The following is a 72089-nucleotide window of genomic DNA, read 5'->3' on the forward strand; positions in this document are numbered from 1 at the left end:
TCAATGCCAGGAGTTTAAATCTCAAAATGCACGTGCTCAAAGCACTCCTCAGTATGGAGAATGTCAACATCTGTGCAGTGACTGAAACCTGGTTCAAGGCTCCAGAGAGCAACCCAGCACTACTGGGCTCCAACTCGTACCACACGTTTCAGCCACAGAACACGGACCGAAACACAAAAGGAGGGGGTGTATCCATATTCATCGAGGATACCTACACCTCCAGGTTAGTGGCACAGCATGATACCTCTGAGATCATCCATGTGCAACTAACATTGGGCAAATCTGCAATGCAAATTGTGGCCTGCTACAGATCACCCTCCATGACCCAGGACTACCACTCCACCTTTCTGGAGACACTGGAAAACATGAAGGTCCTACCGAACACCCTGATATTGTGTGATTTCAATTACCCTACCATTCACTAGGAAAACTACTCAAGTACAAACTCCCAAGCCTAGCGCTTCCTGGAATTCATCAACTCAAACACCCTGGATCAGCTGGTAAACTCCCCTACCAGAGGTGAAAACATATTGGACCTGGTCATCACAAACATGGGTGACAGGTGTTCCACACCGGAGGTTAACCCGCCATTGGTTAGATCAGACCATAAACTAATCACTCTGGATGTCCACATCCCACCACCATTCCCAACTAAGGAAACCACAGTAAAAAACTTTTCTAAAGCAAACTTTACCTTACTTAAGACAGAGGCGGTACGTTTCACAGCCCCCATGCTAAAGGATAACGTTGCCCAAGATGCAGAAACCTTTACAAGTGCACTCTATGAGCACCTACAAGGATGCATGGATCATGCCATCCCAAGCAAAACCAAGACTCACTCCTCTAAGAGAAGGAAACCAGTCTGGTGGACCCCTGCCATAAACAGGCTATACAATAGAAGGAGGAAACTAGTTCAGAAAAAAAAGCAACTCCCAAGAAGGAAAGACATCTCTGATCAGTATCAGTAACAAACTAAGGTCCCTCATAAAATCATCCAAGGCTAACTTCGAAAGAAAAATAGCCAAGGATTCAAAAGATAACCACAAAGCCTTCTTTAGCTATGTTAAAAATCTAAGTGGCAACTTGCAGATATGCACTGAACTAGTGCAAAATAGCACAAAATATACCGAACCTACTGATATTGCCAACATCCTGGCAGATAGAGTCAGTGCAAACCTCACCCTCTCTCACCCCCAAAAGGGTCCACAACAATACCAGAAAAGTGTAGTGTCCCAGAAATCAGAGATGCACAGGTGAAAATAGCCCTTTCAAAAGCCAAAAACACAGCATCAATGGGACCAGATGGTGTCCCAGGCTGCGTCTTGCACAAACTACAGAACAAACTAATCCCCCACCTAAACATGCTTTTCAACCTCAGCCTCTCCGCAGGCTACATGCCCATAGAATGGTGCACAGCAACAGTTATTCCATTCCATAAAGGAGGGGCCACAACTGACCATGGTAACTATCACCCCATAAGCCTGACTAGCCTGGTCTGCAAGGCTATGGAGCGCATCATCATGGAACTCATTAACAAAGACATTGGGAACCTCCAAACACTTGACCTGACCCAGTTTGGCTTTATTAAGGGCAGATCATGCCTAATAAACCTGGTTGACTTCTTCGAGACAGTCGCAAAGGCCATAGACGAGGGAAAGGTTATTCACACAGCCTACCTTCACCTTTTCAAGGCTTTCAACACCATTACCCACTCGGGTATTACAGAAAAACTCACCAGCCTGAACATAAACCCCTACGTCACGAGATGGGTTGCCAACTGGCTTACACACAGAACTCACATGATAAGAATAGCGGGCTCCAGGTCCAACTCTAAACCAGTCACAAGTCGTGTTCCGCAAGGCTCGGTCCTGGGACCCCTACTGTTTGGCATATACTTCTCAGAAGTACAGGCAAACACAGGAGGACTATGGCTAACCAAGTTCACCAATAACTGCAAACTGGGAGCCATAATTGACTCTCCGGCTGACACAGACATCCTCCAAAAGGGCCTTACTGAGACAGACACCTGGTGTCAAAGTCATGGCCTCAAGCTAGATGCCAAAAAATGCATAGTCATCCCATTTGGGAAAAACAAAACGCCCACGAATTACCACAAAGGTGGCAGCCCCCTTAATACAGAAGAGGTAATAAGAGATCTGGGGACCCAGGTAGATAGTAATCTCTCCTTTGACAATCATATTGCCAAAGTAGTTAGGAAATCCTTCTATGTGGCCCATCTAATTACTAAAGGGTTCACATCTATAAATAAAAGAGGTTATAGTGCCCCACTACTCATCACTCATCAGACCCATCATAGAGTACAATGCCCTATTTGGGGTGTACCTCACAAGACACTTCCAACAGCTGGAGAGACCACAAAAGTACCTCACCAAGAGGATTACTGGCCTCAAACATATGTCCTATGCAGCCCAACTGAAAAAACTCTGGCTGTATACTCAGTAGCATATCGCTTACTCAGAGGTGATCTCTGCCTGCCTTACAAAGCCATGTCCAACTCAGAATTGATAGACATGCTCCACCTAAAGAAATCCAAGTCACTGTGAGCCACGCGCTCTAGTGAGCTAAACCTCACCACAACAATAAATAGAACATTCTGGAGGGATAGATTCCTGTCACAGAGACTCCCCATGCTTTGGAACAAAATTCCAAACTACATTAGGCAGAGCCACTCACTAACACTCTTCAAGAGACACCTTGTTGAGTGGATGGGTAACAGAAAATACACCCCTGGGATCACTTCATTGGCTCTGCTTCACAGAGGATCAGTTAATTAATCAATGGGACGGCGAAAGGCGACACACTCTGGCTAGTCTTATAAATGCCCTCGGGCAGATAGCCTAGTACCTACCTATGAACCTATGAACCTATGTAGAATGTAAACATGATATTGAATGCAGTATCTTGCCAGAAATTACTGTTAAAGCTTTGGTACTGGAAAATCCTCAAGAGTGAGCTGTGTTTACATTGTTAAGCTGTACTGACCACCAGGATCACTGTTTGGCCAGAAACTGCTAACATATCAGTACAAAAATAAAATGTTCAGCCTTCTTTTTCAAATCGTTGCACATAAGGACATGGTCTCCAAATATTTTGGTTGAGGGTTGTGATAAGCTAGGGATAGTATAATAATTCACACTATAAAAACATGACAATCACTAAACCCCAAAGACATTTGATTATCATCTTTATCATCATCAACCTCCTTTTTCCCATTTTCTACATGGGGTCTTGGAGTATGGTCAAATGTAACCATCTCTCTGTCTCTACTCAGTACCACTCTCCTGCCATCTTCGACACTCATGCCTGACTGTCACAAGTCTTCTCTCACACAGTCCATCCACCTCTTTGCTGGCTGCACTTGTTTCCTCTTGCCTTCTTCCTGTCTGTCCCAAATATTTTTCACTAGATTGTTTTCTGTTTTTCTGTACATGTGCCCAAACCACCATAATCTATTCCCTTTGACGTTTTCAGCAACTGGAGCTACTTTGGCTTCTGCTCTTATGTCCTTATTTTTTATCTGTCCCATGGAGTGCATCCTACAACCCATCTCAGGCACTTCATTTCCATTACCTCCAGCTTCCTCAGCTGCCCAGGCTTCTGAACTATACAGTACCACTGGTTACACCACTGTTTTGTACACCTTACTTTTCAGCTCCTTTGGCATTTTTCTGGCTAAAACTATACCTAACACTCTGTGCCAGTTGGCTGCAGGCCCTCTGATTCTGACTGTGACATCATCATTGAAACTTGCCTTCTCCTCAAGCACTTCTCCCAGATATGTGAAGCTGTTAACCTGTTCCACTATTTTCCTTTTTATTTCAATTCACATCTTCTTCTAATTTTCCCCATGTGCTGCTATTACAATTGCCTTACCTGTACTTAATTTTATCCCATGTGCCTTCAGTTTTGCATTCCATTCCCCTATCCTTTGCTGAAGTTCTTTCTTAGAGTCTGCCTGTAATGCTACATTATCTGCATACAACAGCTTTTTTGGTTTTTCCCCTCCAACCTGTTTGCTAATGTAGTCGGTCACCATTATGAACAGTAGTGGGCTCAGAGATGAACCCTGTTGCACCCCCACTCCCAATGGGAACCCCTCTGTGAGACCAAACACTGTTTGTACTTGGGTCATTGTGTCCTTGTACATAGCTTGTACTAATTCTACCAATGTTTCTGGGACTTTGAACCACTGTAGGACTGCCCCAATCAGCTTTCCTTGGACCTCGTCATATGCTTTCTCCAAATCTAAAAATGCCCAGTTGGACTCTTTTGTCATCTCTAGTTTCTTCTCAACTGTCTGTATCACTGCACACATCTGGTCAGTTGTGTTGCATCTTGATCTGAATCTGAAGTGCTCATCTCCCATCTTTCTGTCTACAGCTCTGCATATTCATTTATCCATCACCCTCTCCAGAACTTTCATGCAATGTGAAATGAGTTTGATACCTCTGTATTGCCCACTGTTGTAAATGTCCCTTTTGTTCTTGAACACTGGCATTAGTATCCTTATTATCCAGTCATCTGGGATACGCTTTTCACTCCATACTGCTATGAGTACCCTCAGGAGCCATTTCTGTCATATCTCAACCAGCACCTTTATCATATTTGCTGTGACATTATCTGATCCTGCTGCTTTCCATGACTTCATTTCCTTAGTGCTATTCTGACTTCTTCTATGGTGGGTGTGAAAAACTGAGGGGCTGTCAGCCCAGCCAGATAGAATTTTGTAAATAATTCTATGCCATTGTAAATATTAATATGATCCACAGGCTGGTTCTCAAATGTAAGAAAACTGTGTTATGAGCTAAGCTTCAAAAATGTAACCACAGTGCACCCTGCTGGAAGAAAGCTGATAGGTAAAGAATTTATGACTGTGTGTGATCTCAAGCTTGGAGACAGGATGTCTGCATCTAGAAATTCTTTCTATTGTCTTAAAACATAAATAATTACTAGGTTTCACGTGTAAACTGTATTTTATTGCTGTGGCTTCCTGGCAGGTGTAGATCAAAAAGAAATGTTAACATTTTGAGTTCTGTGAGCCTGGAAAACTTCTGCAGAGGTGACAAGAATTATATAATCTGAAATGACTCAGCAGTAATGTGCATTATCAATTTAAGCGCTATCTCAGAAAGTACGAATAGCATTTTGTATTTGTGTCTGAACCTGAACACATCGGCTCACCAGCACTTGCTTTGCTCTGTAAGTAGGATCTTAGATCTTAGTATTTCTCTTAGAGATAGATAGAAATAGCAAGATTAGTCTAGCTGTTTTCTTTATTTATGTGAGACTATCCTACAATGTTGTTTTAAAGTATTCCCTGTGATTTCTGAACTCTCTAATGTCATTGTGTTGAGTTAACAAGTATTGTCTTGTGTTTTTATTATTTATTATTAAATATATTTAAACCTTTTAACAGTTGCTGTTTTGTGTAGAGATAATTTAAGCTCTTAGCATACTTGTATGTATTTGGTGATATTGTATAAGCCACTCCTAAATAACCTTCAAGTTTCAGTCACACTTACCAACTGATAATAATAACATTGCACAGTAGAATTGGACACCTTTTGGTAAGGGCCTTTATAGTAGCTGATAGTAGTGGCTGGTGGCAGTTGTTACTACTGTAAAGTCTAGGCAGAAGGGTCATAGCTGGAGAACCTGTGCCAGCCTTCCTCGGGAGTGCCTGTGTGTTTGCATATAACTCAAATCTCAAAGTGTGTGTGTCAGCTCCTTAGCCAGGGACACGAAGCACTGGTTGGACAGAGAGGGTGCTGGAGATTTTGGCATGACCACTCGACTGAGATCTGATCCCTATAGCTGATCCAGTGGGGAGTCTTATTGGGGATCTGGAGAGAAAGTGAGAAACCAGCCCCAGACTCACTGTGATCTCTGTGTGCTCTTAAGGGGAATTGGACTTTACTGTGTGTGTACTTGTTACCCTCCCATTGTGGATGCCCCTCACTGGTGCTAGTGGTGAGGATTGAGGCTCCTTGATTACTGGGCCAGTGCAAAAGCATCACATATTAATTGTTTGGAAGTGGTGGGATATCCACATCAAATATTAATTGTTTGGCAGTGGTATGATATCCACATCAAATATTAATTGTTTGATAGTGGTGAGTTAGCCACATCACATACTAATTGGCTTGTAGTGGTGTGGACATTTAATTCCTGTAGCTTGTGTACAGTGATCACTGAAGGTGTTTTTGTACTCTAAATCAGCCACACAATGAACATTCAGAGTTCAGATCACAATTATTTTATTTCTTTTGTTAGCTTAGTTAGTCAGGGAGAGCAGACAAGCAAGTCATCAGAGGAGTATGGCAAGCTGACAAGGAGCCAGTTGGCTGAGATGTGCCAGGCTAAAGGACTGGTGCATGGAAACCTGACAAAAGCAGACATGATTGCAGCTTTGGTCACAGGTGTATCAGAAAATAGCAACTAGAAGGATGATCAGACTGGCTGTGGAGATGTACAACATTCAGAGAATGGACAGCTCAGTCTTTCTACAGAGGATTTGAAAATCCATCTGGAGCTAAAAAGACTTGAGTTGGAGGTCAAGTGTTTGCAAATAAAAGCAGCAGAGATATTGAGGCATGCAGAGAGTGAGGAGAATGAGAAACTGCTATGCATGGAAGCTGATGAGAAGGAAAGTCAGCATGAGAAGGAGATGCTGACTCTTCACCAGAGTCATGGAGGTAATGAGGAAGGGAGTAACTGATAAAATTCAAGTGAAATGGTTCAGTTTCTCCCTTTTCCACAAAATAGATAAAATTATGGTGAACTGGATGTCCAAAAAGTATTTATTGGCAGCAAAGCAAATAAAACTGAAAAACAATGAATTATTCAACAATAATACTGTTGAATTTTTAAAATTTACTCATCAATTCAGTAAGGAAACAATATCTTATTTAGATGTACAATTAACCATAGATAAGATCAATAAATGCATAAAATCAGATATATATAGAAAAAGTACTTTTTCAAATTCTTATTTGGATTTTAACAGCTGGCATCCTAACCACCAAAAAAGAATGATAATTAAAGGGCAAATGGTAAGAGCAGCAAGAATGGTGAGTGATGATGATGCAATAATTAAAGGGCAAATGGTAAGAGCAGCAAGAATGGTGAGTGATGATGATGCAATAATTAAAGGGCAAATGGTAAGAGCAGCAAGAATGGTGAGTGATGATGATGCAATAATTAAAGGGCAAATGGTAAGAGCAGCAAGAATGGTGAGTGATGATGATGCATTTATACGGGAATTGGATTTCATGATAACTATGTTCCAAAGACAGGGTTATCCTGAGGATTTATGTAATAATGTTAAGAAAGAAGTGGTGCACAAAAGACTAACAGGCTTTTTTCAAGCCATAATAAAGATGAATAGTAGCACTGATATTAATAAGAGTTTGAGAAAAAATAACCAAGATATCAGTATGAATTTAATTTACATAACTACTTATAACCAGGATGTGGAATGGTACATAGAGATGGTTAAGAAAAATTGGGGCTTCCTACAATTAGATAAGCAAGTAACAACAAAAATAGGGGGAGTCCTGAAGTTTGTGTTTCGAAAAGACCAATCCTTCAAAGAACTTTTACAGAAGAATGGTTGTCCAAACAGAAACAAAACGGGTAGGAGGTGTGGAAAGTATAAATGTGATAGATGTTCCACTTGCAAACATATTATGACAATGGGGAAATGTATAAGGGTTAACCACAATAAAATTCCCATTGTAGGGCATTATGACTGTTACACACAGAACGTAGTATATATTGCACAATGTCAAGAATGTCCTGTTTTTTTATGTGGGAAAAATAGCTAGACAATTCAGAGAATGAATAAGGGAACATATACTGGATATGAAACATAGTAAAGTTACCAATGCTTTAGCTAGACGTTTAATGGCAAACACTGATCATGAGTTTAGGTTTTGTGTGATACAGCATATCAAAAAAGATGTACAAGGGAAAACTTTAGACATCCACCTGGACATTTGTGAGTTAAAATGACAATTATGGTTAGATGCCCTTAACTATCCAGGCATCAACGAAAGCATTAGTATAGCACCCATTCTTAAGTTAAAACACATTTTAGGATAATTTATTATTATATTTTTTGTTTTTACATTAGTTCAACACTGGTTATTCATTTAATAGAAGGAATAAATTCAAAGTATCCTATTTTTCTTATGCATTTTATTGAAACGGTTAGGGCACTTATAGTTATATGATAGGATTTTACTTTTCTTTCATAATTAATTTACAACAACATTTGAATATAACAGTATGTTTACACTCTGTATGGTTTATTAAGAATGTTTTGATAATAATTCAATTTTTGTATCGTATTATGACACTATTTTGTGGCTTCCTTTAAGAGGTTTTTATTTCAGTGCTTTTTTGCTATGTATGTTTTAATTTAAATAGTAATAGGTTTCAGTGAACTAATTGAATAATTGTAATTAGGAATGTATTTATTAACCAACAAGTTGGGCTCGTTCATTGTTCTGAATAAGTCTGTAATGCAAGGACGAAACCTGGATTAACAGAGTTCATTGTTTTTTAGTTTTATTTGCTTTGCGGCCAATAAATACTTTTTGGACAGCCACTTCACCATAATTTTATCTATTTTGTGGAAAAGGGAGCAACTGAACCCCAGAAGCAACAAAGGTCAGTAAATTTCTTCCACAATTTACAGAGGGGGATAATTTTGATTGTTTCATTCTTATGTTTTAGAGGGTATGTAAAGAGTATGACATTGACCAAAGGCTCTGGGTACAGTTCCTGACCCCATTACTCCATGGTAAAGCTGTAAATGTACTTTCCAAACTGTCTGATGGTGAGTTTTTAAATTGTAATGTTGTACCCAGCCACTGGGGATGCACAAGCCAGTGCATTTCTTTGTGCCAGTCCCAAGCCCGGATAAATGGGGAGGGTTGTGTCAGGAAGGGCATCCGGCATAAACATTCTGCCACATCACTTATGGCACAAAAATTTCATATTTCCATACCGGATCGGTTGAAGCCCGGGTTAACAATGACTGCCACCACTACTGTTAGCCAACAGGGTGTGGCGGAAATTGGGCTACTGTTGGCCGAAGGAGAAGAGGAGGGCGAAGGCATGCCGAAGGCAGGAAGAGAGGAGGAAGGTTAGGAGTGTAGCAGTGAGGGTAGGAACTTTGAATGTTGGCAGTATGACTGGTATAGGAAGAGAGATAGCTGATATGATGGAGAGAAGGAAGGTTGATATATTGTGCGTGCAAGAGACCAGATGGAAGAGAAGTAAGGCCAGGTGTTTAGGAAACGGGTTCAAATTGTTCTATCATGGTGTGGATGGCAGGAGAAATGGGGTAGGGGTTATACTAAAGGAACAATATGCCAAGAGTGTTTTAGACGTGAAGAGAGTGTCTGACAGAGTGATGTTTATGAAGCTTGAAATTGATGGTGTAATGATGAATGTTGTTAGTGCATATGCTCCACAAGTTGGGTGTACGATGGATGAGAAAGAGAAATTTTGGAGTGAGTTGGATGAAGTTGAGGTGAGTGTACCCAAGGGTGAGAGACTAGTGATTGGAGCGGACTTTAATGGGCATGTTGGTGAAGTGAACAGAGGGGATGAGGAAGTGATGGGTAGGTACGGTGTTAAGGAGAGGAATGCAGAAGGTCAGATGATTGTGGATTTTGCGAAAAGGATGGACATGGCTGTGGTGAATACGTATTTTAAGAAGAGGGAGGAGCATTGGGTGACGTACAAGAGTGGAGGAAGATGCACACAGGTGGATTATATCCTATGTAGGAGGGCCAGTCTAAAGGAGATTGGAGACTGTAAAGTGGTGGCAGGGGAAAGTGTAGTTAAGCAGCATAGAATGGTGGTCTGTAGGATGACGTTGGTGATCAAGAAGAGGAGGAGGAGTGTGAAAGCAGTGCCAAGGATTAAATGGTGGAAGTCAAAAAATGGTGATTGTGAAGTGGAGTTTAGGGAAGAGTTAAGACAGGCACTGGGAGGCAGTGGAGAGTTACCGAATAGCTGGGTAACTACAGCAGAACTAGTAAGGGAGACTGCTAGAAAGGTGCTTGGTGTGACATCTGGACAGAGGAAGGAGGACAAGGAGACCTGGTGGTGGAATGAGGAAGTACAGGAGAGTATACAGAGGAAGAGGCTGGCGAAGAAGAAGTGGGATTGTCAAAGAGATGAAGAAAGTAGACATGAGTATAAGGAGATGAGGCGCATGGCAAAGAGAGAGGTGGCGAAAGCTAAGGATAAGGTGTATGGAGAGTTGTATGAGAGATTTGACACTAAAGAGGGAGAAAACGACTTGTACCGATTGGCTAGACAGAGGGACAGAGCTAGGAAAGATGTGCAGCAAGTAAGAGTGATAAAGGATAGTGAGGGAAAGGTACTCACAAGAGAGGAGAGTGTGTTGAGTAGATGGAAAGAGTATTTTGAGAGGCTGATGAATGAAGAGAATGAGAGAGAGAGAGAAGGTTGGATGATGTGGGGATAGTGAATCAGGAAGTGAAACAGATTAGCAAGGAGGAAGTAAGGACAGCTATAAAGAGGATGAAGAATGGAAAGGCTGTTGGCCCAGATGACATACCAATGGAAGCATGGAGGTGCTTAGGAGAAATGGCAGTGGAATTTTTAACTAGATTGTTTAATGAAATTTTGGAAAGTCAGAGGATGCCTGAGGAATGGAGAAAAAGTGTTTTGGTACCTATCTTTAAGAATAAGGGTGATGTGCAGAGCTGCAGTAACTACAGAGGGATAAAACTGATCAGTCACAGCTTGAAGTTATGGGAAAGAGTAGTAGAAGCTAGGTTAAGAAGGGAGGCGATGATTAGTGATCAGCAGTATGGTTTTATGCCAGGAAAGAGCACTACAGATGCAATGTTTGCTCTGAGAGTGTTATTGGAGAAATACAGAGAAGGTCATAAGGAGTTGCATTGTGTCTTTGTAGACTTGGAGAAAGCATATGACAGGGTGCCTAGAGAAGAGTTGTGGTATTGTATGAGGAAGTCGTGAGTGGCAGAGAAGTATGTACGAGGGTAGGGTGACAGTGGTGAGGACTGCAGTGGGAGTGACAGATCCATTTAAGGTGGAGGTGGGATTACATCAAGGATCAGCTCTGAGTCCTTTCTTATTTGCAGTGGTGATGGACAGGTTGACAGATGAGATCAGACAGGAGGCCCCGTGGACTATGATGTTTGCAGATGACATTGTGATCTGTAGTGAGAGTAGGGAACAGGTTGAGGAGACTCTGGAGAGGTGGAGATATGCTCTAGAGAGCAAATGAATGAAGGTCAGCAGGGCTAAGACAGAATATATGTGTGTAAATGAGAGGGAGGGTAGAGGAATGGTGAGGATGCAGGGAGTAGAGTTAGTAAAGGTGGACGAGTTCAAGTACTTGGGATCAACAGTTCAGAGTAATGGTGAATGTGGAAGAGAGGTGAAGAAGAGAGTACAGGCAGGGTGGAATGGGTGGAGAATTTATTGCAGTTTATTTATTTATTTATTGCAGTTGGTTTACCAGGATAGTCCATTGGGCCTTGAAGAACCCGTTTTCAATGGAGTCCTGGGGAGAAAAGCTCCAAACAGAAAATAGATATACATTAACATTTGATAGTAATTTTTAGATACATTGAACTAGCAAAACATAATGACAGCATGATGTAACAGTAAAAGCATTGGTACAATCAATTGAAGGAACAGAATACAAAAACATAAATGCAGTTTAATGAACACACATAGAAGGTGAATAAGGTAGATTATGGTATTTAAGGGCATTTAGTAGAGTTGGTTATGAGGGGTGGGAGCAAGAGCATTCCCACTGAGACGCTAGATGTAAGAAAAGTGACTTCTTGAAGGTAGAGTGGTTAGAGGTAATGCGGATGTTAGGTGGTAGAGAGTTCCAGAGGCGAGCGAGGCTGAAGGAAAGGAGGTTCTTGCCTGGGGGACGAGTGGGTTTGTGCACTTCTAGTAAATTTTGATTATTAGACCTTAGCACTCTATTTGGTAGGTGCATTTTAAGGGCAGAGGCAAGGGAGGGACACTTGGAGGGGTTTAGGATCAGCTTATGGGCTAAAGTTAGTTGAGTGTAAGTAAGATAGTTGGGAAGTTCTAACCATTTTAGTTTATGGAGGGAGAGACAATGGTGAGTGGAAGACCTTTGAGTGGTGGCGAATTTAGCAATTTTATTATAGCATGAAGAGAGCTGTTTTTTTAATGAGGACTGAAGGTTAGTAAGTAGTGGAGCACCATATAGAAGGGAGGGGATGAGGAAAGGAAGTAGCTAGAGTGATTCTAGTGGTGGATGTAAGGTAGTCCTTTTGTCTATAGAGCATGCCAATTTTTTTATGTGTTTTTTTGATGTTTTTTTGTAGGTGGGAATTGAATTTTAGTTGGTTGTCGATCTGAACTCCGAGTAGTTTGGTGTCTGATACTATTTCGAGAGGTAAGTTATTTTGACTGGTAATTAAGAATGAGTTCATGTTGGGGGGAGTGAGTTTGGAGGGGGTAAATAACATTAATTTGGTTTTGGTGGCATTAAGAGCTAGATGATTACTAAGCATCCATTGCTCTGTGGAAGCAAAGGCGTCTTGAGTAAGTTTTTGTAGAGTGGGGATAGAAGAGGCAGAGCAGATGATAGTAGAATCATCAGCATATTGGATGATGCTGGAGAAAGGGATAGCTTTGTGGAAGTCATTAATGAAGATATTGAAGAGAAGAGGACCCAGTATAGAGCCTTGTGGAACTCCGGTAGGGGTGGTTAGAAAGGAGGAAGTTGCTTTTTTCCACTTTACCGCTTGATTTCTGTTGGAAAGATAGCTAGAGAACCAGTTCAAAGAGGAGGAGGATAGGTAGAGTTTGGAGAGTTTAGTTAAGAGCAGGGTGTGAGAGAAAGTATCGAAGGCTTTAGAAAGATCAAGGAGTATGGTGGAAACGATTTGGAGAAGAATGTCAGGAGTGATTTGTGACAGACGGGTACCAGTAAGAGTGAAAGGGAAGGTCTACAAGAGGGTAGTGAGACCAGCTATGTTATATGGGTTGGAGACAGTGGCATTGACAAAAAGGCAGGAGTCAGAGCTGGATGTGGCAGAGTTAAAGATGTTAAGATTTGCACTCGGTGTGACTAGGATGGATAGGATTAGGAATCAGTATATTAGAGGGTCAGCTCATGTTGGACAGTTTGGAGACAAAGCAAGAGAGACGACATTACATTGGTTTGGACATGTGCTGAGGAGAGATGATGGGTATATTGGGAAAAAGATGCTAAGGATGGAGCTGCCAGGTAAGAGGAAAAGAGGAAGGCCTAAGATAAGATTTATGGACGTGGTGAGAGAGGACATGCAGGCGGTTGGTGTGACAGAGCAAGATGCAGAATATAGGAAGAAATGGAAAGAGATGATCTGCTGTGGTGACCCCTAACAGGAAAAGCCGAAAGATGATGATGATGATGATGATGAATGTTGTAAAGAATTGTTTGCTAGAGTTTTCTAAGCTAACACCTGAAGCTTATAGGAAAAAGTTTTGTGAGCATAGACGCAAGACAGATGAAAGTCTGTATGAATATATTGCTGAACTAAGCATGTATTTTCATAAGTGGGTGAGTGGATGTCAGGTCACCACTTTAGAAGGGCTGGCAAACATTTTGGTGAGGGAACAAGCCCTTAGCAAAATTCCAACAGTGGGTTGTCTGGAGACAACAAAGGTACCAAACTACCATCCTACAGATGTCCTGATAGGGAAGGATTTTAATAATGTAATGCCATGTTGTAATGCAGTTACACACAGTCAGGCTTGGAGACAAGCCTGTGGGTCTGGTAGCCTGAGGAAGACTCAGACAGACCACACACTTGCAGCCAGGACTGGTGAGGTGGTTACTTCAAGGAGGGAGCTACCCTGTTGCAGTAAGACTGAAGGTGAGACACAGCTGCTTGTCGGTACTGATGTTCCCTTGGACACAGTGACTGCAAAGGTAGAGATGAGTAGTAGCACCCAGGCTGACAGTGAGACACTGCTGTCAGGGGATAACAGACTTCCTGTGAAAGGGGAGCTGGGAAGGGTTACAAAGAGAGAGTTGAGATAGGCTCAGCTCTCAGACCCTACATTACAAGGTCTAAGGCAGGTAGCTAGTGAGGCACCTGATTCTCAAGGGAAGGGGGATTCTGTATATTGGGACAAAGGGTTACTGTATAGAGAGTGAACCCCTGAGGGAGGGCTAGAAGGTGAGAGGATACAGCAATTGGTAGCACCTAGAGCCTGCCATCTGGCACTTCTAGCCATAGCCCATGATATTCCCTTTGCATGTCATATGGGCACAAAACATACAGAGACATATTATGCAGAACTTTTATTGGCCTGGGATTTCCAGAGATGTAACAGGGTACTGCAGAACTTGTGAGCAGTGCCAAAAGGTAGGCAAGGCAGGAGACAAGGTGAAAGCTCCTTTGATGCCTTTGCCTGTGATTCAGGAGCCATTTCAGAGGGTAGCTATTGCGGGGCCTTTGAGTACCCCAGTTTCCACAGGGAAAAAGTATATCCTAGTGGTAGTAGATTATGCTACAAGATACCCTGAGGCAGTGGCGTTGTCCTCCATTGAGGCAGAAAAGGTGGCAAATGTTTTGTTAGAGATTTTCAGCAGGGTAGGTTTCCCAAAAGAAATACTGACTGACAGAGGTGCTAATTTCATGTCAGACCTGCTGGCTTGTCTGTGGAAGTACTGTGGGGTCAAACATCTAAAGACCACCCCCTACCATTCCCAGACTAATGGTGTTGTTGAGAGTTTAAACCCTACACACAAGTCCATGCTTCAGGCATTTGCAGACCAGTGTAAGAGGGATTGGGACAAATATTTTCTCCATCTGTTGTTTGCTTACAGAGAGGTTCCCCAGGAGTCCACAGGTTTTTCACCCTTTGAGGTGTTGTATGGGCATAGGGTGAGGGGACCTCTAGATTTAATTCAACATGAGTGGGAAGGTGAGTGTGAATCCCACAAGGAGTCTGTGGTGGCATATGTCCTAAACCTCAGGGTAAGGCTCAGGGAACTCAATGGACTTGGCCCAGGAGAACCTGGGAGAAGCCCAACAGCAGAAAAAGGTCTGGTATGACAGGAATGCTTGAGCTAGAGAGTATGCTGTAGGGAAGCAGGTAGTGGTTCTCATTCGTGTTGGACACAAAAAGTTGCAGGCAGCTTGGTAGGGACCCTACAAGGTGGTAAGGAATGTCAGTGATGTTAACTACATGGTAGAACTGCTAGGCAGGAGGCAGGGGCACAAATTGTACCATGTTAACATGATGAAACTTATCATGATAGGTAGGCCCTTGTGCGGAGTATTTGCAGTGGACTGCAGGAGGAGTCTAAGGGAGATCTGGTGACTGATCTCCTCAGTGAGGCTCGGACTGACACTTCAGTGGAAGGGATAGCAATGTCCAAGCAGCTATCTCCTACCCAGGTTCGAGAAATATGAGCAGTGTTACAGGGGTTTGGGGACATATTCACTGGGAAACCAGGGAATACCCACCTGGTGCAGCACCAGGTGGATATAGGACCCCAAAAGCCTATTAGGCTGGCCACTTACAGGGTGCCTGAGAGATTCAAATAGACTCGGAGGGAGGAGATACAGAAAATGCTGGAATTAGTGGTAATTCAAGAGTCCAACAGTCCCTGGGCCTCCCCAGTGGTGCTGGTGCCAAAGAAGGATGGCAGCACCAGGTTCTGTGTAGACTACAGGAAATTAAATAGTCACACAGAGTCAGATGATTACCCCATGCCTAGGCCAGATGAAGCCATAGAGCAGCTGGGTGGGGCTAAGCATCTTACCACCATTGATCAAGGGTTACTGGCAGGTGTCCTTGACTCCCAGTGCTAGAGAGACATCAGCCTTTGTGACTCTTTTTGGCTTGCATGAGTTCACAAAGATGCCCTTTGGGATGAAAAATGCCTCAGTGACTTTCTATAAGCTGGTAGATCATATCCTAGCAGTAGCAGGAGGGTTTGCCCTTGCTTACCTAAATGATATTGCCATCTACAGCCATTCCTGGCAAGAACACCTTCAGCATGTCAGGGAGGTGCTGGGCAGACTACAGAGGAGAGGGTTGACCATTAAGCCCAGCAAGTGTCAGGTGGGTATGGTAGAGATCTCCTACCTGGGACATAGAGTGGGGAGTGGTAGGATCAGGCCAAACCTGCCAGAGTGGAAGCCATTCAGGCATGGCCTGCACCTATTACAAAAAAGCATGTGAGTGCATTCGTAGGGACAGCAGGGTACTACAGAAAGGCTGTCCCCAGTTATAGCTGCTCCTTTCACAGACCTGACAAGGAAAAACAGGCCAGATTAGTTAGTGTGGACCACAGCATGTGTGCAGGCATTCCAGAAGCTTAAAGAAGCTTTGGGACAACCCCTTGTGTTAGCCAGTCCAGATTACAGCAAATAATTTGTTGTGCAGGTGGATGCTTTGAACCATGGGGTGAGGGCTGTACTTGCCAGATTTCTACAGAGGGAGAAGAGCACACAGTGGTTTATTTCAGTCATAGGCTCCAACCCAGGGAGGAATGCTATGCAGCCGTAAAAAAAGAATGTCTACCCATAGTGTGGGCATTACAGAAACCTCACCCTTATCTGTATGGAAGGAAATTCCCTGTAGTTACAGATCACAATCCTCTAATATAGTTACATTGAACCAGCTAGCAAAATCCCAAGTTGCTAAGATGGAGCCTAGGGTTGCAAGCATATGAAATGTCAGTGCAGCACCACAGTGAGGTTAGCAATGCCAATGCAGATGGGCTGTCAAGACAGGGAATGGGGTAAGGTATACCCAGATAGACTCAACCCTCAGTGTTTCTCAAGGGACATTTATAGGTTCATAGGTAGGTACCAGGCTATTGTCCCTAGGGCCTATACAAGCCTAGCCAAAAATGTACCCTGGCTTTCGCCACCCAAGAAAATTATTTTCCTGTGCCCCTGTCAGGCAGAACCACAGAAGTGATCCCCGGGGTAAATTTACTATTACCCATCCAATCATCAAGATGTTTCTTGAAGAGTGCTAATAAGGAGCTCTGTTTGACATAGATAGGTAGTCTGTTCCAGAGTATGGGAAGTCTCTGGGACAGGAATCTATCCCTCCAGCATGTTTTGTTTATTGTGCTGACAAGGTTTAGGTCCCTAGAGCGTGTAGCTCAGAGGGATTGGGATTTCTTTAAGTGGAACATGTCCAACAGCTCTGGGTTTGACATAGCTTTATATGTTAGGCAGAGATCGCCTCTGAGTAGGCGATATGCGACGGAGTAAAGCTGGAGTTTTTTTAGACAGTCTGCATAAGGCATCTGTTTGAGGCCAGTAATCCTCTTTGTGAGGTATTTTTGCGGCCTTTCCAGTTGTTGTAGATGTCTTGTGAGGTACATACCAAAAGGGGCTTTGTACTCTATAATGGGTCTAATGAGTGATGAGTAGAGGGGAACAATGACCTCTCTTTTTCTGGATGAGAAACCTTTTGTGATGAGGTGTGCCACATAGAAGGATTTCCTGACCACTTTGGCGATGTGATTATCAAAGGAGAGACTACTGTCCACCTGTGTCCCAAGGTCTCTTATCACACTTTCGGTGTTAAGTAGACTACCGCCTATGTGGTAGTTCATGGGTACAGAATTTTTACCAAAGAGGATGACAATGCACTTTTGAAAATTTTGCAGATTTGAAAAACTAGCTTGAGTTCTCAGGGGGGGATGAAATGTGAAAAACTGAGGAGCTGCCAACCTAGCCAGATAGAATTTTTTAAATAATTCTATGTCATTGTAAATATTAATATGATCCACAGGCTGGTTTCACAAATGTATAAAAACTGTATTATGTGCTAAGCTTCAAAAATTTCACCACAGTACACCCTGCGGGAAAAAAGCTGATAAGTAAAGAATTTATGACTGTGTGTGGTCTCAAGCTCGAAGACAGGATGTCTGCAGCTAGAAATTCTTTCTATTGTCTTAAGACATAGATAATTACTAGGTTTCACATGTAAAGTGTCTTTTGTTGCTGTGGCTTCCTGGCAGGTGCAGATAAAAATGAAATGTTAAAAGTTTGAGTTCTGTGAGCCTGGAAAACGTTAGCAGATGTGACAAGAATGATGTAATTTGAAATGACTCAGCAGTGATGTGTATTTTCAATTTAAGGGCTATCTCTGAAAGTAAGAATAGCATTTTGTATTTGTGTCTGAACCATAACAAATCAGCTCATCAGCACTTGCTTTGCTCTGTAAGTAGGATCTTAGATCTTAGTATTTCTCTTAGCGATAAATAGAAATAGCAAGATTAGTCTATTTGTTTTCTATATTTATGTGACTATCCTACAATGTTGTTTTAAAGTATTTCCAGTGATTTCTGAACTTTCTGTCATTGTGTTGAGTTAACAAGTATTGTCTTGTGTTTTTATTATTTATTATTAAATATATTTAAACCTTTTAACTGTTGCTGTTTTGTGTAGAGATAATTTAAGGTCTTAGAGTACTTGCATGTATTTGGTGATACTGTATAAGCCACTTTTAAATAGTCTTCAACTCTCAGTCACACTTACCAACTGGATAATAATAACATTGCACAGTAGAATTGGACACCCTTTGGTAAGGGCCTTTATAGTAGCTTGTATTAGTGATTGGTGGCAATTGCTACTACTGTATAGTCTGGGCAGAAGGGAGCATAGCTGGAGAACCTGTGCCAACTTTCCCTAGGAGTGTCTGTGTGTTTGTATATAACTCTAATATCAAAGTGTGTGCGTGTGTCAGCTACTTGGGCAGGGACATGAAGCACTGGTTGGACAGAGGGGGTGCTGGAGATCTTGGCTTGACCATTCAACTGAGATCTGAACCCTATAGGTGTGCCAGTGGGGAGTCTTATTAGGGATCTGGAGAGAAAGGGAGAAACCAGCCCCAAACTGACTGTGATCTCTGTGTGCTCTTAAGGGAAATTGTACTTTACTGTGTGTGTACTTGTTATCCTCCCAATGTGGACGCCCCTTACTAGTGCTGGTGGTGAGGATTGAGTCTTCTTGATTACTGGGGCAGTGCACAGATGTCACAGTGGGCTTCTTCTCTTCTCTCACCATAGGCTGTGTCTTGGGCAGAATAGCTTCAGTGGGGTTTTCTTCATTAAGAAGTTGCTAAAAACACTTCTTCTGTCTGCATTTGATGTCCCGTGGACTCGGGAGCAGGTTGTTAATGGCATCCCTTATGAAGAGTGTCTGACTATCTTCTTTATCTTTCTGTATTTGCCTTGTAACTTGCTATAGTCTCTTTGAGCCATCTACTAAGTCACTTTCCAGAAGTTGGTAGAGTGCCTTGTTCTTTGCTATTGTAGATCCTTTCTTAGCCTCTTTGTTAGCCAACCAGTATTCCTTTCCAGCCTGGTCCGTCTTTTCTATCTCTCACTTTTTCCTGCACTCCTTCTTTCTTTTGATGACTTCTTGGACTTCTGCATTCCACCACCAGCTGACTTTATATGTTTTATTTACATCTGTCTTAGTCAGCTGTAGTCCTCACACATGTCATTTTTAGGCACTGCCATTCTTTTTCATCTCCATCTATTTCTATTTCCTCTTCTTCTTGTGGTGCTAGAGCCCTGAGTAATTCTTGGAGCTGTTGTGCTTTCTTTCCAGTCAAGGTTCCAGGTCTCCAGCCTGGTCTCCGTTGACCTTACAGCCCTCTCTGACCACTGCTTGAAGATAACTGTGGTAACCAATGGTTTATGCTGTGGGCTGACTATTTCACTGGGGATGACTTTGCCATCATTGATTCTACCCCATTGCCCTTTTAGATACCCAATAATCAACATACCAAAAAGGAAATGGTGGATAGAATTTGGCTCAAGCAGAAATACTACTGTACTGTAAGCTGTGAAAGGCTGCCAGACTTACAGGTTGGAGACAAAGTACAAATTCAAAAGTCATGGGAAGGATTGTAGTCTGAAGCTGAAGTTGTTAGTGAAGTGGTTAAACCAAGGTCCTTTATAGTTAATAAAGAAGATGGTAAGCTATACTAAAAAATATCTAAATTTGTATAAGATAAATATTTATTTATGTCTTTATTTTGTTTGACAGGTAAGTATTCTGGTCCTAAGTCCCTTTACAGCTATGACCTGGGTGCAGAAGCAAAAACTATTACAGATTTACAAATGAATGGATATAAAATTACAGAATTGCACATGAGAGCAAATCATATTACATCACTGCGCTGGACTATCAGAACTTAGATAGTTACAGTCTATATTGTATTGGTGAAATCTGAAACTCAGTCCATAGATACATTAAATACATATAATGTGAGTTACACTTAGGAAAAATGCATGAGTAAACAAGCATACATCTTAGATGGTACACTTTTGTACCTAAGCATACTTCATCTATATACTTGGAATATACTTTTAAATGAAATATAGAATCATAGTAGTTATAGAACTACCAATGATAAATTCAAATATATTGAAGTTAAACTTGAAATTACAAGACTAAGATCAACTAGTCACATTGCAAGAAAACAAGAGACTGTGAAAACTGTGATAGTCAAAAGAGTTGCAGATTGAAAATCCTAAAGTTATATCTCCCAGTGAAGCTGTTTTGCAATAAAAGCTATCCCCAAAAGAAGCCTAGATGTACAGTATAAACAGTTCTTTTAAATTTTGTAGATATGGCTGACTGTTGGAAAAACAGACGAATATATGGTTTGTTACAGTGTTAAAAATGATTCCAAGGACTGAATTGTTACATTATTCAAACTGTCTTTTTTCAAAAGTTACATTTTGATGTAAACAGCCTGCACATGTCCAGTTTACAGTGTTAAAGTAAATTTGGAAGTACTCATTGTAAAATATTTCATGCTAAATCATAGATATATAGATCTAATACTAGAAAAACTACTAACCCCTACCCAACATGGCTTTCACTCTAAACATAGCACATCTACTGCACTGGCATCCTTAACAAATTCTATTGCTAAATCACGTGACAACAATAAGTTAGTCTAATGTCTATTTCTGGACATCTCTAAGGCCTTTGACACTGTTTCCCACAAAATACTTCTATCCAAACTAACTAGCTTTAACCTGTCCAACCCTACACTTTCTTGGTTCTCTAGTTACCTCTCCAATAGATATCACTCTGTTAAAGGGCAATCTATTTCTTCTCCCTTCCTACCAGTACAAACAGGGGTACCCCAAGGCTCCATCCTTGGACTACTCCCATTTAATATATCTACTAACACCCTCTACTCATCCTGTCCCCACTCTTCTTTAATACAGTATGCTGATGACTCTATAATCATCACCTGCTCTGACATTCTCATCCACCTTGAAACCCTTACCCAAGAATCTCTCCACTGAGTTGAAAACTGGATAACATCCAACCAACTTCTAAACCCTAAGAAAACCAAACTCCTCCTATTCCTCCCAAAATCTCTCCACCATCACAAAACTTCCTTTACTCTCTTCTCCCTTAATAGCGCAATCATATCTGTTGACCTTCACACAAAACTTCTAGGAGTTATTGTAGATTCTTCTTCTTTCGGCTTTTCCCGGTTAGGGGTCGCCACAGAGGATCACCTGTCTACTCATGATTGGCAGTGGAGATTTACAGTGTCAAGTTGCCAGCCCGGCACCCTACCTTCCACATAAGGTACACACACACATGCACTCACATCTAGGGCCAATTTAGAGTGTCCAATCCACCTACAGCATGCCTTTGGGATGTTGGAGGAAACTGGAGCATCCGGAGGAAACCCACACGACCACAGGGAGGACATACAGACTCCGCACAGAAGGCACCCCAGCCAAGGATCAAACTGGAGGACCTCTTGCTGGGATACAGCAACGCTAACCGCTGCACCACCGCGGCCAACCCTAGCAGTTATTGTAGATGATCAACTAAAATTCAATCTCCACATTCAACACTGCATCAAAAAGACTCATCAAAAATTGAGCTTGCTGTACAGGCACAAAAAATTTCTCACAAATGATTCTAAACTCTCTCTTGCACAAGCTTTCCTACTACCCACTCTACTCTATGCTGTCCCTATTCTCACTAACCTCCAATCCAATCTTATGTCTGAACTGGAACTCACTTATAATAAAATTGCAAGATTTGCCACAAATCAACCCTATCACTCTCACCACTGTCTATCCTTGAAATGCCTACAGTGGCTGGAACTCCAACAACTCATTCTACCACAGTTTACCTGACTCATTTCATCCTGTACTAACCCTCATCCTGTCCTTCTCTCTCTACCCTCATTCAGCCTTATACTCCCAACCGTTCACTCCAGAACTCTCAACAACACCTACTAGAAGTTTCTGTGCCCAATTGAAATGTTGGCAAAGTCCTCTACAGTCTGTGACAAATGCTCGGAATAAACTGCCACTAGTTGTAAGATCTATCCCTAACACTAACTCCTTTAAAATATCCCTACAAACAGCCTCCTAAAATCCTGGTCATGCTTATGCAATCACCTGACTTAAACTACCCTTCCCTCCATTTAATGCAACTGCTGCTACCTCCAAATTTCTCCCTCTTTTTCTGTTAACTGCTTTTAAACTCCTACTAATAGGCAGTATTACATACAGCTTTTAGCGCTGTACCTTTAGATATTGTACCATGAGTTTCCTTTTTTGGAAATTTCTTGTATATATTCTGTATTATTACTTATTTGTTCACCTTGTATTACATGCTTGTATTTTTTCATCCTGTTTAACTTGTTCATTGTACTTCATTTATGTAACTCCTTCACTCTGTTACTTGTCATTGTACTCAATGTATGTAACTCTTTTATTCTGTTATTTTTGGCATATTTCATGCATGCATGCATGTAACTGTTCTTTTTACTGTTAATACTGGAGCTTTTCTCTGTTTGTCTCCACTAAAAAAGAGCTGCTGCCCACTTGGACTAACCCAGTTAACAAATGTCAAATAAATAAATAAATTAAATTGAAAAGGGGTAATGTCCTGTATGTGGGGATATATGATCTTGCTTCATTGATTTGCATGTCATGTGAATCACCTAAGTTCCATAGAAAATTGGTTTCAACATAAACTTCATAGAGTTTAGACATCTCTTGTGTCTGAGTGTTGTTTATTAAGCTTCCTGACATGACAGTCATACCTCTCAACCGCTTAGAGTAAGGAATCTGGACAAAGTCATAAAAAGTGGTACAAATAGTGACATTTTTGAAATATTGCTCTTACAAACTTAGAAAGTTGATAGAATAACAGGTTTTAGATTAGCATGAACTTTCTGAAGGGTATGAAGTCTAAAACTCAAATGTCTGTCATTATTTCCTAACTTCAGTCTTTAATGATTTGTCCCTAATTTGCCAGACAGCCACACTTTTATGAAAAACGGACCATAAATATAAGGCAAAAATCTGGACATTCTGCAAAAATCTGTACAGTTGAGAGGTATGAGACAGTCACTACTTCACCCCTCAACATGCCTTTGGGATGTAGGAAGCAATTGCAGACCCCAACAAAAACCCAGAGAGGACCAGGGAGGACATGAAAGGATCCCAGTCAGGAAATTAGCTAAAGAACAAAACGCTATGAAGTTGGATTGCTGATAGCTCGCAATCATTCCATCCTCTGCTTGGGTTTATCTTTAATGTGCAATGCATATATAGTGTAAGCTGCTTGCAAAAATTATGATTAGTTTTATTATGTGTAGCCCACCTCTGACAAGAGAATAATTCACATTGTACTGTTATGTACCTTCTTATTTCATCTTATTATAAATTCTTAGATTCCTAGGTTAATTTATCAAGCTTACATCTTGGCTAAAATATTTCACATCTTACCAATGACATTTGAAGAAGATTTTGCTTACTCATTTGGTAACTGGTTATGTGAAATGCTCAAATAGACTCTCTTTAGTCATAGCCAGAGATGTAGACAAAAGCAATATAAGCAAAATACAAAATAAACATCCCTGACATTGAAGTGAGAAACAGCTTTGTGATTTATGCATGTGAATGAGCACTAAGGACTGGATTCCAAAGCAGTTTGTATTTAGGCCAAAACTCAAGAGTGAAAGACAGCTATTCTGTAAATAGTTACAAACTCAGAGCATCAACTTGCTTTAAGCTGTAGACTGTTTTAGAATCTGGGGAAGAAGGTTACAGTGGAATTCAAAAGCTACATTTCCACTGGTTCAGAAAGAAGTACTAAGCAATCAATCTGCAGACCATTACAAGTCTAGCCAAAAAACCCTATTTAAAAGTTACTTAAGGAGGGCAATACAAGATACACCAAGGGAGAATTTGAAGTTGTCCATGAAATTATCTAGGTTTACCTTGAAGGTGGCAATGGTGTTACTCTCATTGACATGTAGAGGAAGTTTGTTGCAGAGCTGAGGAATATGTTAGGATGTGAATCTATAATGCCGACATGTCTTATTTATCTGCTGCTGAAGGTTTTGTTCCTTTAACTGAGTATTTGAGGTAGCACTTGTTCTACTAAGAAACAGGAGGTCAACTAGGGTTGGAGTTTTCATGGCTCAAAAGGCTAAGTACATATATCCGCTGAAGAGTCTGTAAGAGATTGAGCACAGAGAAAGGGCTGATAGTCTCTCCTGATAACTAAGATTTTTGAGGCCACTGATCTTTTTATGTATCTGACATCTCTCAAGTTGTGTGATATGTTTTAACACATATGTGCCAAAAGGTGTATTATAGTCAATAGTGGCTCTGATAAGATATGAGAAAAGGGGAATTAAGACTTCTTTGGATCTAATGGAGTTGCCTTTGGAAATTAGATGAGCCACATAACAATTTTTCCAAACTACTACAGAGACATGATGATAAAATGATAAGGAATTATCAACAAAAGGGAGTAAATTCTTTACAACAGTGTCTAATTTGAGGGATGCATCATTTATATGGTATGTAAAACTATTCTGTTTACCAACATGAACAATGCTATATTTTTTTTACATTTCATTTGAGACCACTGTGCTTGCACCAGTTGTGAACATAGTCTAACCCATGTCAGAGCAATTGTGAGACAGTTGAAGATTGAATAATTGTTAAGCAGCAGTTGTATGCTGTTCTGAAGGTCTAAGAAATAACAATCTCCTTTAAAGTAATCTACTGTCTCATGTTTGATGAAGGGCTACTGCAATAAGTGTCCTGTTACACAGGCTAGAATATGCATTGACTTTCATAGTACTTCTCTCTCCACTGAAGACAGACTCTTCAGGTTTATTCATTTATCTAATCCCACTTAATATCACTGTTTAACTTTAAAGAAAATAATCACAGCCAGATCCACCTTTCTGCTAAATACATTCACCTTTGAATTACTTAGTGAGCAGTACAGTAACCTTCTTAAAAATATCCTACTGGTTCATAACATAAACTATGACCTAAAAGTCACGACACCACACTTTTGGTAAGACCTAACTTTACTTTAGCTTATACAGAAAGAACCTTCTGTATTGTAGCTTCTGTCCATATGGAATAAAGTGCTAAAGAACTCAGATCTTTACTATCCTCAGACTATTTGGGAAAAAAAGCTTAAGGCTTGTTTGACAAAGGCAAAGTGTAATTGCTTAAGAGATGATGGCAAGCACACCAGGCATGCTGATATTAATCTTTCAGACCCCTCTGTGTTACACATAGTAGACTCTGTAGCAAATAGCTGGCTTCATTATATTAATGTAAATACACACACACACACACACACACATATATATATATATATATATATATATATATATATATATATATATATATATATACATGAGCACATCACTATTTTGATATACTCATTGATGTTAAAATTCTGTTCAATGCTTGTTTGATTTTGTATGAATGTTGTGGTACACATGAACAGGTAGATGTCTGTGGTGAGCTTTACCACAGCTGATCTTCCAGCAGTACATTTAACTAAAATGCTCTGGATATTAGGTTCACTTGTAGTGAATGGAGCACTGGGATTGTGCTCCAGTATTGGAAGAAAGACAACCTTGTTGAGCACTACTCTAGCAAGACACCCTGTATTAAGATCAGCTTGAAAAGTGCTTAACAATTGTTTTTTTAAAACACCTTTATTGAATTATCATTTAAGACGTAGGCAAATATATATTTATATAAAAGAAAACAAAACATATTAGCATGTTCCTGGTCACAAACATTATACAGCACATATGCTTTTTTGTATAACTAAAATCAATCCAACATTACATAAATTGCTCAATTTCTGTATTCCATTAAATCTCACTCATCCTCCAAAACATTATTTTGCATGTATTATTCCCACAATTTCCATTTTTTATGTAATTTGCTCCAAACCTTTTCTAATGATCCAACTTCCAGTTATTTCATCCCTGTTCCAATATTCAATAATTTAAATACAGCTGATTTAGACTGTGATTTCCATTTTCCAGTAATTGCTTTTTTGACAGCCACCAGAATTCAGCCTAATGCGGTCATACTATGTCTAGGCAATTTAGATCTTGTATCCCAGCTCAAAAAATAATTTCCTTAGTTACACCCATTCATTCACCCAAATTTTCTGACAGAGTACTCTGTAGGCAATTTTTGAAGTTCGCCAACTTTTTACATTCCCAAAACATATGTTCCCAGTTACCTGTTTCTTCCCCATCAAACCTCTAACATTTACCATCTACCTGAGGAAAAAATCCTTTGGAGTCTACTTGGGTTATACAAATACCTATGCAAACACTTCCAAGCAAAAATCCTAAATCGTCTAGACCTTGAACATAGTTGGTAGCTATACAGTTGTCCTCCATTGTTTTCTTGTGAATTACTTATCCAGTCTGTCTCTCCCCAATCTTTTCTAACATTTTCTGATTGATTCCTACAGTTATCATGCAATATCTGATATGCCCAAATAATTATCTCTTTTTTAACAACAGCTTCTGTCCTAGATTCAAGTAAAATCACTAAAAGAGCAAGTCTTTCCTCTATGATTCCTCTATCCCTTTGTCTTTGCCTATACTCTGATATCAATCCCTATATGGAAGGCAGTCTCCAGCCTGCAGTCCAAATGTCTGCTTGGCCTCTTACCATTCTATTACCTTTTCCTCTCTAGTTATTTCTTCCTAATACCATGGTTTCTTTGCCAGTTTTCTCCAATAAATTCTTGCCCCCTCTTGCCTGTACTCTATACTCCTAATTGCAGTCTTCCTTATCAACAAAATCTCCTTTCTCATTCTTATGATGGCTTATTCCTTAGAATACTTTATGCTACTTTATGAATGTAATATTTGGTATGGCTGTTGTTATTTTCCGTAAGGATCTGCATTCAAAATCCCACTCTCTTTTTATTTCTTGAATTTCTCCTTGTCACCATCATCCCTTTACACTCTGAATTATAGCTTTCTGCTTGTGTTATGTATACAAGCCTTAAATATGTATCTCTGAAAATATCCCTTCAAATCAAGTAATCCTATACCATCTTGTTCCGTTGTAATGCTCAGTTTATCCCACTTGACCGTTGCCCTCTTTCCCTCTCAGATAAATTCCTTTAACTCTTTATTAATTATTGTTCATAACTTCTCCTGTGGTTGATAAAATATGTCTGACATGTATATTAAACTAAAGTGACTAAAACATTTTGACTGCTTGTATCTTGCTATCCATATCCATAAACAAGAGCTTCCAGTTTCTCAGATTTTATATCATCTTTTGTTTAGCATCTTCCCACATATCCTTAACTGGCATACAGTTTCATTTTTTTAATCCATACTCCTAAATACTTCATTTATTGGGCCCCCATAAATGTGGGTATTACTGGATCAATTCATGTGTGGATACATAGTTTACAACTATAGCCCCTGCTTTATCTTCATTAATTTTATATCCTGAAAAGACTTTAAACTGTCTCAAGATGTTCCACAACACCTGAGATGTCATTTTCTGGTTTTATCACACACAAAATAATAACATCTGCAAATAAGTCCAACTTTTCTTGATTACCATGCCAATTATATCCTTGAATTTCTGGGTCCCTTATTTTCTTTGCCAGTGGCTGTAAACATAAAGCAAATAACAAAGTAGGAAGAGGACACCCCCTGCCTGGTTCTTCTGTTCAGACAAAACTTGGTAGAGAGAAATCTTTCCATTTTAAAATTTTCATCCAAACCCTCATATGTCCTCCTAATTAACCTTATTATTCTATCAGGGAATGCAAGTCTGTTGAATGCTTTCTCTGCATCAGTCCCCACCAACAGTGATATTTTCTCACAGTCCGCTTCCCTCTGGAGCATTGTTGTTCTTTTAAAGTTGTCAAATGTTTCCCTCCTCTCCACAAAACCACATTGATCCATATCTATCAATTTTGGCAACACCTTTACCATTCTTTTAGCTATTATATACATACACACTTTATAATCATGGTCTGAAGTTGAAGTAGCCTATATGAAGCTGGGTCTGATAGGTCTTTAATGTCTTTAGTTAACACAACCCCCACAGCTTTCTTCTCCTCCTTTTAAAATACTGTTAAACAACACTTTCTAGATCTTTATTACTTTCTTCCCTCCTACTTTGAAACTATCTCCTCTCCTCCTATATTAATTGTTAACTCTTGAGCCTCATTTACATCTAATCTTGGCATACTTAGGTCTTCCATAAAGACTTCCATTTGTGCTCTTTCTTGATTTCCACATTTCTCTGCTTAATACAAATTTTTATAAAATTTCTGAAATAGCTCTAATACCTTTACAGAATCTATGGTTATTTTTGTTCTTATAGGCTCACTATGTTTGACAACAACCCTTTCTACTTTCTGTTGCCTAACATATTGTGCTGAAAGTTTTTGTGCTCTGGAGGTATTTTCAAAAACAGTTACTTAACATTCATCTTTCTATACTTATGCATACTATCCAGATACTACCTTATTTTCTCTTTAGCACTTTGCACCTCTTCTTCTTTTGTGAGGTTCCCCTTATTCTTCAATGGTTTAATCTTTGTCAGCCCCTTTAAATATTGTATATATAATATAATGTTGCTTCTTGACCATATCTCTTTTTCTTTTGTTTTTACCCTATATTTAAACTACACTTTTATTTTATCCTTTCAACTAGCTATAACTTCTGAAGAAATTTCTGTCTTCCTTAATAACTCTTGACTAATTTCCACTACCCATTCCTTAAATTCCTCTCTTTTTAACAGGTAGTAGGGAAATGCCAGTGTCTCATTTTTGCTTCATCACCCTGTATTTTTTTCTTACTTGTTATTAGTGCATGATCTGAAATAGTTATTGGATGTGTGTTGAAGCCTTTAATTAAATGCAGATGCTCCTGTGAAATATAATTTTTGTTAAGTCTAGAACAGTTATTGTACCTTGGGGAATCCATACCGGAAATTTGTAGTAAAACAGCAAGTAACAAAAGGCACAAAAATGGAGCAGGATACAGGAATAAATAAAATTTATTAAGCGCTTTTGTCAAATATTAGGATTGACTTTTTCAGAATACCAGACAGTCAGCAAGACCATCCTTTTATACATACAGTTAAGCCACTGATTAAATACAATTGAATAATTGAATAATTAAGCATACAAATGTTTAAAGACATAGACTCCCTTGTTTTCTGAATTGTTTTTTTACCAGTAAATTAAAATATAAACTATTACTTAGTACCACTATAAAAAATGTATATATGTGGTAAATGTGTCCCCTAACACTAAATTACAAAAAATGCCAGCTTGTAGGTATAATACAAAACTATCAACTGTTTTTAGAGAAAATATGAACATCATATGTATAAATCTGTGCAACAAGCAATATATACAATAAAATTTGTCCGATAAAACCCAAAATGTCTTGGAACAAACAATAATTAATCAACAAACCAGTGGAATAACGGACTACTATAGTAAAGGCAGAGCACGGACCCTTTATTTTTGTATTTTTGTAAGCGCTTTCGGTAGGGAGATCCCCCACCTTCTTCAGACAAAGAAACAAGGGCAAATGCCCATTCAACACTTATATACAATTAAAACATCAATTACATCATTAATTAAATAATTAGATAATTAGAGTGTTTTTAAAAAACATTCTTAAAACAATATATGTGTGCCTTTCTATATATATAAAACCCCAGAACAAACACTCACCATAAAATATATGCCAACTTATCAGCACAATTTCATCAATATATTAGTTTGAAACATAATTCATAATAGCAGCAAGCGAATAAAAACACCTCAAGTCATATTTAACTCCTACACAGACTTTAACAAGCATTCTTAAATTCATACTAAATGTTCATTACCACTTGAATATAAGAAATAAATATACAACTATATACATATAACATGTTCTATCTATATATTTCCATATTTTTATTTTATTTTTTATTTTATTTTTATTTTACATTTGTTGACCGGGCTAGTCTAGCTGGATACATGTCCTTTTTCAGTAGAGGCCCGGGGAGAAAAGCTCCCATAATTAACAGAAGTATAAGTTTACAAATATATACTAGAAATTACATTAAAATAAAATCAAACAGTAATAACATCTAAGTATTCAAGCTGTTAGTCTGGTAAACATTTGTTGAGATGGCCAGATGACATAGATACCTGAGGAGATAGTAAGATGCTGGATAAAGAATTGTGAGGTAGAAAGGAATTAGATACTAATGGTCCTGTGGGAATTAGTCAGGGTTGGAACATGGGCATAACCATTAAGAAATTCTCTGAGATTAGTTTTGAATAGATTGAGTGAGGTCATGAGCCTGAGGTTGTTGGGAAGGGAATTCCATTGCTTTCCAATGGAGTTAGCATAAAGAGCATCGCCCATGTTATTAGATTTGATGGTTAATATCTGAATACTGTTTGAGGATCGTAGGCTACTTAAGTTGGTGTAGGGGGTCAGAATTTTGGTCAGCGAGGGGGTTTTCTCTGGATGATTGATTATTTTGAATGCTTCGGAGAGTTGGTTTAGTTTAAGCAGATTGGGCAGTTCCAACCAGCCAAGTTTTTTGAGGTTGAGGCAGTGGTGGGATAGGGTGTAGCTGTTACAAATCTGGCAATATGATGGTAGGTGGTAGAGAGGTTATTAAGATCACGTTTGTTGAGGAAAGCTAGTATTGGTGAGGCATATAGTAGGGTGGAGATGAGATGGGTACGAGCAATGGTTAATTTTGCATGCGGGGTAAGAAAGTTCTTGATTCTGTACATTGACCCAAGTTTCTTGTTAACTGTCTTAATAGTTTGGGCAATGTGCATGTCGAATTTAAGCTTATGGTCAATAGTGACACCAAGTAGTTTGGTATGGGGACGGGCTCAATGATGGTGCCATTAGAGGATTCCACAAAAAAGGTCCTGGAGTTATCAGGTGGTAGTTCTTGGGGTAGGGAAGTGGTGGACATGAGGAAAAATAGAAGTAACTTGGTTTTAGTCGGGTTGAGTAAAAGTTCCGGTCAGAGAACCATTGTTCAACTTTGGCAAAACATTGCTGGGTAGTTGATTGGAGATTTTGAAGGAGGATATCGGAGCATATCAGGGTTGTGCCATGTGCATATTGAATACAGGTGGCTGTGGGGTTGACTGTGTGCAGATCATTTATGAAAATAGAAAGAAGAGGACCAAGTATGGAGCCCTGTGGAACACCAATATTGTTTGAGAGCAGATGAGATATATTATTTTGCCATTGGACTGCTTGTTGCCTACCAGCAAGGTAATCCTTAAACCAGTTTAGGGCCAAGTTGTCAAGATGAAGGGTTTGCAGGGTATATAGTAGTAGTTGGTGGTTAACCATATCAGCTTTCGATAGGTCAAGAAAGAGGGCAGAGGATGTTAGTTTTTTGTTACGGTTACTATTGACTGAGTCTACAAAGGAGAAGAGGGTAGTGGTAGTACTGTGGTGGGGGCAGAAGCCATGCTGGGTTGTAGACAATAGATTATTGAGGGTAAGGTAGTGTAGGAGTTGTTTGTGAACACACCGTTCCATGATTTTAGCTAATGGAGACAATATTGCGATGGGTCTATAGTTAGCTGTTTCTGTGGAGGAGCCTCCCTTGTGAAGTGGAATGATGTATGAAATTTTCCAAATGGGGGGAACAGTGGCTTCAGTAATGGATCTATTAATCAGGATTGATACAGGATAGGCAATGACATCGGACGATATTTGTAGGTATTCCGCTGGGAGGTGATCGGCCGCTAGGGTGGTCGGTTTCAGTTTTTTTAATAGGGTACGAATGTCGGAGGTAGAAACTGGTTGTAATTTGAAGGAGAGAGAAGCTGTGTCATCAGGAAGAGTTAAGGAGGGAAGAGGTGGGTAGTTGATTGGCTAAGGATTGGATGGTCTCAGTAAAAAGTGTTGAAGGTATTGGCTACTACATCTGGTTCTTGACCAGTAAGATTCTCAAGGGTTGGGGTAGTTGTTTTACCAGGTTGGGGGAGGTTATTAAAACCAGCCCAGAACTTTTTGGGTTAGTCTGATGTTTGTCCTGGAGGTGACAGAAGTACTGTTTTTTATCTCGAGTTATGTCAGTTTTCGTGGAGTTTCTAAGCTGCTGAAATATTATACGGTCTAGGGGAGTTTTGGTAGCTCTCCATTTGTGCCAAGCCTGGTCACGGAGTTTAATTTTTGCTTTGGTTTCTTTTGTTAACCAGGGAGCAATGCGGTCTTTGGCTCTAATTAGTCTATTAGGGGCATGAGAGTGGAGAATGTTTAAGAATGTGTCATTAAAGTATGACACGCTCTCGGCAAGGGAAGAGTATTTAGGATAGACCAATTGCAGGATTTTAGTTCCGCAAGGAATAGTTCTGGGTTGAAGTTTTTCTTATTTCTAACAAGTTTGTATAAGGGTGGGTTGGTGCAAGAAAGTTTGTGCTTTAAAATGTAAGTGACAAGGTGGTCGCTAAGGTCATTAGGGAGGGTACCAGTGGCATAGTTGATTGGATCTTTATTAGTGAGAATCCAGTCAATCGTGCTCTCTTTTTGCTGAGTATTACCAATTCTAGTGGGAGATGTAATATTTTGGGAGAAGCCATGTAGGTTGATAAGATAGGGATTTGACTTGGCGGAGCAGTGGGACCAGTCAATATTGAAGTCCCCTAGAACTATGGTTTCTTGAGGGCAGTTAGTTGCTAACCAACTTAAAGTTTGCTCAAGGTTTTCATGGTTCTTCCCTGGCGGAATATAGATTACTACAAGATTGATACATTTTTGGGTGTTAATACAAATCTTTAGTGAAATAAGTTCTAAGTTACAGACCTGGGGAGGATGCATTGGGTTCATAATGATGTTAAACGTGTTCTTAAACATGACAGCTATTCCTCCACCTCTTTTGGTTGTTCGATCCCTCCTTAAGATATTATAGCCAGGTGGAAGAATTTCTTCATCCTTTGTGGCAGGTTTGAGCCATGTTTCTGATAAGCACATGATGTCTGGGGAGTGTGTAGCTATTATAGCATGTAGGCTATGTATTTTGTTGTTAATACTTCTCAAGTTGAGGTGAAAGATGAGGAGGGAGTTAGTGGGTCTTTGGGGTAATGTTGGGGTGACAACAACTCGATTGGTGTTAGGGCTTGGATTCGGGTGAATGTCACCATGCTGGGTTATACAGAGTTTTAGGTGCTCTAGCAATCTTTGGAGTTTGAACAGTAATTTGAGGTGGAATTTATTTTTGGTTGGGCTAGGGTAGTGAAGGGTTAGATGAGTTTTAAAGAGACCTTGTGTTTTTGCAGGGTGGAGAGTGGATGCTATGGTGTTTGGGGAAAGGTGAGTGTATGGGGTAGTGTGAGCCTTGGGAAAGGAGATTTCTAAGAGTGATTGTTGTTCATACCTTGTTAAAAGGTATGGGATAAGAAGAAGTAAAGTTAGTGAGAAGATGAAAGAATACATAGTTTTGACCATGTCGGTGAAAGAGAGGTAGCTTGTGGGATGGGATGATAGGAGGGGTTTCTAAATTTTTCTGGGAGTTGTCTAGGAGTGAGGGAGGAGGAGCTGTAAATTGGAGGACAGCCGTGGTGGGAGGAAGAGAGGGTGGGAAGGGCAAGATATCACTATAAATTTAGGGATAGTGGGGCGGTGGGATAAGGGGCAGGGTGGGCGAAGCCCAGAGTTTGCAGGGCCTTATAGGCAGCCAGATGCAAGTCTGTGGGTTGGGTGCAGGATAGGACTTTCTTAGATGCAAGGACCTGGAGATTTGGCAGGCTAGTGTATGGCTGCCAGTAGATTTGAGGTCCTGTTTAATTTCCTGCCTCCTGAACGTTATTCTGGTTAGTTACACTGAAATTTTAGGTATTTCCTTAACCGTAGAGTCCTTTACAAGATGGGAAGTTCAGGGTCTGTGCATTCGCACCGTCAATGCCATGAACCGGAGAGCCACGCAGTGTAATATAGAGGGGGGGGGGTTCCTGGAATGAGAGAAAGGAGAGATACAGTTTTAAAGACACGTTACATGCAGTCGCTAGCCTGTGTTAAGCAGCAGGTTGTTATCTCTAGAGTTAGGTAGAGGTAGGCAGTAGGGGAGAGGTATAAAATCAGTTTGCAGTACCTTCTACAATAAACTTCACTTTACGCTAGAAAAACAGATGATGCTTAGGCACAGTACAATGGTGTTAGCTACTTTGATCTGTTAAAACAGTGGAAGCAAGCAAGTACAGCCAGTTTCGCTAGTTCCGAAAGTGATAAACACTAGTTTCTCACACAATAAACAATAACACAATGTTTAAACACAATGCGGCCCCGAGTAAACACTGCTTTTAGATGTTAGAGCTAGTTTAAACTAAAGCGCCTATAACAGCGCCAACACTACCAGAAACAGAAACGATCCAGTGCAGGTTAAAACACGCTACAATACAGCACAGAGTAGAACACAGATTTCAGATGTTAGAAGCAGCTGTAAACTTATAGCGCCTATAACAACGCCAACACTACCATAAACATTACAGTGCAGGGTAAAACACAATTAACTAATCTCTAACAGTAGTTTGAACTTGTAGCGCCTATAACAAGACCAACGCTACCATAAACAGTACATTGCAGAGTAAAACACAGTTTTGGATAGTCAGCCGCCCTTTTACTCAAATACAAACTTCAAAGGATGGTAAAGAGGGTAAAATAAGACCAAATAGTTCTGTTGAATGTACCTTGCGATGAGGCGTCCGGGCGTCCGAGCAGAGAGATAGAACAGTTCCAGCAAGTCTAAGATTAAAAATGGCGGAGTCTGACGGGGAATATGAAAACTCCCTGACGTCAATAATACCTGCCCAGAGTTTGCAGGGCCGTAGAGGCAGCCAGATGCAAGTCTGTGGGTTGGGTGCAGGATAGGGCTTTCTTAGATGCAAGGACCTGGAGATTTGGCAGGCTAGTGTATGGCTGCCAGTAGATTTGAGGTCCTGTTTAATTTCCTGCCTCCTGAACGTTATTCTGGTTAGTTACACTGAAATTTTAGGTATTTCCTTAACCGTAGAGTCCTTTACAAGATGGGAAGTTCAGGGTCTGTGCATTCGCACCGTCAATGCCATGAACCGGAGAGCCACGCAGTGTAATATAGAGGGGGGGGGGGTTCCTCTCAACCAGCCTTATGTTGTGACCATGTGTTCTCTGAGCTGAATGCTGTAGAAAAATTTCTATATATGCATATAGTTATCAATTTAATTCAAACACCTGTAGTTTCATATCCCACCATAAGAAATATTTTCTATAACAGGGTGAATAATTTCTAACAAAGTTCCTTAAAATGAATTAATCAAAATAATATTATTTCATCCAAGGAATTTTTTAACCCGAAAATTTTCTAATAATGTCTTCCTATCTCTTAAGTGCTTTTAATTTTAGGATGCATTTGATAGTCACGACTTCATTAAGTCCAGGAGCGGTATACGCAGCTGTTCGAAGCTGCCAGAACACTTCCTGTTCTTCCAATTTAAGCTGCCAGGGACCCCCCCTAATATGTGGTTGTGTCTGATGTACAATTGTGAAGACAAAATCATGATCAGGATTCTGACAAGTATGCTTTGCCAGCGCATTATTTAAATCCCCATTTTTCATGGCATGTAAATGCTCATACATCCTTTTTTTGAGTGGCCTTTCGGTCTTTCCTATATAAAACGCAGGACATTTCCTGCATAAACCCACATAGACCACTCCTTTGGAATTACAATTATATGAGCCATTCACGTCATATTTTCTCCCAGCCATCTCAATATTAGTACCTACTGAGATGTATTTACAATAGGGACACCCACCACATTTATTCATCCCCAGATGTTTCCTGTTTGTTTTCACTTTAGATTGTTGCAAAAGTTCTTTTAAGTTTTGCCCTCGCCTATAAGTGAACCTAGGCCTCTCCCCTGCTACTTTAAAAAGTTGTTGATCATCCATAAGAACTTTCCAATTTTTTGAGATGATATCCTTGATAGCTTTAAAATCCATACAATAAGTAAAAAGAAAGCTAATTCCAGCCATTTCATTATTCTTATTATTACCTACACAACTCATCTTTCCACCTCTAAGCAGTGGTTGAAAATGGCCGGACTCTCTCTTAAAAATTACTTCTTGCCTAATTTCATCAATAAACACATTAGGGTACCCTCGTACCAAAATCATAGAATGAATGTTTTCACATTCATTCAAAAAGTCATTATGTTCGGACACCATTCTTACTGCCCGAACAAATTGACCCTTCACCACACTTCTTTTTTGATGATGGGGGTGGGAACTCATGTAATATAAATAAGTATTAGAAAATGTTGATTTCCTAAAGATGGTTGACTTAAATTTATTCAGATTGTAATCTTTACTTATTTTAACATCCAAGAAAGATATCTCATCTAGTCCACTCGAGTATGTAAATTCAAGAAACTGGGTCATTTTTGATACACTTTCTATAAAACCTGGAATAATATCTGCTGGGCCCTTCCATAGAAAAAACATATCATCTTGGTACCTAGTGTACCAAGTGACGTTTTCTTGAAATAACACATTTTGAAATAAGTATTGATGTTCCCAAGTTGCTAGAACACTGTTTGCAAAAGTGCACCCACACAGAGAGCCCATAGCTATACCTATGGTTTGAAGAAAGTAGTTATTCTTAAACACCAGAAAATTGTTGGTTAATATCATATCCAACAAGATTTCAACAAGATACATCTGTTCCTTAGATGCCCCTTTACGGAGCTGTTTTTATTCGCTTGCTGCTATTATGAATTATGTTTCAAACTAATATATTGATGAAATTGTGCTGATAAGTTGGCATATATTTTATGGTGAGTGTTTGTTCTGGGGTTTTATATATATAGAGAGGCACACATATATTATTTTAAGAATGTTTTTTTAAAACACTCTAATTATCTAATTATTTAATTAATTATGTAATTGATGTTTTAATTGTATATAAGTGAAAAGTCACGAACACCTGTTTGAATTAAATTGATAACTATATGCATATATATGGAAATATATAGATAGAACAAACAATAATTAATATCAGTGTTATAAAAACTTACATAGAAATGAAAAACAAGGTCATAGTGTACACCTCATTAAAATAAAAAGTCTGTTTTAAGTTTTAAATAACTGGTGAGGGATACCATATTGTTCAAACCTGGGCTAATAGTGGCATTAACTCTGAGTTGCCACATAAGTTCTCTAAATTCAAGGAACCAGTTACTGGGTCCCCCTCTCTCATCCATTACTACCCTTTCCAGAATGATGAACTTGAAATTATGGTTTGGAAATGTATTAATGTGCTTTGCCAGGGCATTTTTGGTGTTGCCTTTAGTTATATCATATGTATGCTGATAAACGCGTGTCCTGAAGGCATTTTTGGTCTTGCCAATATAAAACCCAGGACACGCCTGGCATATAGCAGCATACACTACTTCTTTACTCGCACAATTACAATTCTGGTTGACTTTTACCCATCCATAACCTTTAATAAAGATTCTGTCACACTCTAACATATATTTGCATTGAGTGCAGTGCCCACATTTTGTCATTTTCCCAATACCAGGTTTTGTGATCTTACCACTGGACTCCAAAAGGTTCTTAATACTGGAATCCTTTTTGTATATTATAACAGGGGAGTCATCCACCTTCCCTCCTATGGTCTTGTCGCTCATAAGAATGAACCAGTTTCTCACCAATATGTCCCGTATCAAAGGGAATTGTAAGTTGTATGTAAGAATAAGCCCATGTTGAAATGGGGCAGTTGTTGAAACTCTACTTTCCGAAGATGCACAGAGTCTAGAAATGTCCAAACCCAACAGTGGGTAAAAACAACCTTCCACTCTCTTTTTTGGATGCTTCCTCAAGTGAAGGTATCACAAATTCTTCAGGGTACCCCCTGTTGACTAACATACCCAATAAAACATCCCTATCCTTGTAAAAGTCATCAATTCTGTTGATCATGCGGGCCAATCTCACCCCTTGTCCTTTTATTAAGGATCTTTTTTGTTGAAGGGGTTGTCCACTATCAAAATGAAGAAGGGTGTTCCAGTATGTGGGTTTCCTGAAGATGTTAGAATAAAACTGGTTGTTCTCCAGATCCTTGGAAATCTGTATATCCAGGTAACTAATGGATCCCATATGAGTTACCATGTTAAACTCCCGAAAGGTAGTACTGGAGTTGAGAAACAGTAGGAATTCAGACAACTGCTCCTGGTCCCCCCTCCAGAAAATAAGGATGTCATCTAGGTACCGCCCATAGAATGAACAGTATGTCATCCATTCAGATGTGAAAACTTAGGACAATTCCCATTGTGTCAGGACAATATTAGCAAAAACTGGTGCACAGGCCGCCCCCATAGCAATACCTGATTTTTGCTTAAAAAGATGTCCCTCAAAAATCAGGAAACTGTTTTCCAGGACTAATTCCATTAAAGTCCTAAGTGTAAGAATCCTGGTATGGGAGAATGTGGTCTGTTGGCACAAAAAATCATAGAACAATTCAATGCCTTCCGAATGTGGGATGACATTGAATAAATCTTTGATGTCAATAGTTAAAAAAATAATGTTACTGTCAAAAAATTCTTGTCTGATTTTTTTTGAGACAGTCCCAAGAATATTTTATAATATGGGAAAATGAACTCAGACAGTTTTTTAACTTGTGGTCCAAAAATTTGGCGATACTAATAGTTTTGGAACCTTTCGCATCCACTATGGGCCTTAATGGTAGGTGGGAGATGTTCTTGTGGATTTTTGGGATCCCAAATATCGTTGGGATCCGTGGATGTTTCTGTGTGCAAAAAACAGTTCTTCTTCAGATATCTAGTTGTTAAGAAATAAATCAGAAAGCACCATGTATACATGACTATATGCAATGCTTAATTCATTGCGTGATATTTGTGCATATCCGTCACCAAGAAGATGTTCTAGCATACAGTCAATGTACCTTTCCTGATCCATGACTACTAAACCACCCCTCTTGTCAGGTTTCATGACTCTGATCTGTCTGTTAGAAATACTGTCTAGAAGGATAGTCTCCTCCTTTGTTAAATTGTACAGTTTACTATTGTCATTCACCCTATTTAAATCCCTGATTTCCTTAGTGCAAATGCCTTGGAACAGTTGTAAAGTGGGATGCAGTGGGGGTTATAGGTACTTGTTTTTTTGCACCCACTTGGTAACTGGTAACTATTCCCAGTTTCACTTACATAGACACTCAGGTTTAGCTTTCTTGTATAAAGCATAATGTCAAGGATTGTTTTTTCCATGTTGAATTTCTTATAGCATACAAAATTTAACCCCTTCTGAAACAAGTTCGCCCAATCTTTTGTAACTTCTATGTTACTTAAATTATAAATTTTGAAGTCCTGATGGTCATTAGAAATAATGGAAATCTCACTGTTGCTGTCTAAAACTTGCCCTGTCTTGTCTGTTGCCAATTCACTCATCTCCCTCTCCCCCTCTCAGAAAAAGTCTGGGGTAAATGGTGTTGGTCCCCCTGGAAACCCACACTGGATTGTCTCCGGTGGGTGTAACCTTGTTTCTGGATCCTCTCCGATCTCCTTAGAGGTTGACCTAAAGGGATAGGACCTGGGTGGTTGTCTTCTCTGGGTTGCAAGTCATCAGTAAGTTCATCAAAAACATCATTATTAACATTGCTATGCATTTGTACATTGTTAGTATTTCCATTAGAAACTAATGGGTAGGCTACACCTGCTTCATAGTCTTTGGCATCTCTATCTAGTTTTTGACTGATATTTACACCTCCAGCTCTCCCTATACTTCTCTACTCTTCTGTTTTATCTCACCTTTATGTAGTACTAAAAAAAAAAAACTTCTCTTCTGTTTTATTTCACCTTTCTGTAGTACTAAAAAAAAAAAAAAAAACTTCCTCAATTTTATGTTTTTTTGTTCTCTGTATTTAATCTTAACTGTAAACTACTAAGTTACTCTGTAAAACTTTTGTTCTCACCTATGTAGCTAATGTATTGTTATTCACTTGGCTATTTACTATATATTGTATACATTTTTTTGTCACTGCTGATGGTTGGAGCTTTTCTCCCCGGGCCTCTACTGAAAATGGACATATATCCTGTTAGACTAGCCCGGTCAACAAATGTAAAATAAAATAATAAAATAAAATAAAATATTATTTACTCTTTTTCAACTTGATTTTCTCAACAATCTTATCTGTTAAAAAACACAGCATTATACTCCTTATGTTTGTTACAAAAATCAATGTTATTTTTTAACAAAGCATCTAGTTTACTCACAGAGTTTTGCAACAATTCAAATTTCTTGTCATTGTTTCTTATTAAAACTTGTAGTAACTCACAACCTTGTCGGTTAAATAGTGAAACCAAGTCTTTATGCAGTTCAGAACCATTTAAAATCCCATTAGGGAAACGCCAGTACCTTAACCCTTTGGGAACTTGTTCCCTTTTCAAGCATTCCCTAAGGTACTGGTTTTCTATATGTAATTTCTTCATTTTCAAACTATCCTTTTCAAGGATGTTTAAAATGGAACTTACAGTACCTTGGTTGAGGTTTCTGTGTGGTGAAACCCGGTCATGTCCCTATTAATCCATTCGGTTAGATTAAAATCACTGCTTGTATTTAACCAAGGACCCAAATTCTCATGTCTTTGGCTCAGCGTTCCTGTACTTTTGTTTGAAGCAGAAGTCCCAGGTACTGCAGCATCATTAGAGTTCATGCCAGTCCTGTTCCCTTTGCTTTTTGGGCTGCCTTGCCCTGGTTGTATGCTGAATAGGGAGTCTTGTGATGAGGAAGTAAAAGTCAAAGAACGGCGGTTCAAATCGCCAGTTAAACCTTCAAGCTTGCTGCCCAAGCCGACTATTTGATTGTTGAATACACCAATGAGTTCAGTTAGTTTGTTAATAGCCGAGGTTAATTCCTCATGTGTGCCTTTAGTATCCCCTCCACTCAGAGTGCTGGAATCCATACCGGAAATTTGTAGAAAAACACCAAGTAACAAAAGGCACGAAAATGGAGCAGGATACAGGAATAAATAAAATTTATTAAGAGCTTTCATCAAATATTAGGATTGACTTCTTCAGAATACCAGACAGTCAGCAAGACCATCCTTTTACACATAAAACAATTAAGCCACTGATTAAATACAATTGAATAATTGAATAATTAAGCATACAAATGTTTAAAGACATAGACTCCCTTGTTTTCTGAATTGTTTTTTTTACCAGTAAATTAAAATATAAACTATTACTTAGTACCACTATAAAAAATGTATATATGTGGTAAATGTGTCCCCTAACACTAAATTACAAAAAATGTCAGCTTGTAGGTATAATACAAAACTATCAACTGTTTTTAGAGAAAATATGAACATCATATGTATAAATCTGTGCAACAAGCAATATATACAATAAAATTTGTCCAATAAAACCCAAAATGTCTTGGAACAAACAATAATTAATATCAGTGTTATAAAAACTTACATAGAAATGAAAAACAAGGTCATAGTGTACACCTCATTAAAATAAAAAGTCTGCTTTAAGTTTTAAATAACTGGTGAGGGACACCATATCATTCAAACCTGGGCTAGTAGTGGCATTAACTCTGAGTTGCCACATAACTTCTCTAAATTCAAGGAACCAGTCACTGGGTCCCCCTCTCTCATCCATTACTACCCTTTCCAGAATGATAAACTTGAAATTATGGTTTGAAAATGTATTAATGTGCTTTGCCAGGGCATTTTTGGTGTTGCCTTTAGTTATATCATATGTATGCTGATAAACGCATGTCCTGAAGGCATTTTTGGTCTTGCCAATATAAAACCCAGGACAAGCCTCGCATACACCTTGGGGAATAATATGTAAATTCCCTTCAAGTTCCTACTACTGAATTCACACCCTCCATACCAAATATTTTCATAAATTTCTTCAGAAATCTAGCCTCTTTTGTTATATTTTCCTTTCTAGGTCCCTCATAATAATATTCACTGTTGCAAATCAAAATTACCTTCCCCACCTAAAAGTATTTTTCCCTGCTGAAAGCTGATTATTTTTCCAAAAGCAATCTTAAGATCCATAATAGCAGTTTTATATAAAATAAAAATCATGCCAGCTTGTATGAATATTGGAGATACTCTGCCAAATAGTATAGGTTCACCCATTTTCCTTTGTCTCTGATACTCTGCTGAATATCCCTCTTGAAATCCTTTCTTTATCAAATTCACATGCTTACTTTCTTTCAAATGTGTCTCCTATAGCATTGTTATTTGCACTCTGCATTTCTTAATATAATTTAATACTCTTTCCTTCTTGTCTATACCTGTGAGGTCATTCACATTCCAAAATAATATGGATAGTGTAGCTATTATGATAAGACATTACTTTCCCCACATATTATATATGACAGTTTATTCTAAATGTCTATTTTCAGCTTTTGTGTTACATGTGCACACTCATGTTTGGCAGCAGGTTGATCTTTTATGCAGGTGCTTCTTGTTATCACCAATTGAACCAATGTCACATCTTATACTATTTATTTAATATAAATCCTCTCAAAAACAAACAAACAAACACTCCCCAGGACACCCCCGTAAGCTATTAATTTAAATCAAACATACAACATTATGTACCTCTTCAACCATCCTGCCAGGAACAATCATCCCAAATCAACAGCTGCACACACAGGCATTACCTAACCTAAAATTAAGGTTATCCATTCTGAGACACGTTACAGACTATGTTCCTACTTACCCTAAGTGCTGTCTGTTCTTGTCTCATATTTATTCCCCTCCCAGATGTAAAAAACAGTTTGTATGCTTTCAAAAAACATTAACATTTAGTCTTAAAAAGTGCTCTGGCTTTTATTGCCTATCCTATAGTCAGCTTGTCTCCATGGAAATATAAGAACAAAATGTACAGCTGCCCTCAACTGCAGACTTCTCAACTCACACTGAACATTTATTTGCTAAAGAAAAACTTTTCATTGCATTCAGTGTTCTCTTATGTTCTTGTTTACACAAATAGCTTGTTATTAGATTGAGCCAAGGGCCTATATCCAGACAGCCACACAGAGAAAATATATCAATTTTACATATATTATAAACCGTGCACTTTTACACCCCATCCCCCATCACAGCAACCAAAGATTACAGCATATTAACTTAAACTTGCCTTTGTCCAGCCTATCTTCTCTCTTTTTGCATTGTTATGCCTACCTTTCTTAAAATGAAAAAACAGACAAAAGGCAGTTTAGTATATTTATATGCAACAACTGAAATGCTTTACTATATAATAGACAATTTATATCATGAAATGTTTTATGGAAATACTAAGAACAAAAAAATTATTTTACTTAACGTTAACTTTTTTCTTTTCCTTGTAGTGTCCTTCCAAATATTAATGACTTGAAGAGCAATATATGCTTTTCAGTCCCCCACAAGTTTAACAAAGTCAACAAAAGTTTAATCTTTCCACTTTTTCTTGTAAAACTATAGTTCACAAATGTGACTGATGATTTATAATCTCACATTTATTCACTAATTTCAGTGTTGCTGATCTTCTTCCTGTTCCTCTCCATCTCCAACCCCAGATTGTGATTCAAATCCAAGGTACTCCTGATTCTTCTAGTTAACACCTGTGATTTTTCTCTCTCTCTCACTCTCTCTCAAGCATTTTTCTTTGGACATTGGAAAAGGTTTTACTGGCAAAGTCTTTCTATAATCTTTATTATCAGAAGAATATGAAGCACAGAGTTCTATTCTGTTTGATGGCTCATTTTTTGTTGGACAAACTTTTGCATTTCATCCTGAGCCTGTTCTATTTCAAAAATTACTTTGATCCTCCAGGAAAATATTCTGAAGAATGCTGCCTCTCCCCTGTTTGCTGGGATATATTTGCTTCTCTTCTGCCTAGTGTACAGTGAACAATAATTTTCTACAAACACTCTGCTGTCACCAGTTTTAATACTAAGCCCTTCTGCCACAGTTTTGCCAGGATCAACTCATTCTGCTGGTATGATTGTATCTTTACTAATACAGGTCTTGGCTGCTTTCACATGGCCAGGTTTGGAGCATACACATGATGTGCCCTTTTGATTAACAAATGCTGTTGTGGAATACTAGTTCACTTGCTTATTTGTGCTTTTATAAAATTAATACAGTCTGTTCATCCCAGTGTCTCTGGTAAAGTAGAATTTCTCAGGTTTTCCCTCTGTGCTTTGTCCTCTGACTCTACTCTTGTTGAGCAGTTTCGTACTCAGCCAGCCTTTTCTTCATTTCATTTTTTGATTTTTGCAGTTTTATCAGTTCATCTGAATAGCTTTTTAAATGTCCTTCCATTTTTTTTAGCCTTTTGTTATTTGAGTCGATATACTTCTTCAGTATTTTGTTTATTTTAATCAAGTTTGAGCACATTTGATTTTTTTTCTGTAGATTATTGGAAGCCTTGTCTTGCAGCAGAGATGGAGCCTGAACTGCTTTTTGCTGAAGAGCTACAGGATTCTTCCAGTTAGTGTTTTCTCTTCACCTTCTCTATTTGGTTTTGTTTTAGGTTCTCTAAGTTTCTTCTTTGCTGACATCCAGGCAATGTACTTACTAACCAGTAACTGAATTTACCAAAATGGCAGAGTTAATGCCCCCTGTGAGGAAAGAAGATACTGCCAGCACAGCTAGCCAGAATGTTGTAAGTAATTATTTGTCATTGGTGAAAATCAAAATGATTTATACAAGATGCTTGTGTTACAACTGTATTAGAAATGTATGTCATATGTATATCAAACTGCTCTGTACAGATGTTTGTGTTGAAAAGGTATTTGTAAAAGTGTTGTGTTTAAAATGTATCCACAGTGTGCCCTACTGGAAGAGAACAGAAATGTACATGCAGTATTATAACAGTTTAAATGTATATATTTTAACAGTGGAAACTAGGATACAGGAGGTTAACCGAAGTCTAGTAAACTTTTGAAAAATATCTGAAATGAAATTACTTTATAGGACACAATAAAGAGGCTACCTCTCAAGTTTTCAAAGCAGCTAAAGACACAGGTCTGTGCTAGGAACCTTTCGGTATTGTGCTTGGAGATAATTAATTGCTACTTTTGAAGCCTGAAGGAATGCAATTGCTTTATGACTTTTGGCATCTACCAATGATCTGAGGAAAAGCCCTTGTCTGTATATGTTAACAGGCAGATGCTAAATACTGCCAGCTTCTGGCAATTGGGGTTTTGGCCTGGGAACTAGAAGTCAGATGACAAGAAGTGATGTCATACTGCAAGCAATCCCAGCAGTAATATTTGAGATATATTTTGAGAAGTCTCTTAGTGATACAGAACATTCTGCACTCTGTCTTGGACCTGACAACAACAGCAAGGAAAACATTCACCATACCAATATATTCCATTATGAGCACTATTGCTCACACTTTGTATTATTTGATATGTATTTGTAGTTGTACCCTATTTTTATTGGACTGATATCTTTACTGTAATCTGTTTCATGGAGCTTTTCTCCCTGGGCCTCCACTGAAAACGAGCTATCTGGGCCCAGTGGACTTCCCCGGTAATCAAACTGGAAATAAATAAATAATAAATAAAATCTGCCTTGCTCTAATAAAGCAAGTTTCTAGGGAACAGTATAACTCTCTTAGATACAGTCAGGAATATAGTAAAGCTTAGTTTAGATGTTTTTCTTTATCTGTGTGAGCCTGTACTGCAATGCTATTTTAAATATTCCATGTGTTTTGAACTCTGATGTTACTGTGAATATGTTGCTTTGTTCTTTTATTATCAAATATATTTAAACTTTCATTGTGGCTGATCTGTGTAGAAATATTTAATTTTTGTGAGTACTTGCATATTTATTTGGCGAAAATGTGAGGGCCACTCCTAATAGCCTTGCTCTTGGTCAAACTACTGTTTGTGTTAATATTAATAATACACAGTAGGACTGGACACCCTTTGTTAAGGGCCTTAAAGTAGCATATAAGGAGTGAATGGTGGAAGTGATATCTACTTATAGTCAGGGCAGAAGGGGGTATAGCTAGTAAACCTGTGCCAGCCTCTCCCAGGTGTGTGTGTGAAAGAAATAATACAAATACCAGAAATGAGAAAAACAAAACAAACAGGCAGCTACAAAATGTCATGCAAGGAAGGATAAAATAATAGAGAAAGACAACTCAAATAAAACTTCTCTAAAGCAAATTTTACACTCCTCAAAACTGAGGTGGAATCCTTCAAAGCCCCCGGGCCTGTGGAAAATCTGACCCAGACCAATCCTTTTAATTTTATAAGCATTCTATGAACACCTTCAGCATGGATCATAATCTCGATCCCAAATAAAAACAATCACTCCTCCTCCAGGCCAGGCGTCCTCTCTGGGACCCCAGCCATAAAAACACTATACATAGAAAGGAGGAAGCTACTAAATGATAAAGCAAAAATCAAAAAAGGGAAGGCATCACTGATCAGTATTACAAAAACTACGGGCACACAATTAAATATAAAAAGGCCAGCTTCGAGAGAGAAAAGGGCACACTAAGGGAAAATCACAAGGCTTTCTTTATTTATGTTAGGAACCTGGGTGGTAATTCCCAGATATGCTATCAGAAGAATTCCAAAAAAAAAAAAATACACGAACCCACAGACATTGCCAACATCCTAGCGACAGGGTTCAGCAAAAACTTCCCCCTCCCCCCAAAAGGGCAAAACATTATCTCCAGAGTGCTGCCCCTGACATCTCAGATGCTCAGGGGTATCCGCCCTCTCCAAAAAAAAAAACAAAGCATCAAAAAGACCCAATGGAGATGCGACTGCATCCCACATGAACTCACAAGAAATCAAAAGCCAAAAAAAAAAAAACCTAAAAACTACTTCACTTACTACAGGATATGTGCCCAAGGAGAGTGGTGCAACAAGCAACAGTGGTCTCTCTCCATGTGTGTGGTGCCTCAGCGGATCCTGGAAACTATTGCCCATATGCCTGACCTAACTGGAAAGCAAAGTGGAGAATAAGGATCCATGGACCTCCTAAAAAATAAATATATTAAAGGGGGACTACACTCACAATCCTGGTAGACACTCTTAGTTTTTTGTGACCTGCCTCTTAAACCTGGTTGATTTCTTTGAAACAGTCTCCAGGTCACAGAGCCATTAGGTGGTCCACACATCACAGCCTACTCGGACCTCCTAGAAAAACTCAATACACACCCCACTTTCCATTATAGATAAGCTCACCTAGTAAAAATATAAATGGAATTAACTACATGGGAGGATAAACTGGTTCAAGGACAGAACCCCAATTGTTAGAATTGCTGGAGCCACCAGAGCTCCCAAACAGTTACAAGGTGTCCCCCAAGGCTCAGTCCCTGGACCTCTCTTCGGTCGGGTACCGGTATTCGAGGGAGGAGCCAACACGAGCTGACCAACTGCGAGATGGCACTGCACTGCGACCTGAAAGCTCTACAAACATCCATCCCTCCAGCTCAACCATCGACCAAAAAGCCAATCAAAATAAAGCCAAGCTCCCTGCCAAAAACAATAGTCTCCAGAAAAATAAAAGCCAAAAAGTGTATAGTCATCCTGTCAAAAAAAGTGGTGGAGAAAGAATTAGTTGAACAAAATCTCATTAGTAGTAAAAAGTAGTAAAGACACCCAGGGACCCAAGTTGATGCCAAATAATCTCTCATTTGACAACCAAAATGAAGAAAATCATGAAAAATATTTATATAGCCCATCTAATCAGGATGACACGAATCATCTCATCCCTCATCAGGCCCATAATTGAGTACAATGCCCTTTCATCCCATCATAAGGATCACCAGCAACTGAAAGAGAAGACCCCCACCCCTGACCAAAAGAGGAAGACAAACAGATACCATATAAAGCACCCAGAAGAAACTCTACTCAAACTCATGCCATTGCTGCCGGTTAAGGCATACTCAGTGTCCACAGCATGCCATCCGAATGCTCAGATTTGATTTGTGCCATGACCCGCCAACATGTCCAAGCCTGGAATTGGACATGCTAAGAACACAAAATCCAAATTCCATGCCCAAATTGGACAGAGCCACCAACCAGAAGCTAATAAATAATGCTGGAGGGATGGAGGGAAACCAGGGATAACCCAGAGCTCCTTGACTCTTGGATAAAATCTCCCATTACAGGTTAGGCAGTTCTCCTCATCTCTTCTCAGAGGAATCTGATGAGGAAAGGGGAGATCTGTGAGGAGTACTAATGGTATCACTTCTGTCACACTATTTAGAAGGCACAGTATACTACTAAGCAAAAAGCTAGGGCAAAAAATAAATTTAAATAATGAAAAGCCAAACACATTCTATGAACCTATGAATCACATTGTAATATTACTAAAATACAATGCATCAGTTTCATAAAAAGTACACATAGTAGTACAGTGAAGCAGAAGAAATTGCAGAGCACTAAATCTGTATTTTAGAAATGTCAAAGGTGCCAGTATAAATGAACTATAAATTGACTTATTAACTAAACTGTAAGCACAAATGTTAACATAAATAGCTACTTACAGCTCTTTAACAAGAAATTCCCAAGCAGCAATCTACAATACAGGGGATCAGTGATATTCCCAACGCCTGAGGGCAGCAGGATCCTGTAAGTTAGTTCAAGACACAAGAAGATTCCTTTGCCTAAACATAAACTAGGTCTATGCCTTCAGCAGTCAGTCCTGTGTGTGGTCTTTATCCAGTTATTGGTCATGGGTGTCTGAAGCATCTTGCAGCAGGTACTTGATTCAAGGCAAGAATACAGTCCTGGATGGGACACAAATCCATCTCATAGACCACGGGTCTGTTTAAAACTAAAGTCTTATTGTTTTGTGATTCAGAGCTATAGGGTGAATCAATAAAAAGAGGTTTACTGACAGCTGGTATGCAAACAACAATTGCTTGGTTACTATTTTACTAATGGGAAGCAAATCAACACCTTTCAGGACATTGAAATTTAATCATGACTTATCAACACCAAAGAAGTACACATTTTAGTTAACCACATATTAAGTAAAAGATTCTAAAGAAGATCAGACTCCAAAAGTAACTATTCTTTTCTCAGTAAGTAACTCTGGCATCAAATTTTCAAGACTATAGCTGCCTTAAGATTAACATTTATTTCTGAAATAAGATAAGTGAGGAGTTGATGCAGCATCACATCAAAAAGTCAATCATTTATACCTGGCAACAGTAATACATACCTCTCAACCTCTTAGCGCAAGAAATCTGGACAAAGCCAAAAACAATGGGGGGACAATGCCCAAAAATGGGGATGATTTTTAAATAGTGCTCTTATAATTGTAGTCAGTTGGTGGAATAACAGGTTTTGCATTAGCATGCATTTTTCTGAAGGATGTGAACTTAGAAACTCAAATGTCTGTCATAATTTAGTGACTTCAGCCTTCAATAATTTGCCATAAAAACACAGAAATTATGAGGAACATTTGAAAAGTATGAATAATTGAGAGGTATGCATTCTTAGCAGCGCAGAAAGGGAATGGTGTTGTATTAGGTTAAGGGTTGCTGTGAAAAGCATTTTTAGTTTTGCTGTTTTGCTATCTGATTTTTAATAGAAAAATGTCTTAAGTGTTGAGAGTCATTCTGAAAATATTTTAGTTATAGTAAACTTTATTTTATATTAAATACACAGAGCACAACATGAACCACTTCCCTGGAACAGGCTTCCTATCCACATGAAGCATAGTCCCTTCCTAACACAATTCAAGTATAACTTTGACAATTGCGTGAGGGTCTGGAAATTCACCTGTGGTTTGGCACCTATGTCTATAATAGACACAGGCAACCTGTAAATGGTTCATGACCCAGGTCCCTGCTTACACCACCAAGAGTACCAGAACATATTAGAGATTTGGGATGCATGGCTAGGCTTAAAAAGGCCCCATCAGTACACACCCATGAACCTATAAAATATATAAAGTAACATAAAACTAGGAAAACAAAACAGGCATGTGGAAAACCTTAAACGTGAACTCTAAAATTATAATCCCCCTCATACTGTTATCTAACTTCAAGACATATTAAATTTTAACAGTACACCCCCCCACCAATTTCAGAAAGTAAAAGGTCAAGTGAAAACAAGTATGATACAAGTTCAGAAGTTATATGGGTGTTGAAATAAATTGCATTGCATTGCACCCTGGCCATTGAAATAAATTGCATTGCATTGCACCCTGGCCATATCATACATACTAACTTTCAAACCATACAGCAGTTCTGAAAATGTTTCAGAATTTTGGATGAACCTCGATGCTTTCAGCATCCTAAATGAACAGATAAATAACTCCTCTTAGGAAATCTCAGGAAATATTTGTCCCCAGAGGTCCTGTGACATATAACAGGTCTTCAAGAGTCCAGTGACACACAGTAGATTTCTTTATTTATGTGCTCTAAGTTTGCGTGTGTGTGTATGTGTGTTTGGACACACATATATGTATATATGTGTGTTTCTGAATGTTTTTCAGGCAGTGACATACACACATGCACACATGTTGTACATATATATATATATATATATATATATATATATATATACATGGGTCTACTTTGACCGATCAAAATTTTAGTTTGTTGAAACTAAAATAAGTGATCCCAGTTCAGCGAAAGTACGTTTAAACGAAAACACGTTTTAACAAAAATCAATACACTGGAAAAACACACACACACACACACACACACACACACACACACACACACACACACACACACACACACACACACACACACACACACATTAACTTCAAGATCACACTACAGTGCCGAAAAGGGAATATTCCCTTATCCTCACTGTATCATGATCTATCAAAACTATTCAGTGAACAGAGTTTTGCAAAAGTGTGTTTTCATTTAAACGCACTTCTGCTAAACTGGGATAGCTTATTTCAGTTTCAAAAACTTGAAATTTCGATGTATATATATATATATATATATATATATATATATATATATATATATATATATGTCACTATGCATTTCAAAGGGTAGGAGGACACTACAATACCTTGAGAAGACCCAGGAAGACACTGGAAGAATACACACAATTTCACATAAACTGCAGATCAGGGCTGAGTCCTGGACCCTAAAGTTGTGAGTCAGATATCTTAGCTGTAAGTCACAATGCTTCACAAGTATTGTTTATATTGATGCAATTTTTAAATGAACAATACTGAAGCCTGATTTTGTTTTTGGGATTAAAATAGGTCTTATATTGGATGTTTGAGATTCAAAAAGCCAGCAGTCACTCTGTAAATTTGGTAAGCACAAGTCTGATACTCAATAATTCTGGTACATCTGTTGTCACACAGTCAAAGCACAACAGTATGAAGAAAACAGCACACTAAGCTACATGTCAGTAGAATGTCCTTTTCAGAAACTCACTCATCATCAGGAGAAAGACACTGCATTCAGGATATGATAGCTTGTAGAGTGGATATCAGGTCAACCTTGTGCATCCTACATATGTAGATTGCGTAGGAAGTGCTGTGTGGGTGGTTATAGTTGTTCAAGAGTGTGCAATACTTCAGGCTGTATGCCTGTGTAGTACATATGCCAGGACGATTATATTATTAAAAGTTGCACAGTATCACATGCACTCGTATGTTAGACCAGGAGATGCTTAGATAGGGCTATCATCTATATACTGATAGTGCCCAGCAGGGGCAGCACTGTACACACTCTTTTAGTAGTAGTACACAAGGTGCCCTATGGGTTTACTGATGGTGTACAGCAGGGTGACACTGTACATGCTCTTTTAGTAGTAGTACACAAGATGCCCTATAGGTTTACTGATGGTGTATAGCAGTGCAGCAGTATACATGCTCTTTTAGTAGTAATTTACAAGGTGCACTATGGGTTTACTGATGGTGCACAGCAGGAAAGCAATGTACACACTCTTTTAGTAGGAGCACACAAGGTGCGCTATGGGTTTACTGATGGTACACAGCAGGGCAGTACCGTGGACACTCTTTTAGTAGTAGTACACAAGGTGCCCTATAGGTTTACTCATGGTGCACAGCAGGGCAGCACTGTACATGCTCTTTTAGTAGTAGTACACAAGGTGTCCTGTTGGTTTACTAATTGTACACATCAGGGTAGCCCTATGCACATTCTTTCAGGAGTAGTACACAAGATGTCCTGTTGGTTTACTAATTGTGCACATCAGGGTAGCCCTATGCACACTCTTTCAGTAGTAGTACACAAGATGTCCTGTTGCTTTACTAATTGTACACATCAGGGTAGCCCTATGCACATTCTTTCAGTAGTAGTACACAAGATGTCCTGTTGGTTTACTAATTGTACACATCAGGGTAGCCCTATGCACACTCTTTCAGTAGTAGTACACAAGATGTCCTGTTGGTTTACTAATTGTACACATCAGGGTAGCCCTATGCACACTCTTTCAGTAGTAGTACACAAGGTGTCCTGTTGGTTTACTAATTGTACACATCAGGGTAGCCCTATGCACATTCTTTCAGTAGTAGTACACAAGATGTCCTGTTGCTTTACTAATTGTACACATCAGGGTAGCCCTATGCACACTCTTTCAGTAGTAGTACACAAGATGTCCTTGCCTATGCACACTCTTTCAGTAGTAGTACACAAGATGTCCTGTTGCTTTACTGATAGTCCTCATCAGGGTAGCACTGCACACACTATTGTAGAAATAGCACATAAGTATGGATATACTGAGGATGCAGAGTAGGGCAACACTGTAACCCTACACTTTTAATAGTGGATCCATGCATACCCAACCATTTAAGAGCAAGCTGCCCAGTGTTCTAAGAAGGGGAATAGCTTTACACGGTGTGGATCAGAGCTGCTAGCACTAATAAACAGTAATGAGCAATGCAGTTTAGAAAATAAATGAAGTACATTATGTTTACTATCAATTTCTGCATCTTGCGACATATTTGCTTCTCATTTTAACTTCATATTCTGAGAGTGTTAATGAAGTACAGAGTATTGTCATGTTACAGGGATATACTGGATCATACTATTTTAAGTACAGCCCTGGTACCCATAAGGACAGTTAATGTGATGGTATGCTATAATAACAGAGGCAGCTGTATGCATTGGACATGATGTAACATTAATATTAGTGTGTGTGTGTGTGTGTGTGTGTGTGTGTGTGTGTGTGTGTGTGTGTGTGTGTGTGTGTGTGTGTGTCTGTGTTTGTGTGTGTGTGTGTTTGTACTGGAGGAGAGGGTGGGCATCACAGGCTTGTAGAGCAGGATAATGTACTCACTTCTCCTTGTACACCCCCATAACTGGGATTTAACACAGATCCTGCAGATAGCCTTGGCGTGCAGTCTAGCTGTCTCTGAATTGCATCCGTACTCTTATTTTTGTTGTATAGGTCTTTTGTTTATGTACTGATCACCAGATATTTACTTGATTCGCAGTACAATACCATTTCTGTGGCCCTACTACACTTTGCTTCTGAAGTGATGGCTGGCCTTTTTGCCTTCATTTCTTTGTGCACGGGTGTTATGTGGTGCATGCCACGCCTCTAAATTTCCTCCATGGTATTCTATCCTGTGCATTAACAAAGTATTTCATGTACTACATGCAATTGATATTCATGAAGAATGTATCAAAGGATACAAGTACCTACATAACTGCAAGACGCAACAATGTATAACACAATGTGTTACTTAATTCTCTAAAGGTAGATGCACATAGAATAGCTACTCCAAAAAGAGCTGGTGTCACTACAGATCTAGACTGGTTGTACAACAATGAAGGAAGAATAGATAAGATGAAAGAAAAAACTGCAAGCTTAAAATGACAGTAGATATAAATCTGTATCTCTGAATTCTAGGGGATATATTGCCTATGCTTGAGATAAGCCAAGGAGATCAGGAAGCAAGAGGGTGAATGACAGCAGCTGTCAAATAACAAAGGCCCATAATCAGCTGACTGTTAAAATGAGAAATTCTGTCAGACAACCACCATGTTCCAGCTTTGGTATTATTACAATTCTTTTTATGCAAGGTCTTACACTGGTTTCTGCCAGGGACTGTAGCTGTGGAGTAAGAAAAATACATACTGTTTCCAAAAAACGAAGACTGATGTATGAATGCATGACTCCCAACCACCCCCCCCCCTTGACTGGGCCTCCAGCACTTTGATGCCATTAAAGTATTGACTTAATGTTTGCAGATATCAAGAGAACTCATATGACATCTTTGTAATAAACATTGCTAGAACATTCTAGAGGTCAGTATGTAAACTGTTGTGTTACTATATGTGTCTACAGAATTGGACCTAGCATGGCAGATATGTACCTCCCTTAGCATTGCCCAGATTTTGAGCAGCTAACCTATCTGTGTTCGCGTCAGTGTGTTCCTATACAAAGATTTGTCTGTTAATATTTTTCAGATTATCTGGGAGCTGTATATTCTGGCTGCTGCTACCATTGTCTGTTTTGATACCCAAGTTTCTTATTTACATGGCCTTAGATGTAAATCTTCTAACATATGGAGTGAGGGCATATTAAGTTCTGCTGTCTTTTTCAAACATGCCTTCTTTTTTTTTATATCTTATACTTTCTTGTCTCATTCCATTCTAACCAGCAACATGGACTAGCAATTTCACCAGTTTGTTTTTGAGTAGCTACTCTCTTTTTAGGCACCCTTGCAACATGTAGTAGGTGTCACTCTGCATGTTTTGTCTCTGAATCATGTTGGTGCATGTGTATTTTGCCTTGGCCCCTCAAACCTATTCTTAACTCTTTGGTGCATGTATGTTCGGTAAAGTGATGTGCTACTGGGTGGAACAAAACACTCTTTTGTAAATATCCCTGTCTCTCAATTACTGTTATGTCTCAAAATTACACTGTGTATTAAGAGGTGTCCCTGTGTTTCTGCTATAAATTATTGTTACATCTGTTTTCTTCACTTATGTATAGTGTACCAAGAAAGTTCCCTTTTAATTACTCTTAAGAATCATCATTGCATTGGTATAAGTCATGTACATGCTGTGGACCAAGAAATGGGTCTTCAGATTGCTCTCACATAGCATTATAATTGCAGTGGTATAACACAAGACCAGCCTCAGGGGAACTGGTGCTCTATATGAAGGGCTGCATGTGTCCCCCCATGCACATTATTCTGTGTACCCTTCTCTCCCCTTATCCTGGCCTACCCACACCACTCAGATTACTTTCTTATTCCTTTTTCGATATAGTTTCTTACTATTTCATTTTTCCTGCATTCATTCAACATATCATAACTAGGCAAGACTGGAATATGATAACTGGCGAGGAAATAACTATAATAATTTGGGGGTCTGAGGGCCTTTTGGCTTCCAGAAGTCATGGGGGTTCTAGATGCTCTGAGGCGCATTTTAGAGTTTAAGAACAGCCTATTCATCGAGTGATAGCCTAATCAGAAATCATGATCAGAAAATAAATTTAGTGTTATATTACTCTTCGACTTTGCTTTTTCCTGCATCCTTTCAATGCACCCTAACTGACCTGGATTATACTGTAATGATTGTGAAGGAAATAACTGCATTATTTATGTATTTTAAAGGGGGTTGGAGGGCTGCTAAGTCCCCAAAAGCCATGGGGGTCCTAGATGCTCTGAGGTGCATTTAAGAGTTTTTTAAACAACGTTTTCATCCAGTGAAAAGAAACTCAAGCTTCAGTTTTGATTTTTTCTGAATCCTTTCAATACAGCTTAATTGACTAAGACTACACTGTAATAACTGAGACAGAAATAACTGAATTGAACTGGGGGGGTCATTACTCCCTTAGAAGGCATGAGGTTCTAGATGTTCTGAGGTGTATTTTAAAGCTACCTTTCAACCTTTTAATCTAGTGATGGCCTGGACAAAAATCTTAGTGAAAGAAGTTCAGACTTACTGATGTGAAGGGAGAAATGTATCCAAGGTTTAACTCTCAAATCTACCAAAACAGCAGTTCACAATAAACTGAAGACAAATACTTGTGATGATACTTAAATCACATGTGGAAATAGTACCTGCCTCTCTACCCCATTAAAAAGATAGTCACCCCTATGATGTTAACTTGGGATAAAAATGAAAGCACAAATAGTCACAGTCATGTATTTCAATTAGCTGCTGCCATACATATTTTCAGCGGTTTACTATTAAAATATTGAAGTTAAAAAAAAGGTATTTAACATCAAACTATTCTGCTGAAAGTGCACATTAACTAATGGCCCTAATGTCAAAAATCAGCTGTCGAACATGACATTTTACGGCACTTAACAGCAATTCCACCCTTGCTGTAACTCCCTAACTTGTACACCTAACATCCCCCTGCACTCCCCTGTGGGGGGGCTGCACCCCCACACCCCCCTAACTATATATTCCAACTCCGAGATCACACTACAGTGAGAAAAGGGATGTATTTCCCTTACCGCACTGTACCGCAATCCCTGTACATAATCGAACGTTCATATTTGCGAATGCACAGTGCATTCGCATATGTAATGTTCGATTATGTAGCTTGAACACATATGAACTACTCAAACATCTGTAGTTCGAATAGTTCATAGGTGTATAATGCTACATTGACATTGTAATAGTAAACCATTTTCAGCATGCCTCCAAAATTGTACTCAAAAGAGCAAAAATAGCAACCACCTATATACTTCTCTTATATCTGACTGGGAAAAAAAGTGAAAAAAAAAATAGAACATGCTGGTGCCATACATATAAAAACAACATGCTTCCTTACCCTCCTGTAAAAGATAGTCACCTGTATATATATATATATATATATATATATATATATATATATATATATATATACATATACTTGATTGTTAGGAAAGCTTAACAAATAAACAAACAAATAAATAAAATAAATAAATAAATACACGATTACAGTAATGTTTCTAACTTGCAAGTTAAAATGACATTCTTTGAACAAATCTGAAGTTTGTGGGGAAAAAAGAAATAATGGCCACATTGCCATTAGCCCAAAATAAGCTATAGTGACCTGTGTACAATTCTGAGGTCTGGGAGAAAAATTAAAGAAATAATAACATCATTCCCATCCTCCCACACAAGCTACAGCAATCTTCTTTACACATCTCTGACATGGACTGGTTTTAGACTAGGTGAGGTTCAAGGTAGAAACCACTACTAAGTTCATGTTAAAATCCACTTATATAGCCTTGGGTTGTGGGAGCCACCAGGGCCTGAAACTCTGAATGTCTGGATAGTCTGCAATGCCTGTTATGCCTTACTTTTTTTGAAAATTATTGTTTCAACTAAGCAAATGACAAGAAGGTCAGTCACTTTCATCCATACATCCCCCATCACCACCCAACAGTACTAGTCACTCTGTGTATAATTCAGACATCTGACTGTGATAAAAAGAGGACAGGCATATCATGTATTCCACCTTTGCTCCACATATTAAAGTATTCCAAGTTGCTTCACACAAATCCTATTAGTCCTGCAAAGCCTGAATAATGTGCAAGTAATAGCAGGCAATTAATCAATTTCCTCCATAAACAACCACAGATTTTATAACGGCTTTGTCTGTGTATATCTCAGATGACAGTTAAGTTGTCCATCTTACTTCACGCATGCATTACATACATATATATTTGTATATATCATCTACTATTTTAAGCAAACTATGGTATACTGTATACTTGTTAGAAAATTACATTGTGTGGAATATTTTCTTTTTAGATGCCAAGCCGAATTTAGTTAAATCACAGAATATATGAATGACAAAAAGTGTTAAGTCTGATATTTGTTATGCTCATTTGTGTGGCCTTCATTTTTATTACTTTCCCTACAGTGAGGGATACTTTCTTTTACCATTTCTAATTAAAAGGTTGCCCATCCTTATTGACATATCCACTAGAATATTATGTAAGCTAAAGCCCCTTTTTTATGTGCTCTGCTTTTTTGTGTACTGTTTATTCATTCTAAAGCTTCTTTAAAACTGTCACTACTTCTAAAATAAAGAGCACAGAATGGTTGTCATTGAACACCAGGTAATTTCTTCATCTTTCCTATTAATGTTTATGTTTCCTTATGTTAGCAGTGAGTTTCTAACTATTACCGGATCTTTGCACTACTTTTTGAATACTTTCCTCAGGAGAAAATTAGATGTTTATTTTCTCATAAATTCTGTTGAAACAAGTCCTAAAATATTAACTCATATATTCTTTACTAGCTTCCTGTCTACTTCCATTCTCCAAGCTAGTCATGTGTTAATCAAATCTACAGTGATATCCATACTATTACTTATCTCAGGTGACTCATACATGCCTCTGACTGTCAAAAGTCTTGCATTGCATTTAATTTTTGGCTATTCTAATGTATAAGACCATCAACTACCCATTTTCATCTTATATCATCTACATATAACACCAAGCTTCAGTCATTGCTTATGATATAACATGGTTCAGTTATTGTAATTAGGTCCAGGTCAGCTTCTAAAATTATGATGAAGTTTTATGCCAAGGGTTGTAACCTTCCACTTAACGTTCACTATCTTCTTTATCTTCACTGTCATCCTATCCTGTTTTTTTTTCTTAACCAGTTATCCCTGCTCCTTATATTACATACGTATCCACTTAACCAACCTTCATTCTTGTTTTTATTATTTTTTTACATTTCTTTCATTCTTAAGCTCATTTTTAACTACTGGGAACATGTCACCATAATCTCTGTTTCATACCTGCACTTTTGGAGCAAGGCATTTTAGTTTCTATACTCCCCTTCATCTTTTCTCTGGTTATTTTATATTTTCATGTAGGAACAATTTAAACTATTCATTGAGGGTCTAAGGCCTAGTTTCCAGCTGAGGCGATGCCAGCCATGTGCTTTATTCAAGTCCACATTATTCTTTCTGAAGCAGAATTGTTTCCTTCTCCTTTGGAGAGGTACTAGACCTTTTAACACCGAAATATGTCTTAGATTTATCCTGTGATGATTATGAAACACATGGAGGATTTTTTTTCTTATGTGTCATCTTCCTCAAGTTGTTTTTTTAAAAGTTTCTGATGTCTGTTAGAAATTGCCTATGAGTTGCCTCATCATGTGCTGAGATGTTTGATGTGTGATATAAAATAAATGTATTTATTTATTTAGTGTGACTGGGCAACAGCTAACCCTTTTTCAGTAGAGGTCCAAGGACAAAATGTCAGTGCAATAAAAATAGAAATAATAAAAATAAAATAACAGTAGCAAAATAAGCATAACCTTTTTAAGCATGGTACATTCTGAACTAAAGAGAAGACTGGTTGGGAGTTTGCATAATGGCTAAGATGATTACCTCTTAGGCAAAAGGTGTAGGGTTTGATTCTCAACTTAAAAAAAAATTGCTAGGCTTACAATGGTCTGCAAGTGCAACTACCCACTAGGTGACTGCATCAATAATTCAGTTAATACAATGCTAATAAGGAAATCCAGAAAATTGTACGCAAAAGTACATTGTGTAAATGGAAAGTTTTAGCCATGAGATTTATGTACAATTAATATTAAAAGTGTGCCCAGGACGAGTTCAATGCCAGTCAAATTTTCAAGTAGTAGAGGATGAGGCTTCATACTTACACATGGAAGGCAGTATGATGTTAATGTGTTGCTATGACTCTTAGAAGCAAACATTTAGCAAACTACATAGAAGCTATATCTTACCAATAATTTGTTTTATAAAAGAGGGTAAGGAACGGAACTAGGTTAGTGTAAGTTACAGTAGAATGGGCAGATACATAACAGGTAAGTGGAGTGGAGACAAGTAGACTACAGTTTATAGGAAAATAGTGTAGAGAAAAAAAGAAGAGGATTATAGCAACTGAGATAAAATAAACTGTAGAGAAAACAAGAAATTTATGTTAGATGAGAGAGAGAGAGAGAGGGATGAAGACGTGCATGGCAGTAGATAAGAGAGAAAAGGGTAGGGAAAAGGCGAAGTGTTGTGGAGAGATGTAGGTAGAGGGAGGTAACTAATTCTACTGAGGCTATGTCATCACTTAGAACTAGAAAGGAAATAGCTAGACAGTGCTAATATAAAAAACAGAGATATAGGTAGGAGGGATGAATGTATATTATTTATTATTTCTGTAGCCTACCTGGTGGCAGAAGCAAAGCTACCTGCAAGATACAACTTTAGTTGTGTTTTATAAGTTTGTAGGTTTTCCAGATGTGTAGTCGTTATTGTTGTATAGCTCCAGAATTTGGATACAAAGTTAGAATACAAAGCATTTCTAGATGTAGTGAGCGATTTATTACTGCAAAAAAAGTATTTGTCTCTGAAGTGTAGTTGCCTGTTAGGAGAGTACCTTCAGAGATGATTTTTTTTTTAAAGGAGACTTATCAGGTTGGTATAGGAAGATTTAGGCAGCTATTAATTTTATTTTATTTATTATTCATTGATATTTGATTACCAGAAAAGTCCAACTTAGTAGGAGTCCATTTTCAGTGGATGCCCAAGGAGAAAAACTACAAAGTATTATAAAACATTTTAAGAATAATAATCTGCAGTTTTTAAAGATAATACAAAAACAGATACAGTTTAAATAATAATACCAAATCAGACAAAATATGAAAACATTTGTTAAGAATAGGTACAAGTTATATATGACAATGATTTAACAGTTAGAGAACTTTTAGCCAGTTTGTAGAGAAATTAAAGGTAAGTTAGAATAATACAAACAAGAATTGCAATACAAAGAGAGATAAAAAAGCAGGCTTGTGGTATATTAAGAGAGAAGACCAGGGAAGAGAAATTGATAGAAGTAAGGAAGTGAGTGAAGAAAGGAGAGTAAGGAGATGTAAGGTATGAATAGGTATTTGTTCACATTTAGCGATATAGTTTATCGAGGTGTTGGGCAAGGACAGAGACAGCTTTTGGCTAGGAAGTCTTTTGGAATGGTTTTGAAGAATAGGAGGAAGGGTAATGGCATGATAGACAGAGATAAGGATTTTCAGGCCTTAACAACATGGTACGGGTACTGACAATGCCCAGCAGAGCTGACTGGTTTGTGGACAGACAGGACTTTTTGGTTATTGGATCACAATGAACGACTAGAAACATAATTGTGTTGAATGTTATTTAGTGCTGGTCAAACAGATGGATTCTGCATAATTTTATAGATGGTAAGAAGCTGTGTATATGTTAGTTGATGAGGTAGTTCTAACCAGTTTAGACCTTTTAGTGCTATACTGTGGTGGGTTCTGAACAGAGCTGGATCATGGTCAAGTGGGACCTTAGGCATGGTAATGGATCAGGGCTCTTCACAGCCATTCCAGTGTCCCATTACATGGATATTTCTCCACAGTTACCAACTCTGTATTGAGAGATGATAAATCAGCATGCAGAGGAGACTAGTATTGCTGGAACTGAATTCATCTTCAAGTCTTGGTGAGTATCTTCATGAGATGGACCCTGTTTTTCACAAAAACTCACCAAGATGACACTGATATATACGTTGTATTTTATTTAGATTATATCATGGACAGAAGTAGGTTAAAAAAAAAATAGCTGGGTGCACAAGACCCAAGATAAAGAAGAGCTGAATCCTGGTAGCCACACTGGTGCCAGGACTGAAAAAAATGACAGTGTAGAATCCTCAAGACACTGAAACATTCCTACAATGGGGCTAGGCAAGACTCAGGGGGAGGATGGCCCTCCTGTTGTAGAAAGAAGTAGTACTCCACAAAAATTACAAAAAAATGATAGGCCAAAAATTTGCCATAAAGATGATAGAGTAGACTACTGAGGACAAGAAATAAATTATGTATTGTTACTATTATGCAAGAAGCCCAGCATTTCCAAACAGAAGATATGCAAAAAGATTAACAGGGAAATTAGAGGAAAGAAAAATACTTGCACAAGAAAAAACTGTCAGAAGCTTCATATAAAAATTTGTGCTCATTAATAGAACAAATTTATGAAAAGTATTATATAGACCAAGAAACTTTGGGTCGTTTGGAAAAAGAGTCGACTAAGGAAATGTGAAAATATAAAGATCAAAATCTAGAGATTTTTGAAAGGTATAAAAAATATGGACATGGGAAAGAAAGAGAGTTCTGATATGATACAATATTTATATAAAGGAGAAACCCAAGTTAATCAATACAGAACAAGCAGCCCCAAAGATATTTGAAAAGAAACACAGACAAAGGCATCCAAATATGAAAAATTTCACTAACCACAAAAATACAATCACAAAAAGGGAATGTAGAACAGATTAGTAAAGTAAAAGTAAAAAAAAATAGAAGCTGAAGCTGTGGAATACCTGTGAAGTGAAGGATTTAGTGTAGAAAGTCTAACACAGGTTACATAGGTTACATAACAGCATGATGGAACAACAAATCCCCCAAGTAAAGAGAAACAGGAGGAGCAGGAGACATCTGAAAAACAAATATGGACATGTGAAAGAAAAAGAGATTTGATATGGTACAATATTTATGCAAAAGAAAAAGCAAAACTAATCAATACAAAAAGAGCAACACCAAAACGCCCAGGTGAGAACTGCCCTCACTAAGGCAAAAAACACAGCATCCATGGGACCGGATGGTGTCCCCGGCTGTGTGCTTCACGAACTCAACAAGGAATTAAACCCACAGTTAGGACAGCTGTTTAATCTTAGCCTCACCTCAGGATAGGAGTGGCGCCACGGACTGTGGTTCCACTTCATAAGGGTGGTGCCTCCACAGACCCTGGAAATTACCGCCCCATTAGCTTGACAAGCCTTATCTGCAAAGCCATGGAGAGGATCATAATGGAACTCATAAATAAAGACATAGGGAACTTGCAGACTTTGGATCCAACCCAGTTTGGCTTTGTCAAAGGCAGATCCTGCCTCTTAAACTTGGTTGACTTTTGAGACAGTCACCAAGGCCATTGATGAGGGAAAGGCAGTCCATACAGCCTACCTCGACCTGGCAAAGGCCTTCACACAATACCCCACTCAGGTATCATCGAAAAACTCATCAGCTTGAATGTAAACCCATACATCACAAGATGGGTTGCAAACTGGCTAAGTGACAGAACCCACAGGGTCAGAGTTGCTGGAGCCATGTCAGACTCAAAGCCTGTCACAAGTGGTGTCCCACAGGGCTCAGTCCTGGGTCCACTCTTGTTTGGCATCTACTTTTCTGAAGTACAAGCAAACACAGGAGGGTTATGGCTGACAAAGTTTGCAGATGACTGCAAACTCCATAGTCGACACATCTGACACAGATATCCTCCAGAAGGGCCTCACAGAAACGGATAACTGGTGCCAGAGCCATGGCCTGAAGTTAAACGCCAAAAATGCATAGTCATACCCTTCGGGAAAACAAGGTTACCCCTAGCTACCATATAGGTGGCAATCCACTGAGCACAGAAAAAGTCATCAGGGATCTGGGGACCCAGGTTGACAGTAGCCTTCGCTTGACACTCATGTTGCTAAAGTAGTTAGGAAAACCTTCTATATCGCCCACCTGATCATGAAGGGATTCACATCTAGATCAAGGGAAGTCATCGTCCCCCTGTACTCATCACTCATTAGACCTATGATTGAGTACAATGCCCGTTCGAATGTATCTGACCAGACACCTGCTGCAGCTTGAAAGGCCCCAAAAGTTCCTCACCAAAAGGATAAAGGGTCTCAAAAATATGTCTTATGCTGCCCGACTGAAAGAACTCCAGCTCTATTCAGTCTCATACCGCTTGCTCAGAGGTGACCTGTGCCTGACATATAAGGCCATGTCAAACCCAGATTTGATGAATATGCTTCACCTCAAAAAATCTAGATCCCTCAGAACCACAAGGGTGGGAGACTTAAACCTTGACACGGTTATAAATAGAACGTGCTGGAGGAACAGATTCATCACCCAGAGACTCCCTAGGCTGTGGAACAAAATCCCGGTACATGTGAGGCAGAGCACCTCTCTGGCCTTGTTCAAGAGGAATCTTGACCAATGGATGGGAGATTGCAGATATACCCCAGGGATTACTTCAGTGTCACTGCTTGACAGAGGCACAGCAAAATGATAGGCATAGTTTTTATTCAAACTAAAGGGGTGGCGAAAGCCACATAACTATGGGCTAGGCTTATAAATGCCCTTGGGCAGATAGCCTAGTATGAACCTATGAACCTATAAGAGAAATATAGGCAAAGACATCTGGATATGGAAAAGTTTACGGTACAAAAAATAAGAAAACAAAGAGGAAAAGTAGAAAAGAGAATTAGTAATGGAGAAGTTAAAGAAATAGAAACTGAGGTTATGGATTACCTGTGAAGTGAAGGATTTAGTGGTGAGAATGCAAATCTGATAACATCACAAGAGGATAGACCAATGAATCCCCAAATTAAAGAAAAACCAGTGTAGTAGGAAACATCTGATCATTTGCCATATGAAGATACTTTGGAATCTTCCATAGGAAACCAGTACAAGAGTCAAGTTGGAGTTGCACAGCAGGGGAAGGAACAGGAAGCTGTGGCAACTTTGACGCAGTCAATGTTGTGGAATGATAGGCCAGCAAGTTCCCATAACTTAAGAGCAACAGATGGCACAGGATGAAACTGAAGAGAATGTGGCACAGGAAGATGCTCTGGAACTTTCTGTAGAATGCTTGCAGGAAATGGAGAACAAAGAATGCGTCCTAAGTTTAGAAGAAAACGAAGAGAAGCGTTGCTTGATGTAATAGAAATGGGCAGACATATTAAGGCCAATGAAAGAAAGAAATACAATACAGAAAGCCAATAAAACCCCAAAAGTTAGAAGTTTGATAAAACAAATGAACACAGGAATTAGGATTTTTCGTAGAAATTCATGCAATATAACAGAAGTAAATAGGATCTATTACTGTGCAGCTAAATTAATAACAGATAAACATCTTACCACAAAAACACAGGGTAGTAAAGAAAAGGAAAGGGAGAAATCAAATGCCATTATGGAAGTATTGAATAGAGAAAACAATAAAGCAACTAAGACAAGAAGTGTCACTGTTAGAATAGCATAGAAAAGGAAACAGATCAACAAAAATACTCAGAAAGATAGATGTGATAAAAGCAATGTGCAGTATCAGAGCAGACCAGGATCAATCATTGAAAACAAAAAAAAGTTTTATAGAGAATTGGGAAACAAGGCAAAAGGAACTGAAAAACTAAAAAAAAGAAGAAATAGATACATTCTGCAGAAATATCTATGAAGATGCTGAATAGACAGAAGAAGTAAAAGAATGAGAAGTTCAAATATACAGAATATGAAATGGGATGAAGTAACAGCCAGCGAGACTGAAATAGAATTAAGAGAAGCTCCTAGATGGAAACCTCCCAGGCCCAGATGCAGTTCCTAACTTCCTGCTAAAAGAACCAATGTCTTTACATGAAGATTTAAACGTGAGTAAGAACTATTTATATGTGCACCCTGAACAGACACCAATCTGGTTAACAACAGGAAAAACAATACTCCTTCTTAAGAGAAAACATGCAAGCTATTCTAAAAATTATAGACCAATAACTTGCCTTCCAATGACATATAAACTACACATTGGAATTAATGCAGACAGAGTTTATAGTCATTTAGAAGAAAACTCAATCATGGCAATAGAACAAAAAGGAAACAAAAGAAAGTCATATGGAACAAAGGTTCATTTGTTGTTAAAGTCATATTAGAGAACTGTAAAAAGGGTAACAAGTATAGGTTCATAGGTTCTTAGGTAGGTACTAGGCTATTGTCCCTAGGGCCTATACAAGCCTAGCCAAAAATGTACCCTGGCTTTCGCCACCCAAGAAACTATTTTCCTGTGCCCCTGTCGAGCAGAGCCACAGAAGTGATCCCCGGGGTGAATTTCCTATTACCCATCCAATCATCGAGATTTTTCTTGAAGAGTGCTAATGAGGAGCTCTGTTTGACATAGATAGGTAGTCTGTTCCAGAGTATGGGAAGTCTCTGGGCCAGGAATCTATCCCTCCAGCATGTTCTGTTTATTGCGGTGACAAGGTTTAGGTCCCTAGAGCGTGTAGCTCAGAGGGATTGGGATTTCTTTAAGTGGAGCATGTCCAACAGCTCTGGGTTTGACATAGCTTTGTATGTTAGGCAGAGATCGCCTCTGAGTAGGTGATATGCGACAGAATAAAGCTGGAGTTTTTTAGACGGTCTGCGTAAGGCATTTGTTTGAGGCCAGTAATCCTCTTTGTGAGGTATTTTTGCGGCCTTTCCAGTTGTTGTAGATGTCTTGTGAGGTACATACCAAAAGGGGCATTGTACTCTATAATGGGTCTAATGAGTGATGAGTAGAGGGGAACAATGACCTCTTTTTTTCTGGATGAGAAACCTTTTGTGATGAGGTGTGCCACGTAGAAGGATTTCCTGACCACTTTGGCAATGTGATTATCAAAGGAGAGACTACTGTCCACCTGTGTCCCAAGGTTTCTTATCACACTTTCAGTGTTAAGTAGACTACCGCCTATGTGGTAGTTCATGGGTACAGAATTATTACCAAAGGGGATGGCAATGCACTTTTTGGCATTGAGCTTGAGACCATGTCTTTGACACCAGGCATCTGTCTCAGTGAGGCCCTTTTGTAGGATATCCACATCGTTAGGAGTTTTAATTATGGCTCCTAGTTTGCAGTCATCTGCAAATTTAGTTAGCCAAAGACCTTCTGTGTTAGCCTGTACTTCAGAGAAGTAGATACCAAACAGGAGAGGACCCAGGACTGAACCCTGTGGTACTCCACTTGTCACTGGTCTGAAGTCTGATTTGGAGTCTGCTACTTTCACAGTGTGGTTTCTTTCAGTAAGCCAGTTGGCAACCCATCTTGTGACATAGGGATTTATACCTAGTTTAGTTAGTTTATCTATAATTCCAGAGTGGGGGATGGTGTCGAACACCTTGGCGAGATCTAGATAGGCTGTGTGAACCACCTTACCCTCATCCATGGCCTTGGTGACTACTTCAAAGAAGTCTATCAGGTTTAGGAGACATGATCTGCCTTTTACAAACCCAAACTGTGTGGGGTCCAGGGTTTGGAGATCTCCAATGTCTTTGTTTATGAGTTCCATGATGATACATTCCATGGCCTTGCAGATGAGGCTCGTCAGGCTAATGGGGCGGTAGTTCCCAGGGTCTGTTGTGGCCCCCCCTTTGTGGAGTGGGATAACTGTTGCAGTGCGCCATTCAATGGGCACAAAGCCTGAGGTGAGGCTATGATTGAACATGGTACTTAGGTGGGGTGGCAGTTCATTCTGTAGTTCATGTAGAAGGCAGCCTGGGATGTTGTCAGGTCCCATGGATGCTGTGTTCTTGGCTTTGGAGAGTGAAGTTTTTACCTGTGCAGCCGTGATTACAGGAACTTTGCATTCTTCCGGTATAAAGATGGGCCCTTTAGGGGGTGAGAGGGGGTAAAGTTAGCACTGAACCTATCTGCCAGGATGTTGGCAATATCAATTGGTTCTGTATATTTAGTGTCATTGTGCTGTAACTCAGAGCAGATCTGAGTGTTGCCATTGAGATTTTTAACATAACTATAGAATGCTTTGTGGTTGTCTTTAGAATCAGTGGCAATTTTGTTTTCATAACTAGCTTTGGAGGATTTTATGAGGGATCTCAGCTTCTTACTGAGGCTGACCAGGGAGTTCCTCCAATTGTGGGATTTTACTCTTTTTTGCAACAGTTTCTTTCTTCTGTTGTAGAGTTTGTTTATGGCAGAAGACCGCAATATTGGCTTCCTTTTTTTGGAGGATAGCATCTTGGTTCTGTTAGGGATAGCACAATCCATGCACTCGTGTAAGTGCTTATAAAGTGCATTTGTGTAGGATTCAGCAGGCGTACCTCTATTGTCCATCTGCGTGGGTGTCAGGAAGTTTGCCACTTCTGTCTTAAGAAGTGTGAAGTTGGCTTTGGAGAAATTATTTACGGTTGTTTTCCTAATGGGGGGTGGGAGCGGGATGTGGATGTCTAGGGTGATTAGCTTGTGGTTGGATCTGACCAACGAGGAGCTGACATCTGGTGTGGAACACCGGTCACCCATGTTGGTGATGACCAGGTCTAAGATATTGCTGCCTCTGGTGGGGGTGTGGATAAGTTGATCCAAAGCGTTGGAATTGATGATTTCCAGAAAACGTTGAGCAAAAGAGTTGGTACATGAGTAGTTTTCCCAGTTAATGGTAGGGTAGTTGAAATCACCCATTATTAGAGTGTTGGGTTGTACCTTAATATTTTCCAGTGTATCAAGAAAAGAGGAGTGGGAATCCTGGGGCATGGTGGGGGGTCTGTAGCAAGCTACAATCTGGATTGTGGTTTTGCCCAGAGTTAGTAGGACTTGGATAATCTCAGATGCATTATGCTGAGTAACTAGCTTGGGGGTGTGGATATCCTTAATGAATATGGACACGCCTCCACCTTTAGTGTTTCTGTCCAGGTTTGGTGGCCAAAAGGTGTGGTATGAATTATAGCCTGGTAATGCAGGGGTGCCCTCTGGAAAGGACGGCATGGATAGACTACAAAAAAGCATTTGAGAGTATCCCACATTCATGGATAAAAGAGTGCTTAAAATTTCATAAGATATACCCTACACTGATTGATTACTTTATCACTACCATGAAACAGTGGCAAACCACTTTGCAGTTAAGCCATGATAAAGGACAAATTATTATTCCAGGGATAACAATTCAAAGGGGGATATTCTGGGGTGACTCTTTGTCACCACTGCTCTTTTATTTTGCCCTTAACCCATTAAGCTGTGTACTTAACAGATTAGGTCATGGCTTCAATTTGGCTCCCAGAAAACAACGAAGTGTAAAGACTTCTCATCTTCTTTTTGTGGATGATTTAAAACAGTATAGTTCATCAGATGAGGAACTGAAAGCACAACTGCAAGTAGTGAAAACCTTTTCAGATGATATAAGAATGTCATTTGGCCTTGATAAATGTGCAAATATAACCTTTAAAGCAGGAAAGCTGCACCACCAAGAAAACATCAGCTTGGAACAGGAATGTGATATAAAAGAACTTGAGAAAGATGGAGTGTATAAATATTTGTGACTTGATGAAGGATCAAGAATAAAACATGAACACATGCAAATAAAACTTAGTAAGGAATATTTTAGAAGACTAAAAATAATACTGAAAACAGCACTGATATTTAGGAACAAAGTCCAAGTTATAAACCAATTTGTTCTGCCTGTCCTAACTTACAGTTTTGGAGTGACTGAACAAAGTCCAGGTTATAAACCAATTTGTTCTGCCTGTCCTAACTTACAGTTTTGGAGTGATTAACTGGCCTTAAAAGGTGTTGGATCGGCTGGACAAGAAAACAAGAAGGATGCTTCATGCTTATCACATGATTTATAAAAATCAATGCATACTAAGATTATATATTCCCAATTCAGAAGAAGGTATGAGCCTTCCTGAAATTGATGACATGTATAAATATGCAGTCATAAGACTGCATAAATATCTGCTGACTTCACAAAGACCCAAATGTAGTGAAAGTTTTAAAACATGAACTCTGAACCCACAAACATTGCCAACATCCTAGCTGACAGGTTCAGCGCAAACTCCCCCCCCCCACCAAAAGGGCAAATATCTATCCCAGCAGAGTGCTGCCCCCCTGACATCTCAGATGCTCAGGTAAGAGCTGCCCTCTCCAAAGCAAAAAACACAGTATCAATGGGACCAGACGGTGTCCCAGGCTGAGTCCTACATGAACTCCAAGAAGAGCTAAACCCAAACATAAAACTACTGTTCAATCTCAGCCTTACTACAGGATATGTACCCAAAGAGTGTCGTACAGCAACAGTGGTCCCTCTCCACAAAGGTGGTGCCTCAACGGATCCTGGAAACTATCGCCCCATAAGCCTGACTAGCTTGGTCTGCAAAGCTATGGAAAGGATCATCATGGACCTCATAAATAAAGATATTGGGGACCTACAGACACTGGATCCTACCCAGTTCAGCTTTGTTAAGGGCAGATCCTGCCTCTTAAACCTGGATGATTTCTTTGAAACAGTCACCAAGGCCATTAACGAGGGGAAGGTGGTCCACACAGCCTACCTGGACCTCGCAAAAGCCTTTGATACAATACCCCACTCGGACATTATAGATAAGCTCACCAGCTTAAATATAAACCCCTATATCACTAGATGGGTTGCAAACTGGCTCAAGGACAGAACCCATATGCTTAGAATTGCTGGAGCCATGTCAGACTCCAAACCAGTTACAAGTGGCATCCCACAAGGCTCAGTCCTGGGACCTCTCTTGTTCGGTATATATTTCTCGGAGGTACAGGCCAACACAGAAGGACTGTGGCTGACCAAGTTCGCAGATGACTGCAAACTGGGCACCATAATCGACTCTCCAGCCGACACAAGCATCCTCCAAAAGGGCCTCATAGAAACAGACAACTGGTGCCAGAGCCATGACCTCAAGCTAAACGCCAAAAAGTGTACAGTCATCCCCTTTGTCAAAAACAAAGTGCCCACCAATTACCACATAGGTGGTAATCCATTAAGTACCGAAGAAGTAATTAGGGACCTGGGGACCTAAGTTGATAGCAATCTCTCATTTGACAACCACATGGCCAAAGTGGTTAGAAAAACATTTTATATAGCCCACCTAATCATGAAGGGATTCACATCTAGATCAGGGGAGTTCATCGTGCCTCTTTACTCATCCCTCATCAGGCCCATAATTGAGTACAATGCCCCTTTTGGAATGTACCTTACCAGACACCTGCAGCAACTGGAAAGACCCCAAAAGTACCTCACCAAGAGGATCAAAGGGCTCAAACAGATGCCATATGCTGCCTGGTTAAAGAAACTCCAGCTCTACTCAGTGGCATACCACCTGCTCAGAGGCAATCTGTGCCTGATGTATAAAGCCATGTCCAACCTGGAATTAATGGACATGCTGCACCTCAGAAAATCCAAATCCCATCGAGCTACGCACTCGAGAGACTTGAACCTCAGCACTGAAATAAATAGGACATGCTGGAGGGACAGAGGCTCTCTTCACTCTGGAATAAAATCCCAGTCCATGTTAGGCAGAGTCCCTCATTGACTCTCTTCAAGAGGAATCTTGATGAGTGGATGGGAGATCGTAGGTTTACCCCGGGTATCACTTCTGTGTCACTGTTAGACAGAGGCACAGTATACTAACCTCGAAAAAGGGCAGAGCAAAATTAATTTAAAATGGGTGGCGAAAGCCAAACACACTCTGGCTAGGCTTATAAATATCCTAGGGCAGATAGCCTAGTATGAACATATGAACCTATTAACCTATGAGGAGAATAAATCTAAGATGACTTTCCTGCTTAGTTTAGTGGAGGTATATCGGTATCAAACCTGAATGGAAATCAAAACAGAAGTAGATAAAAATTAGGTAGCAACTGAATGTGCTGAAAAACAAAAAAAAAAGAATATAAGGTAAAAGATCAGATGAGAAGGCAAGAAATGTGGAAAATGCATAAATATATTTGCAAGTACAGAAAACTCTTGGAACAACCTCATGTTGATCAGAACTGAACACAGGAATGGTTAAGGAGCGGTGAATTTAAACCAAAAGATGAAAGGTTAATATTGGTGGCCCACAATAGTGGATTACATACACACTGGTTTACAAAGTCCATTGAACATGTGGAAGAAACAGACAAATGTAAGTTTTGTAAAACAGAATTGGAAACAGTCGCACATCTTGTTGCTGGGTGTAAAATACTAATGG

This window comes from Protopterus annectens, chromosome 1.part2 (assembly GCF_019279795.1).
Source record: "Protopterus annectens isolate FY-2018-M chromosome 1.part2, PAN1.0, whole genome shotgun sequence".
NCBI classification, from domain to species: Eukaryota; Metazoa; Chordata; order Ceratodontiformes; family Protopteridae; genus Protopterus; species Protopterus annectens.